This window comes from Physeter macrocephalus, chromosome 4 (assembly GCF_002837175.3).
Source record: "Physeter macrocephalus isolate SW-GA chromosome 4, ASM283717v5, whole genome shotgun sequence".
Classification (NCBI taxonomy): domain Eukaryota; kingdom Metazoa; phylum Chordata; class Mammalia; order Artiodactyla; family Physeteridae; genus Physeter; species Physeter macrocephalus.
In genome coordinates this window covers 98,531,664-98,603,752 of record NC_041217.1, presented here as the reverse complement: position 1 = coordinate 98,603,752, position 72,089 = coordinate 98,531,664, and the positions used below count along the sequence as shown (strand labels likewise).

The following is a 72,089-nucleotide window of genomic DNA, read 5'->3' as shown; positions in this document are numbered from 1 at the left end:
GAGGAAAAAGAGGTTGGGCATGAAAGAGAGATAGAGGGATGGAGATGAAAAGGAGAGTTGGGCTCTGGTGGGGAAGGGCTTAGTGTGATTTTTCTAAAGTGGTTGTATTATATTCTGAAGGTAGTAGAGTCTGAAGGTTTTGAAACATGACAGTGACATGCTTGGTTTTTTTTTTTTTTTTTTTGGTAGGAAGATCATTTTGGTGTCAGGTGGTGGGGCACAATTTGGAGAGAAAGTAATTGGAAGCTGCCTATAAATTCTGAATGACATTGTTCAGAATTTGATTTTCTGGAGATGTTTATATAAAAACTCAACCCTAGTGGAGAGAAGCATTTTATTGATAATGATCGTGTATTGATAATCGTTAATGATTTATTTGCCCTATCGCAAAAGAATCAGCTCTGGCATGACTTTACTGCTCTCAGAGTACAAAATCACTGTTATTTTCCACAACCTAGGGTGTGTATCTGAAATTCAACCAAACCCTTGGCATTTAAGCAAGTTCATGCTCATTTGTAAGCTGCTTTGTGCAGCAGTATTTGGCCAAAACTGTTGCGTACGTTTGGTGGGAAAATGGCCTTAAAGGTAATTGTGGAGCCCAAACTTTCTCTCCTGATTAAAACAGAATCAAATTTTCTTTAAGAGGTGATGAGACTGATTATGGGGCTTGGGATACTGTAGAGCTGATGGCAATGGTGTCTGCAGGCCTAATGTAGAGCCTCATGCCAGTCTATGGCCAAACTATTAATCAATGGTGACAATGACGACTGTGATGCATGATGTAAGTCACCCTTGGAAAAATTAGCTGTCTTGTCTGTGTCCACGGAAAGGAAAGCTTTCTCTAATCACAGAAAACTGTATTTTTTTACATAAGAATTCTCAGATCCCATATTCAAAAAGAAGAATCTTGCTGTTCAGGGTGTATTTGAATAGCCCGCTGGATTCATGAGAGAACTGGGGTATATTATGATATTATGGAGTCAGGAAAAGTAATTAAACACACTATATCGTCCATCTCTAAGGTCTTACATACTAATAAGACTTTAAAAATGTTAAAAAAAATAATGAACATATGCAGTAGAAACCCACATGTGTTTACAAAGAATTAAAACTCTAGAAAAATATCATGTTGTCATGATGTTTGGCTTAATCAGACTCAGCTCAGGAAGAAGTGGAAGGAATTTTGCAGGTGGAAGCCATGATCATTTGATGTCTCAGGTGGCAGTGAGTAGTGATGGCAAAGCAAAGCCAGAGCTACTACCCATGTGATAGAGTAGAAGTCCATCTTCTGAGTCATGTTCAAAGATATAAGTCCAAGACCTGACTATGCCACATATTGGCTCTGGGATGGTGGAAAATTCAGTTAAGCAATATATGCCTTAGTCTTCTTATCTGTAAAATGAGCAAATTCAATTATATCCCCTCTGAGATGCTTCTTAGTTCTAACACTCTATGAATTCTGTGAATTCAAGACAGTGTCTGAAGGCCCACAATTTCAGGGGTTTGATGAATCTGACAAAGTGGTTGGTTTACCAGACTCTGTTGATGGGCTGTTAGGGCCATGGTGCTAAAGCAGCAATGTCAATGAGTCAGGGAGGGAAGGACTTTATATTCCTTCAGGGTTGGAGCTGATCTCTCTCTACCTCAGTTTCCACAAACCAGTTATGAATGTGGAGTTGCTGAATGAAGGTTATAGCTCTCATAGGACTGGCTCCACCAAAGATACAGGAGAAGGATGCAAGGTTAAGATATTCTGGCCCTCTCCTACAGTGTCCATGCAGTGCCATGATTAAAACAGTATTCAGGGGCTTCCCTGGTGGTGCAGTGGTTGAGAGTCCGCCTGCCGATGCAGGGGACACGGGTTCGTGCCCTGGTCTGGGAAGATCCCACATGCCGCGGAGCGGCTGGACCCGTGAGCCATGGCCGCTAAGCCTGCGCATCCGGAGCCTGTGCTCCACAACGGGAGAGGCCACAACAGTGAGAGGCCTGCGTACCGCAAAAAAAAAAAACAAAAAAAAAAACAGTATTCAGTTTGGTGACTTAGGCAAGTTGCTTAATCTCTCCGAGCCATGTTTTCCTCACTAGAAAACTGGCCTAACCATAGCACCTATCCCATTAAGTAGGCTTGAAGATTCAGATAAATAATTTCTAAAAAATAGTACTTATTGAGTGGGAAAAGCCTGGCATTTTGTCTGAGTTTTAAACTCTCAATCTTACTTATTTCTCAAAAGGAGTAGAGGGGATGTTGAGTAGAAAGACTGAGATGGTAGAGAGAGAGGAAAGAGGGACACCAGAAACAACATTTTTATAGCTTTGTAGCTTTGTCTAGGGCTGGGCTTTGTCCCACAGTTTGCCTCAGTCTTCTTGTAATTCATAGGCATACTGCTGTTGTAGGTGTGACCTTTGACTTTCTAGAGGAAAATAATGAAGCAAGAGAAAGTTAGTGCAAGTGGATTCGTGGCTAAACATAAATGTGTCTTCTGTATTTTATGTTCACACCAGTGTGTTCTACTTTAAATTTCTCTATTTTTTCCCCACTTTTCAACTTGGTAGAAATCATTTGCTGTCCTTATGTTCAGTTTGTGAATTTCTTTTGTAGGAAAAAGAGCTTTTTAAAAATCGACTGTAATGACCACAGCACAAGTGAATCCTTCCTATAAATTCACTTGGATTTTAACCTTGACTATTGTAAATGAAATGTAAGAATAAATTTAACATGCCTGAGAGAAGCAATGGGCTCCTCTTCTATTAATTTTAGATTCACGCCTATTATTAATTTGTTTTTGGTTTCCATAGTGGTCAGACTAAGATGAATTGCATTCAAAGTGTAACAGGAGTGATTTGGAAGACAGAGGCTCTGATGAAGATTTTTGAATCACTGTGATGTATTATCTAGAATGACTGTGAAAATATCTTCTCTTGAGAATTTTCTGAAGAGACTGGCTTCCTTCCTGTTTATATTATACTCAGTGCAGTGGTAGCTGAAGTGTGGTGGTGGAGGCAGTGGTGGAGGGTGTGTATCCAAAGCCCCTTCCAGTCCAATCCTTCAGAGTCTAATACCAAAGGGAAGGAAACTTCACAAAGAGCCTTTATCATTAGAGCCGACTTAATGACAAAGAGCAATTAAGCATTTCTATGGCGGGTAGTATTCTGCGTCTGTTAGCTATTATTAAACTTATTGAGTTTTTGAAGGGATTTATCTCTTGTTTCCTCTCTTTGCCTTGGCTCAATAAGGCAATGAAATCAGAATTGCATGCCTGTGACAACACGGGGCGTTGCCACCGGATGAAAGATGTTACCAATTTAGCCTGCCGACCACTTCAAAATCAAGAGGAGGAGCAGATGGGCTGGCTCTGGAAAATTCTCTTACTTGCTAGATGAAAACAACTCATAAAGTACTAAAGACAGAAAAGTGATTTTTAAAAATTAAGCAAATACAAATCAATTTTTCGTGTTTCTTGGTATGTTTCCTAAACAATAAAATCATGTTTGGCCTAGAATCAATCAAAGAGCATTTGTTGAGGGCCTACTAAATATCTATTATGAACTATGGAGTACCAAATTAATGAGTTTTAAAGATATGGACTGCTTCTAAGGAGAGTACATATGATTACCAGGACAAGCTGCACACACATGTGTATGTCTGTCTATATCTATATGTCTATCTATATATGTATCTATCTATGTATCTATGTATCCATCTATATATCATCTATCTGTAGAATTATATTAGCAACAGGTCTTGAATTAATAGTATATGTATATCACATATAGATAAGACTAAATGTTAAATTATGAGGTACTGACATATAAAAAACTGTCGATTATGCAATATGCAATACAGATATTGTAAAGGAGAATTTTTAAGAAAAATTAATATGAATAGAGACATCAGAGACAACTTGATCTGGACATTCAGGTGCATAGATGGTAGGAACAAAACAATTATTTGTGACAAAGAGCTTCAGCCAAGATAGAGGTTGGAGTCAGGGAGGCAGTGAAAGGACCTGCTTAATGGGGGCTAATTTTTCTTGATTTGGAATTACAGAAGATAAAGCAAAGTAGGCAAATAGGCCAAGAAAGCTAGACAGAGCTGGAATTAATGTGGAACCCATTATAGGGTTCTAAATTGGAGATGACATATGGTTTAGTGGATGAATGAATTTAGATTTGGAGGTAAGCTCTACCTCCATCACTATTTTGTAAAGTTGGAGACTTGCCTAATGGAATTATTTGGGAGGATGAGATGAGAGTTGAACAAATTGTGCAATAGTAGAGGCAAACTTTTTAAAGGTGGAGAGGAATACAATTTAGCATAGAAGTTGCTGCAAACTTGGTGACATCATTCATTAAAAAAAAATTTGTCAGTACCAGTACTGTGCTAGATACACCCAATGGACAAGCTCCTTATCCTCCTGGAGTTTATACTTGTGTTAAAAAGCAAAATTTAACTGAGTAAATTTTAAAGATCCTATTGGCTTTATTCAATGATTCATGAACAGGGCAGCATCTAGCAGAAAGAAAGGAGCTCTGAGGAGCTGTACAAAATGGAAGGCTTTATAGGTAGAAAGTGGAGAGAGACAAGGAAGGAGCAGCTTGTTTAAGGCAAGGTCAACTTCCTTTGGGGCATGGAAGCGTTTTATTGAGCAGATTACTTCATTAGTGCTGACAAGATTATTCCAGATTGACTGGTTAAAGGTTACATTCCTGGCAGAGGGTGAAACTGCAGTTAGGTTAGGTATTAAGTCTTGGTTTGCTGACATGTGGCTTAGCACAAGTGACTCCATTTGGGGCCTGTTGCCTCTTTTTAAATAATTTGAATGATGTCCACATTTAATACACACTACTACTTTGGTGTAGAGAAAAATAGCTTATTTTTGTACAACTTGTCTAATCTTCCTCCTCATTCTTATCCCACTGGGTGAAAATATAACATTGCCCATTAATAATATTCCATCTCATCTTTCTCAATCTCAATCATTTAACAATCTCTGTGGGTTAAATCTTTAGTAAACCCAGAATTTTCAATTCCCCCTCAGGTCTAGTTTAGATTGCCTCTTTCACATGACTCAATCTTTTAGGCAAATCTTTAGTCTTTCAGATTTTTTTGTTCTTCTTCCTGCTCTTTTCCACAGTGGCATCTGGCTGTGGAAGGCTTGTTTCAGTGACCTTGAGGTCATGGAAAAGAAGGTAGGTATTCACATGGTGTCTTTCAGATACTGGTGATCTGAGCTGATAAGGCACAACCAGAGCTATCTGAATATTTGGAATGATAGATGAGGTCTGTCCCTGGAATCCACAGTTAAACCATTTGCCTCTGATTCTGTTGTCTTCCATGTCCTGACGCAAGCCCTGTTGGTCCACCTCCCCTAGCAACAAATGCATGCGTGCTCACCAGGGCACACAGGACCCCTCCATGTCCCACATGGGCTCTATGGCACCAGGAGAACTGTCTCCATCTCTCCAGCTGCCTTCCCAGACCATTGTTGCACTGTTGTTCTCAGCCTTCCTATGTGATGCCTGAGAAGAAACATGCAACCGACCCCCTTCTCTTCCACATGGTATCAGTGGACTTTCTCAGACTTACCCACATGGGCTTTCTCAGACTTATCCACATGTTTCTAAAACTCCCCACATCCTGAAGACTTTAGCCCTGTTTCAGTCTGAATTATCTCCCTCACCCTAATTCATACGTTGAAGCTCTAACCTCCAGTTCCTCGGAATGTAAATGTATTTAGAGATAGGGCCTTTAATTAAGATTAAATGAGGTCATATGGGTGGACCTTAATCCAAATTGCCTGGTATCTTTATAAGACAAGGAAAGTTGGACACACAGAGAGACACCAGGGTTATGCACACAAAGGAAAGACCATGTGAAGACACAGTGAGAAGGTGGCCATCTGCGAGCCAAGGAGAGAAGCCTCAGAAGAAACTAAAGCTGCCAACATTTTGATCTTGGACTACTAGCCTTCAGAATGGTGAGAAAATGAATTTCTGTTTAAGCCACCCAGACTACGATATCTTCTTATGGCAGCCCAAGCCGACTAACACAACTCCCAAAGCAGAAAGTTGAAGACTTATCCTTATGACTTCTTGGCTCTTTCCTCTCTCTTCCCTTTCTATGATTTACTGGAGCAGGAAAGTTGAACTTCCCATTTCCTGTGCATAATACTTTCCTATACCCATGATGGAAGAAAGGGTAACTCTCCCTACACTAATAAAAAAAATAAATCCATGATTTGAGTCTATCAGGCATGACTGTTCTTATGGTAGTCATGGAATAATTTGTAACAGTGAAACTAGCATGAAAATGCATTAGTTTAATATCCTCAAAGTATTATCCCTGCTACATGGCTTTAGTGGAGGAGACAAGCTTTAACATATAATCACACAAGCGAATAAGTAATTATGAAGAGGAGTAAGTGTGATGAAAGCAAATATAGGACCTATTGAGAAGGGAATGGGTGGCAGTAGGAAATTCCTCTCTAAGAAAAATTTCAGCTGGGACTTGAAGGAAGAGTAGGTTTTAGCAGGGAGCAGGGGGAGAGTGTTTCAGGAGTGCCAAGGCAAAAAGGAGGAAGGACGCTCCTCTGAGGAACCAAATGGAAGCTAGTGGTGGTGGGTGGGGGCTGAATCAGGGTGAACACAAGGGTGTGGCACGGGTGTCATTGTGCGCTGGGCTAGTATGTAGACCTGACTGTGGAGGGCTGGTAGACTGCGTCAGAGGTTTGAGATTTTCATCCCAGTGCAAGGGCAGCCACCAAAGGATTTCAGCCTGTGACTGCCAATTTGTGATGATGGAAACTCCAGGGAGCAAAAATATGTAATGATACCAGCTACAGTAGCTTTTATTAAATGCTTCCTTGGTGTCAGGAGGCTTCTATGTTGTTATTTAATCCTCACAACACCTGGTGAGGTAATAATTGCTACTCTTTATTGGATACTGACAGTATTCCAAGCACCATAATAAATACTTTACAAATAAATCTCTACTCTCACAGCAAAGCTGTCAGGAAGTATTATTATCTCCTTATTTTAAATAATAGAATGCAGGCTCAGAGTGATTAAGAGATGGTTAAGGTAAGTAGCAAAGCTGATGTGCAAACCACAGCTATACAGCCCTACCTTCCACAGTCCTAGGCATGTAGTATATTTAAATAGAGAAACAGCTGGAAAGGGTTAACAGTAGACAAAGCAAGATAAACAAGAAAGATGTGATTTGAGGAAGGCCTTTCAATATTCCTGAACCCCTCATTCTGACTGAATTTAGGACAAACCCACAAAATCTATTTGTCATTCTACCTGTGTAATTCACCAGCAACCCATTAAGTCACCTCGTGCCCATGCCGTGCGTATTAGTTTCCTAGGGTTTCGGTAACAAATAGTCACAAACTCAACAGTAGAAATTTATTCTGTCAAGATTCTGGAGGCCACAAGAAATCAAGATGCCAGCTGCTCTGTGTTCCCTCCAAAGGCCCTGAGGAGCATTTTTGTTTGCCTCTTCCACTGGTGGCTCCAGGCCTTCCTTGGCTTGTGGCTGCATAACTCCATTCTCTGCCTCCATTTTACTTAGTCTCTTCTTCTTTACTCAGTGTGTCTCTTCTCAGTGTGTCTCTTATAGGACAGTGTCCTTGGGTTTAGGACTGGATAATCCAGGATGATCTCACCTATAGATCCTCAATTTAAATGCAAAGATCCTTTTTCCAGTAAGGTCGGATTCACAGGTTCAAGAGCATGGGCACATCTTTTTCCCACTTTACCATGTGTTCCATTTCAGGAAGCTCCTCCTGTGTTCTGGATGAACATACAGAGAAAACCCAGGGTATTACAAATCTGGTTGCGATCTCTTTGCTTCCAGAGGGAGAAGACCTCCCTGGTCAGGGTTCAGTTCTCTTGCTGTGGTTAACGCTTCTGACCAAATATACAAGAGTTAAAAGTCTAGAGAAGCCCATGGATTTTTTTCCATTTTGTATTTGGGAGTTTTGTGATATTTCAGAATTCACCAAAATCATATAATTTCCCTTTCTCTCCTTGATACACAGCTCTCTTTCATGTTTCAGTTTGTACATAGAGCATTAGAATGTGTGTTGTTATTGTACCTAAGAGTAAAAATGTTTGTCTGGAGTGTAAATAATAGTTATGACTTGATCATTTCTTTTTTTCATTTTTAATTCGTCAGTGTTAGTCCAATGAACCGAAGTGAAAAAGATCTTCACACAGTCCCAAGTTAACAAATTCTTTTCTACTCACTCATACATCGAGGCATAAATGATAAGGCATCGTATGTGTTTGGAATGGAACCCTGTAATCTGACCTGCAGATCAAAAAAGTGCTAATAAGTGGCAATCAATCTATCAGCCAACAAATGGTTTTATTTTCACTCAGTAAGGGTTTCACGCTTAAAGGGGAGATGGATAATTAAGACTTCATGTTTCAAAATATTAAATATTGATTTGTAGACATTTAGCAGCAGGCATAAAGCTCTCCTGAGGGATGACAACAACTGTCTAAAAGATTATAAAAGATTTTATTTCTCTTGGTAGAATTTAGCATTTATTTCTTATTTAAAAGATGTGAAATGAGTTAGTAAAATATTATATCAAGCAGATAGCTTGGAGCTCCACAAATGGCTGTCATGTCTGCCGTGTGTGGCTAGCCAGAGTTAAAATAAAACCGTTTTGCTACTTTCATATTGGCGTTTGGTTTATTGATGTGTCAGAAGGTTTATAAGCTCTTCAACTCAAGTTTTGATTGTTTTATCCAACTACTGTCACTTCTTATCAGTATAAAAGGCAGAAATCAAAGCAAAGGCCCAGGGGAGGAGGACTTCCAAATGTTGCTTTTTGCTGTCACTGTTGTAATGCTGAGACTCTCCTGACAGGCCCTTTTTCTTGACACCACGGGGTAATTAGGGGGATTTTTATAAGAGGCTTTACCAATTAGTTAATACATTTTCTGATTAAACACTCCTTTGTCTCAGCCATAGAGAAACTGCCTAAATGAGTAGGAGCTGGGGATGGGACCTACAGACGGGGCTAGAGGGAAACACCACGGTGAGTCCAAATGTCACCTGAGCTTTGACTTTCCCAAGACCTTGAGTCAGTAATCCTTGTCAGTGCAGGCACCTGGAACAACGTTAGGGCCAGACATAATATTCAGACCTTACAGAGAAATTTTGCGTTCAATAGACCCCATGTAATGGGTGGATTTCTAGTACCTTGATGAAATTCAGTGTCTTTCCAAGGACACTGAATTCTCCACTAATAAGCTCTCCACTAATAAGCTCTTTTGGTTGAGGGAATGTGAAAGATAAAGAAAGGACAGCACATTGAATGGATGTGGGGACACCTACAAAACAATCTAAAGGTTTCTGGAAATACCCAACATAGAAGATTGATAAAAATTGCAAAATTCCCCAGTGTTGCCATAGCATTCTCACAGATACAATATGAGTTTCAACTTTATTTATCCTACTTAATATACTTTGATACAAACAAGCATGCCATCAAAAATCATATGTCATTTGGTTTGTTGAATCAAGGTCTTAGTTGATAAAAGTAAAAACTGTGGTTCCAAGACAGAACTCTTTTGGCAAAGTAAGGCTTGGTGGTGTTGGGTGGAGTGAAGGGATGGTCGTCTTGGGTCTGCTCTTCTGCTGGGATAAGAGCGGAGTTTAAGCCTTAGAGTTCCCCAGGTGGAGGGTGCCTGAGAGGGACTTGGCTGGGCAGTCTCTGCTGCCTCTTATTTTGCTCTAACGGTGGCTTCCTATCTCTAAGCCTCTTCTCAAATTTCCTTCTATACAGCATTCACTCTGGGGTCTTTTATTTCTCATTTTAATACTTCGAAAAGTTGAAAGCAGTTGGATTAAAAAAATTGGAATTTGGATTGAAGTTCTTATAAACTTTCTTTCCACTGGAGATCATGTAATGTTTGGGCATGTTGCTTTTGACAGCTCCTGCTACTTTCTAAGACTGAGGTAGGTAACATCCCATAGGTGTAAACTGTGAAGAGAAATGAGCCAGAGCCTCAAGTTCCCAAATTGTAGCCATGATTCTCCACTGCATGATCCTTGGATTTCCATGCCCGGTGGTGTGCTTTCTATTGATTTTTGTTTTCTAAATCAATTGCACCATGGGGCCTTAGAATTGCTCATTAAGGAGGTTGAAAAGAAGCAAATTTGGTTCAAGTTTTTGTGCTGAAAATTTGCACTCTCTAAATCTGAACTGCCTAGCACTAGGGCTCTGCAGCCCTCACCTCATGCTTTGGTGGCTCCCTTACATATATCCCATGGCAAAGTGGAAAAGATTTAATGAATAGCCTTGTGGTACATGAAATTGATTTCCTTAGCAAATATTAGTTTGGGAGTTTCATGTGTGAAACTGACATGCAGTGTCACAGTTCATTTTATTTTCTTTTTTGCACTGGTATATTCAATTTTAGAACAAAAGTATTTTTGTATTTCCCATTGAAGTTCATGTGATGCAGTTTAGAGCTATCTTTTCCTTATAATGAAACGGTTAGAATTAAAAATGCATTCTTTTAAAGGCACATTTTTTTTTATTAGACATTTGAATGCATCACACCATTTTATCAGCAGTAGTAAGTAGAGGATAGAATAGGGAAGTGACAGAAAATCCATTTGGCAGAGAAAATAGGCTCTCTTCATATGTGTATGTGACTGCATGTGTGTAACATTAAGTAATCGTAATGCAAGTACAGACATCTTTTGGCATCATAATGGCAAATCAGAAAATAAAATACAGTTTTTAAAATGTGGTCTGTTTTGGTCACTTGATTATTTCACACTAGCAGCAAATAGAAAATAGGCTAAGACAAGTGAATCTACTACATTAGATTCTAAATTAAATCCTAGGTTATATCTCTTTTATAAGTGAAAGGGAATTTAAAAGGCAAGTCATCTATTTGGAAAAGAAAAGGAGACAATATAGTTAGAAATAAACAGTCATATTTTGTTTTAAACATATATTTTATAAAACAAAGAAGCAGCTGTGTTTTCCATAAGAGAACCATTGAGAGTGCATTAAATGGAATATTTAAAGCTGTAAAGTTGAAGTGGGAATTCATACCAATTATCATTGCCTCTAATAATTTAGATAGTATTTCCTAATATGCAAGAAAATCTCTAAAGTATATGATCATGTTCATATTTATATTTAGGTTCGAAAAAACAAAACAAAGAAAAAAATCTTTTTCTTTCGAAGAGCTTCCAGGAGTCTTATTCGACATGCAAATCCCTTCTGATTATCAGGTGATTAAGGAAGTATTTGTCATTTCTAAAATACTAAACATTAGATTCTGAAGATAATGCACCCTGAAGAGGGGAAAACCTGGCTCATTTAATAACGTATACTTCATTTACAGTTCCGAGGAGCTTCGTTCTTCTGGCTACATTTCCCCCAGTCATGGTTCTGATGTATGCAGATCTCTAAGTACATTTTAAATAGAACAACAACTGAACGATTCACTCAACAGGATTCATGAAGAGGAAATAGACATATTTCGGCATGGGAGAATATTTATGCATTATTTAACAGCAATAATGTTTGAATTCATACATTATGCAAATGCAGTTATAATCAGGAAAATGAAAGAACTTGGACTGCTGCAACATCCTTAAACCCACCATTAGGTACCTATTTGTGCGTAACGTGTAATGCTGCACAATGCCTTACGATGCTACAGTGTGTCACTCGAAGAGAAAAGTTATCAGAGATTAACTGGGTATAAAATGAAAAGTTGATGAACCCTTGATTGCTACCTTGGTACTGAGTTCTATAAATTTACCCTCAAACAAGTGCAAGGATGTTAATGATAATTAACATGATATTGGAATAAAATGCACTTTACTCAAATGCTGCCCCCCCCCTTAAAACTTTCCCCCTATTTAGTCAGATATGAACGACTTCATCTTCTTTATCTAGAGCACCCTGCTTATGTGCAGGCACTAGTCTAAGAATTTTACATGACTTACCTCATTTAATCTCCTAACAATTAGCTCATAACAATGCCATGAGGTAGACACTATTATTATTCCTATTTTACAGATGAGAAAACTGAACCACAGAGAGAATGAGTATCTTGCCCAAGGTCACTGAAGTATTAAGTGGTAGAACTTTGACTTTGAATACAGGAAGTCTGAATCCAGAGTCTACTCTCTTAGTCTCAATGTCATGTTGTTTATATGTATTACTATGACAGGTACTTAAGCTCTATTTCCTTCTTTTAGAGTGTAAACTCCCTGCTTTAAAAATTATAATAATCGAGCATTTGTTATATCCCAGGCACTGTGCCAGCCTGGGTGGATGCACAGATGAGTAAATATAGCCCCTGCTCTCCAGGGGCTCACAGTCTAGCAGGGGAGATATACATGAAACTAGACTGCATTGTGGGAAAAGAGAGACAGGCATGTAGAGAGGGAATTAGAGAAGCAATTGGAAGGGCATCTAACTCATCTGGAGGAATGGGAGCAGGAAACTGAAGGAAAGCTAAAGGAAGAGATACCCATGACTGGGCTACATCCTATTTGCTTGGTCCTTTCCTTATCCTCTAGCTCCTGGCATGGGATTCTGCACAGAGAAATTGAATAAGTAGATCAGTTTAATGTTTAATTGGTTGAATTAAGTCACTCTTTCCCAACACCAGGGACATCCATGTTGGTGATCTTGGGTGCCACAGTGTCTGGGGAGAGTTTAGAGAAGACATGTGCCCTGATTTTAACTGAAAGTAGTGGTTCCTGTTGATTTGTAGAGAATTTTATAAAATCCATGACCTTGACCCAGGAAAAAAAATACACCTATGAGGAATTCTGTGAAATTTCAAGGTGTTTGTGAACTCTCTAAAACCACTCAGGAGCCCAGGTTAGGGACCCCTGGTCTAAAGGACGGCAAGTTGAATGAGTAATAAGCCTACTAGTATATAATGGCCATGAGTACAGATCAGTGGTTCTTAAACTTTCTGGTCCTGAGGGACCTCTTTACATCTTTAAAAATTATTGAAGACCACCCTCACCCCAAGTTTTTGGTTTATGTGGATTATATCAATCTACACTTATGTGAGAAATTAGAACTGAGAAATTTTAAAATATTGCCTACTAATTCAAAAATTACAACAAACCGCATTATGTGCTGACATAAATGTGTTATAGAACATAACTATGATTTCCAAATCACAAAATTAGCAACACGAGTGGTATTAGTTTACATTTCTGTAAATCTCTTTAATGTCTGGCTCCATAGAAGATAGCTGGATTCTCAAGTCTGCTGCTGTTCTTAACCTGCTGGGATATGTTATTTTGGTTGAGCATATGAAGAAAAACCACTCTCACATAGATATGTAGTGGGAAAGGGAGGAGTACCTTGAATAGTTTCATAAGATCATTGTGGACGTTCTTCTTTGATATTCCACCAAAACTTGGCAAGTGATTGTTTCTTAAAAGTTATTTGAAATGCAAACTTGAAACCATATTAATGAACTTTTTGTACTGTTACTTGAAAGTCCACTAGTTTTTTTTTTTTTTTTGCACTTTGATTGGATCTTTTGCTCCTGCATGATTTTTATAAAATTTTGCAATGTTATTTGGAAATGTAAATTCATTGAGTTTTGCAGATCTTCTTGACACATTTCATTATACAGCATTAAAAAATTGCATTCACTAATATCACCATCAATCTCACCCCAAAATCTTTAACTTTGGGAAGCTGTCAAACTCATTATTATGGATACAAGATTTCCAACATTTCAATTTTCATGTGAATGAAATTTAATTTTATCAATGACAACAAGCGTCGGTTGCTTTTCTTGAAGCGATAGGTTCACTTCATTTGTTTTTGAGAAAACGTCTCCCAAATACACAAGATTGAATAATCATAGTTTGTCAGTCATTCTTTCAAGTAAAAATGCTTTTCCACAAAGTGGCTTTTTCAGCTCACAACACAAACAATCACACAAGTGTTTCTCCTTGAGACAAATCTTGTGCTTCTCTATGCAACCAAAGCACTTCATATCTACTTCCCATTTCATCATCTTGATTATTAAATAGTGTATTCAAGAGCAGTTTTAATAAAATTAATTTTATTGTTTCATAAAGGCCATTCTTAAGTGAAACTGGCATTTTTTAAAACTGTAATTGCATGGCAGTTGAAAAATACGATTATATTGTATAGCTGGAGGTCACTGCCTTGATTTTGCAAAGGCACCAGAAGTCCTATCCACCATTCCTTTTGCACCATTAATGCAAACCATCAACACAATGATAAAGGCAAATAATGTGTTAGTATTATTATGAAAGTAGTTTTGACCTTGAAGATGCCCTGAAAGATCTTAGGGACCCCTGACATTCTGCATTCCACAATTTGAGAGTCACTGAGATAAAAGGTACAAAGAGAAATTAGCTTCCTCTATGGAGGAAAGTTGAAATAAATATGGAGGCAAGTTGAGAGGTTTGGGGAAAACAGCTTTTCAGGGAGAGAAGCTAACTAATAAAAGTATTAGTGTGTACCTAAGTGTGTTTCAAGTGCAAGGAAATACTGTAGACTTCTTGGATGTCCAATACACCAATTTTAACACTGTATTGTTCAGGATAAGGATGTGAGACTCCTGAGGCAATCATTTTCCTGGCTGCAATTTTTGACCTGAGTGTTTCAAACACACCAATATCTATTTCTCTGGGTAGAATTTAAAGAAGGAGTCAGTGGGAAATGGTAGGAGGGAATTACACTCAACCAGCTGAAAATAGAGATTTTTAAAAACCTCACAAAACAAAGGCTTTCAAGAGTGAACTTATACTGCAGACCCATAAGCTTCAGAGAACCCAGGTTCAGAATGGAGTGTTGACAGAGACAAGACTGGAAAAGCAAAAGGCTGTTCTGCAGTAATTAAAACTAAACTGAAGAAGTCAAAAGATGCTTGTTATTCTGTGTTTCATAGCAGTGTGTTCAGCTGCCATGGAAGAGGCTCTATTAGCATTTACTTTACAAATCTCATTTCTTCAGAGGTCAGAGCTCAAGCTGAAAATTCACTTCTGGTGGAAATTCCTTACCTTTCTGTTGGCCCATATCACAAATGGAATGCTTCCTAGGTTTATTTTAGTTGTCTAAATATTGTAGGGTTGCCTGGTAATAAATCAACTTTATGTAATATTTTTCTTCTCTTTATCTTTAGTCATCTTGAAACACTAAGGGTTTCTTGCATTAGAGTAGAATCCTGTATAATACATAGATCACTGATAAAAAGATAATTTGGTGTTGTGAAACAGGTTAATAAGAAAGAATATTACTAGCCATTCATCTTGCTGCCTCCAAGGGAAAGAATATCTTCCAGAGAGATAGCAGTTGAATGTCTTTTTAAAAACGCAGTGGTATTTTTCCCACCAAGATTATTGGTATGTGGATGGAAACTTGCAGTAGAAAGTTACCTAAGCTTCAAATTTCATTCATACTTTGTGATTTCCATAACATCATCATTTCTTTAAGCACAGTTAAGGTATATTGTGTAGTACATTTCATATAGTCCAATATGCAGTTATTTCTGGGACTAGGTTAGCATTTGGTGGTGTTTCCTGCCAAAGAATTTTGCAAAGGAAATTGCTGTGCTTGGGTAGTGCATGAAGAATGTAATCTGCTGGGACTCTTGAGTACCTACCACATGAATAAAAATATGTGCTCTCAGCAGAAAAAAAAAGCTTAGACTAGAAAAATTTACCCTGTTCTTCTGACCTCTGTGAGTCATTGTCACAAGAGGACAAGTAAGTACACAGCTCTGGAGATAAAGGTAAAGGAGATAGGGTAGTAGTATCATGTTTCTACCTATTTGGAAGAAACTATTTTTTGTGATCTGGAATGTTGTAGACATTCACACTTGGCTTTGTAACTAATATAGTGATTAAACACATTTAGGTAATTCTGGACTGGACATCAATGTTAGATTAATGGAAGACCTTTCTGGTAGTGCAATCTGTTCAACTACCCAGAGGGGTTTCTCAGAGGACTTTTTGGAGGTATCGTGTTGGGAAGTTTATATAAGAATAATCATCGAATTAAAAAAATCACAGTGATAAAGGGGGCCTTAGAGATGGTTTTTAATGGTTTATTACCATTCATTTCTCAGGTGAAATATGTTTTCAGCTGTTTAGGATCATATCAGATGAGAGCGAACCTCTGGATGGGCAATAGTCCAGAGAACTCCTTGAATTCCTTTCAAGACCTAAGTTTTCATGATTTAATAATAACAAATATAAAAATACTTGCATTGAAGTAAAAGTCCTCCATACATTCTAGCTATCATTTTTATTATCTTAACTGTTGGTTAGATGCTAAAGAGTGAAGGGGTAATAATAAAACCAGGTCTGAAAGAAAGGCTGAGAAAAAGACTGTCTCTCTATCGAGCTTTTCAAGGCAAGTGAAAGCAGCATTAGCCTGCTGAGTGGTCATGATGGGGAACAGTTGAAAAGAGCTTAGAATTTCCAAATCAGCACAAAAGCAGTACAGGTGTCACTTCAATCTCATATAACATTTTACCCCCCCTCCCCAAAACCCTAATTCCCTTTGTGAGTCAGAATCAATACAGCTTAAAAAGAGGCCACAGGAAGGAAGCACGGTATTTGCTTACTCATAATGAATACTCTCCCTGTGATATATTGATAATATTACTGCTTTTGTTTTTAGAGGTATAATATATGCCCCCCACCATCACACACACACATATTCCAAGCTGAAACATGGCACCAAGAGCTTCATCCTGCACAGTTTCATTATTAATAGTGTTATCATTAATGCAAATGTTGACACATTATCTGCACAACCATTTTCTAGTAAGGAAATCCACAAATAACACTTGACATCTTGTTTGCATAGCAGCTACAGTGTGTATTTTTCACTGTTCTTTGTATCTTTACTGCTTATTGGAGCGCCACATCATTTTGGCCTAGTTCAAAATCTTTTAATATGCAAACCTGAACCAACATCAAAGGACAACTCAGCTTCAAAATGATTTTCCACACTAACAGCCTTGTACATCACCACCAAATAGTATCACATTGATTACTACACAGTTTTAAGATTCAATGGTTTTGTGTTGATTTTTTCCCCATTAATATATGTGGACTTTCATTATATGATTTTGGGGTCATGATTTTTTAGTTCTCATTTTCTTTTCTTAACTCTTCATTAAATGTGCAATTTTAATACAATTCAGGGTTTTCTAGCCTCATGATGTTAATGATACTTCAATTATTTTACACTATTGTTTGCAGTGCAATTAAGCAAGACACTGAATCTTTAATATTAACGTTTCTTCTGTATGCCTACAAGCATTACATAACTATTGCAAACTTGCTACAAATTCTGGAGGATTTAAATCAGAAACAATCTTTGAAGAGCTATACCTCACCATAGGGTGCAAACATCTTGGCTCCTAAGAAAGGCATCGTAGAGAAGGTTCGCTAATTGATTTTTCCTTACGAACAATCTGTTTCTCTTCCAGTTTATTATAGGAAACACTGGCATTTGTCATTTTTCCAATATTTGGAGCTTGCTGCCTTAATAAATGCACATATCAGATGATGCTCACTCCACGTCTGATGGGCGAATGGTGTTGGGCAGAGGAAGGTCACACTGATGTTAAATTTGCTGCTGAGCAAAGGATCACAGTGTAAATGGAATCCTGAAAGCCGGGAAATGTGAGTGTGCCAGTGTAAATAATCTATTAATTATTGACAGCTAGGAGACTGAAAATTCCTATTTAGTCATGACATCTTCATTTTCACACTGAGCCATTTCTGGCATTTTTAAAATTAAAGTTTTCTTTTACTATAGATATGAAATATTTCCATTTATACTAAATCTCTGCTGGTGCTTTCTTCTTCCTTTGACATTTTGTCTGATTTTTGCATATTAAAGCAATAGCAGATATGGCAAAAGGCAAGGAATGACCCAAGAATGAGAAAGAAAACAATGGTATTAGGATTGCTTACACATTACACATTTTAAAAATTCTGTCCCTATGTAGAGGGGAAACAAACCCCCAGGAAAAATGTAAGTGATGTTTGAGAAGCTTCAGGCACATTCACTATTTATAGACGCCAAATGACATCGAAGGTGCTGACACTTACGAGACCATTTAGCAGATATCGCAGGACTGTAGGTCATTTTCAAACATTTAAAAATATTCCAAGAAAAAGGACAAGGCTAATGTAAAATATTTTAGCGTTCTTGCTGTAATTTTTTAAAGTTATTATTATAAACTGGTCAGTGACATGATACCTTCATATATTCAATTTCTTTATCTCTACTACACATCATCAGGCTTTCTTTATTTCCGGCATCAGCTATTTGCTTAACTGAAGTAACTGGCACTCTGTTCATCAGAGTTTAACTGGAGAGAGTATAAATGTAGCCTAACGAAAAGGTTGGACCATGCAAGAACATTTGGGGACTTCTGAGGCACAGTGGGTTGGTGCCCCTGACATGTTGGGGAATGGCTTTTATTAACAGCACACTTCCATTGGCGAGGTAATGTTCAGGCCTTTGATCACTATAAAGACCCTCTCTTCTGGGTTTCTTAACAAACTAAAAGGTTGAATCAGGTTCCCTGAAGTTTGTGAACCCCTTTTTGTCCATTTGGGTCAAGTTTGAAGCCCAAATGGACCAATTTATGTTTTCAGGTTAGTGTTGCTTTGAGTTGAGGAAATATGTTTGAACTTTCTATTCAGCAGTCCAACTCAGGGGGTGTGAATAACGGTGAACTGTTCACACGAGCCCCAGCACACCTCCACTGCTGGGTCTCCTACTGCTGGACTGCTGGTCCAAACTGGCCTTAAAGGATTTGCCACCAGGAGGAGGTCTTTCATGTTTCTCTAACTTTGATTTCCCACTCTCTGCTACTGATCATTTATGATAAACTGGAGCCTTTTGAGGTGAGCAATGTCATGGCTGCTGTCTACATTTGAAATGACACTACATTGATGCATTTTACAACTAAAACCAATATGAAATACATGATATTTAAAAGGAATGTTTTAGGTAATATGTCTAAGATAGAAAGGGAAAAAGTGAGAGGGAAGGGTTACCATGGAATAAACGTAAGTGTGAGGAATTTAACTATGTAGTTTGTTTAAAAGAAGAAAGAAGGCAGGAAGGATCCGTAAGGAAGGAATCCTTCAGAGGCTAAGCTAAGAGCAAACCATTATTCCTAACAGAATCACATAGTAGGTATGAGTCTTTGTATCTTCAATTTGGAAAGATATTTTTCTTTTGGGGGGTGATGCTGTGCATTGTGTGTTCTACAACAACAGTATCTGAAATGGAGGAAATATAGATCCATCCTCACTGCTTATAACATGGGAGAACTAGCTCAGCCATAGCCCTGGTGGTACTTGAAATGCTCATTATGTCCAGCAGAGGGCACTAGTAACTAGTGCACACCAGTAACACATTCACGGTATTTCCCATGATGAATAACCATATTTTCAATACATTACAAGCCACAGTAATGAGAAGAACCAGTTATTATTTTTGTTCTTGTTATCATGACATAATATCTTTTATTTATCCCAGTGAACATTTCCAACTTCTATAGCTTCAATTAAAATATCAATGCCGGGTTCAGAATACTCTCTCAATGTCCAGAATTGGTCTATTAAAACAAATCCACACAGATGTTTTCACATGTCTGAATAAAAGGAACTTTCCTGACTTTTTCTCACACTAACACTTCTATTCATTTAAGCAGGATTCCAAAGCAAAAGGGCAACAATTCTAAACACTGGAGATCTTTGAATGGATAGAAATGGTGCTTCAGAACTCTTTAAGAACCGTGTCTCTGCTGCCCCAGTAGGAACTTTTCACTGAGGAAACACAGTCAAGGTTCAACAAATCTTGATTTCACAGGCAGACCCCCAAAATTTTAATTAGCCGTCTCCTTACATGTTTAGATATTATTTATGTAACGATCTTATTACGTATTTAAACACTAACACTAATTGGGCAGCCTGCTGACTGTTACTGAAGAATCCCTTGGAGAGTGACAGATATTTCCAACCAATAATACTTTGATAACCAAAATATCATTCGCAAACTTTAACTAAAGAAATTTGGCCCTTTTCATCACCCTGGACCGGATGCGTAAAAGGAAGAAGCCATAGAACTTTATATATCTTAACTGTTCCTCAGTAAACTTACCTATAAAAAACAATAGCAAACACCGTCAAATCACTGGCAAGAGTTTCTTGCACTATTTTTGTGCAGTAGCAAAATCTAAAAGTATTATTATTGAATGATAGTTATCGAAATATAAAGTCTATGCCTATTCTTATTAAAAAGAAATTTTATGACATTTTAAAATTAATGTCTTTTTATATCCCCATGTGTACACATGTGTTTAACTCTGGATCTTTGTGATTCTCCTTTTTTGGCGGGGAGACCTAGACCTTATGAATATGTGTGGTAATTAAAAAAGTAAATAAAAACATGAATGTACACTGCATATCATTGAAATGACACGCTTTACTCTAAAATTATACCTTTTACGGCTTTCACTGAAAATATAGACTGTTGATCAGAGTTTTGAATTTTGTTATTCATATTTCTTATCACCTGTTTATGAGTAGTGTCCATTTTGCTTTCCATCACAGTTGTGCCTGCTTGAGTGCAGAAAAGGTTACATGCTGGCATATGGTAAAAGCTTATAGGAAGATTTATACCATTTTGAATGGATTGTTTCAGGTTGCCTGCATTTGTAATACTGCTTTCTTGTCACGGAGAAGAGGAGTTTGTTATTTTTGGCTTTCATTAGAGTTCTCACTTCAGAGTTGGTTAGTGGGGGTTTCTGCTTTCAAAGCTGACATCTCTTTTCTTTTTAGCATCTGTTACATAAACAGGGTGAATAGCTACAGGGTTCCAAAATCGCGAAGGAAGCAGCTAACCCGCTTATTCCTCGCTCGACAATGTAACTGACAGCACGTAGCTCTCTCCACCCCTGCTGTCTCAGTTTTGAAGGGAAGCGCTGTTGCGCCGCACCACCCCCACCCCCCCCCGCCCCGACACCAAGGCTCTGACAATAGGCAGATCTGAGGCAATGAGTGTTTCTGGGAAGACAGCAGAGGAGAGAAGCCTGGTGGTGGGAGAATGAAGGTAATAAAGGAAATTATTAATATTTCTATAGTGTTTTTTTGCATCTTTATCTCACTGATTCTCATACCATCCCTTTGAGAATATATAATTATTACCTCCTGTTAAAAATTCTATATACATATTTGTATATATGTGTATTTTTAAGTAAAGAAGAGGAGAAATACTCTAGGTAGGAGAATTCTTTTTTCTGTTCTCTGAGCAGGGACTGGTCAAATCAAAATGTCCTAAACACAAGGGAAAATATTATCTCACACAAGAAGCTTCAGTGTAGAGTGGTTCCAGGGCAGAATGATGTCTTCAAGGACTGAACGTCTGCCATGGTCTTTCTGCTCTGCTGTTTTCAGAGCACACTGGATTCACACTCAGCTTGTGTCTTCATGGTCATAAAATGGCTGCCACAGCTCCAGGAGTCACAGTTCACATTGTCAAACAATACAAGATCTAGCACAGTTTCTTAAAGATAGCAAAGTCTGATGCATTGAATTGTACTGCTTTACCTCTGAGCTCAGTGGTGGCTTAATTCCCAAGCTCCACAGGGAAGCAGAATGGCTCCATTTGCTCCTGTCTCTATGGTTCAAGCCCATGATAAAAGAAAAGCAGAAACAAAGACCTTGGCCTCAGAGAGTTAAATAATTTATTGCAGGATCCAGGAGCATATATGGAACACAGTACCCATTGTTCTGTCTCTAAGTCTGTCCTGGAAGGTGTTTGGGTTAAGAGAACACAGTCCTCTCAGATATCTGTTTATTTGTACAGAATATCCACTTCTTTGTACATAGTAGGCTCTCAATCAGCATCAGTTGATTTGATTTTAGGTTTAAAAATGAAATTAAAACCAAGTTCCCTCAGGTTATTTGGCTTTGCTCTCTCTCTGGCATTTCCCTGTGATAAGTTTAATTGAATTTGAACCAGACTCAACTGTGAGAAATGTCCAGGACCCAGATATCTTTTCTTTTGTGTTTAATTTTGTGCTGATATCAACATAGATGGAGATAATCAGACTCTGAACTCATTCTGCTTCTCTAGGATGCTAGCTTCACTTTCTGTAATTAATCAGCCAATTAATCTACAATGCCTTTTGATAACCCCACTAGTACTCCATTCTACCTGTTCTAAAGTATGGAAAAGGTGCTTTTCATCAAGGAGCTTGCGATATATTTGGAGAAACATGTCAAATACATGTAAAGGGTTGACTAACGGTTTTAAGGTTATATATGCATCAAATAATCAAGCTCCCTGGGAGGCTCAGTACACAAACAGGCAGACAGAAGATGTGAGCTGGCCTTTGGCAGGAGAACTGGCCACAGGACAGCGGAATAATAACTCTGATGGAGAAGGTCTATTCAAATTTTATGAACATGAGTTTTCTCAGATATCTGCAGCTGCACCACCTTGGAGGGACTGGAACTGAATAGGCCTCAGAGGCATACCTCGGGCCTGGAAAACTGGGCCAATTGCTTAGGGCTGTGAACTCTATGCAGTGGGAGAATGATTCAGAGAGGCAGCCTTGAGGGCCAAAGGAGGATGTTTTTATTTAGGAAGATTTAACTAAGAGAAAAAAGTTTGCAGGATCTCTATCCAAACAATCAGCCAATAAATGCAGACCTCATCCCCAACCCAGAGCCCACCAAGCCACACAGCCTCTTTTATGACTGTTTTAGTGTGGTTTCTAATTCAACCTAATTTCCCTTGCCTTATCAGCAGTTTAGGCTCAGTGGACTTGACAGCAGGACTTCTCTGATCTGTTGTTTTTGCTTTCAGCCAGAGCCTCTGAAGCTTGGATCAGGAATAGAGGTGTCGATTTGGAAGTCAAGAACAGGAGATGACTACTACACCAGATAAGTACGCTATATAGGCAAGAAATTACAGAGGAGATAGCCAGAGATAGAGCCCAGAAAATTGCTCACTAGGGTTGATTCTAACCAAAATTGTCCCTGGATGTCTCATTTGTAAAAAGAAGACCATAATAGTATATCCATCCACAGGATATTGCGAAGTTTTGGTGAGTTAACAGATGCAAAGCATTAGAAAGTTTTTTGACAGATAGAAAGTACTCAATATTGTTGTTATTAAGGCTAATCATCTTCTAATTCTCCCATTTTCCATTCTTCTCCCTTTACACATTTCTCCTGTCAGTGCTAAGCTGCCCTGGTGTCTGCATACCCTCCGTGGATGTTTGCAACCCTCTCCAAGCCCCTCTTGAAGGATGTTTGGGCCTCCAGTCCTCCCTCTTGACTTTCCACAATCAAAACTTAACTGTTCCATATCATGTAATCCAACAATTCCACTCTTGGGTGTATGTCCGAGGAAAAATTAAAACACTGAATTGAAAAGATACATGCACCCCAGTGTACATAGCAACACTATTTACAATAGCCAAGGCCTGCAAGCAACCCAAGTGCCCATCAACAGACAATTGAATTAAGAAGATGTGGCATTTATATACAGTGGAATACTACTCAGTGAAATGAAATACTGCCATTTGCAGCAACGTGGATGGACATAGAGAATATTATGCTAAGTGAAATAAGCCAGATAGAGAAATACAAATACTTTATCACTTATATGTGGAATCTAAAAATTATGGGAGACAGACTCACAGACATAGAAAACAAAGTAGTTACCAAGGGGCAGGGGGAAATAGGGAGGGACAAATTAGCGGTATGGGATTAATAGTTACAAACTACTATACATAAAATAGATAAGCACCAAGGATATACTGTATAGTACAGGGAATCATTGCCATTATCTTATAATAATCTATAATGGAGTATAATCAGCAAAAGTACTGAATCACTATGCTGTATACCCGAAACTAACACAATATTGTAGATCTACTATACTTCAACCAAAAAAGAAAATTTAACTGTTCCATTTCAAGCCCCACTAATTCTGACATGGGTGTTTGCATTATAAGCAAACCTTAGCCTTAACGTCTAAAGAATGTCTCTACTGCTGAGATATGAGACATCGACAGTGGTTTCCTGATTCAGGACTCTCTTGGGTGCCCTCCTCAAAATACACTTGTAAGCAGTCCCCTACTCATGTGATACCTTGAAAGCAAAGCAAAATAAATGGTGAAGAAGTAGGCACAGAGAAATGAGCAGTAACAAGGATGCTATCAGACTATTTCCACAGAAACCACGAACTGGTTTAAAGAGAGAAGCAAACAAATTTGTGGTCATTTAAAGCCTAAAGACACATTTAATAACATTTCTTAATTTCTTTAAGTTTCTTTTTACCCCATGAAGGAAATCTACCCGACATAACATAAACCACTAATACTGTGCTCTAGGCAGAACATGGTTCTGTAAGCAGTGCAGGCGGGTTTCAGGGAAACTAACAACATTATTGATTTTAGCCAAGCTTATTAGAATCAGTGTTACATGCCCTCTTCCTCTACCAGATTGTATTTGGACTTCATTATGAAATCTCATTACATTAAAAGGAGGCAGCAATGAGTTCTGTAAATAAAAAATTTCCAAAGATGGATTTGTTAAAATTAGTATATCTGTGAAACCTGCTTTGGGTATCAATCTGTCAGGAAATGGAATCATGTATTTTCTTTCTATCCTGCATACCCCCTGCTCTTTTCTCTGATTGAGAATATTTGCCAAATCTAGCAGCATACAGAAAACCATCCCTTGTTTTCCTGTTAGCAACCTCAGTGCAGCATACAACTGGGCGAGACATCAGATCACATAATGACTACAGGCAGCTTGAAGGGAAGAACATGGGTTTATTCCCCTTTCCATACAGCTCAGTGACACAATAAACTCGTGAATCCCAAACAAGAGCTATGACAATGGAGTTAAGTCTGCAGCCCTCTGGCCCTGGGTTTTTAGTGCAGGAATATGAAGGACTAGAAGAGATTTGAAATCACTCCCATTTCTGCTTTAATATGTGGCATACCATTTGGATGAGGCGGCTTAAGTGAATTGATGAAATTGATGGAAATGAATTTATAGTGGAAATTGTTTTTCCAAAGCAAACAGTTACCACCTGTACTTTCCTCTTAGACCCCCCACTCCTGCAGCTGTTTATTCAGTATCAACACACACAGTCTTGTAAATACTGGAGAGAATGATGAAAACTATTTAGCCAGAAAGCTGAGTACTCTTTCTTCCAAAATTACAAATACAAACTCCACACCACACTATGAGTGTGGCTTCACTTGGCACTGAGGAGAGATTCTGGAATCCCCATTTGAGAAGCAGGGAAAGATGAGAAGTCCAAGGCCTTCCTAGAGGGACTCAGCGGCAAACTGCTGGCCTGCTTCACACACGGCTCCCCAGTAAACTTGCACTGGCTTTGTGCCAGGATGCTTCCTCCCCACCCACCCAGTTGACATGTAGGATCTCTATAGATCTGGGCATTGACCTGATCTGTTGGATTAATACTGACACGGGGACAAAGACCTTGGTACCAAGATACTGAGCAGAATATTACAGAGTAGGGAGAGCCACACAGAGAAGTTAGAGCTCCCAGGACTCAAGTCTCCAGGTAAAGGATGACAGTTGAAGTGACAGGCTGATTTCTCCCTCTTCTGACATGGTTTTTCCCATCCACCATACCCTCTGTAGATTAGTAGTGGTGTCACACATTTGCTCAAGCCATACACAGCCGTGCTGGGAAAATGTAGTGTCTTTATATTCGATAATTGATCTGAGTCTTCTTTATGAGTCCCCTCTCTCCTGGATGCTTTGAGTTGCCAGTAAACAAGATATCAGTCTCCTCTGCTTTAAACAGTCTCATTTCAGCCTCTGGTTCATCTCTCTGGCCTCCTCCCAGGACTGCCTATGGGCTGCTGTTCCTACACCATGGGGACTTGGCTTGGTCCCAAAGTGTAGGGATGTCCTAGAGATCTGGAGCCTGGAAAAGCAGGGCAGGCACTAGTTGCAGTGTTCCTAAATTCCCCTAGAACGGTAAGTTTTTGTTTGTTTGTTTGTTTGTTTTGTTTTGTGGTACGCGGGCCTCTCACTGTTGCGGCATCTCCCGTTGTGGAGCACAGGCTCCGGACGCGCAGGCTCAGCGGCCATGGCTCACGGGCCCAGCCGCTCCGCGGCATGTGGGATCTTCCCGGACCGGGGCACGAACCCGTGTCCCCTGCATCGGCAGGCAGACTCCCAACCACTGCGCCACCAGGGAAGCCCGAACTGTAAGTTTTTAATTATCGTCCCCTCTTGGGCTGTGACCTCAGGATGGGTGGGGCAGGGGAGGGGGATTGTATGCATATGAAAATGCATATGCATCCCTTCCTCTGTTTCTTTCCTTCCTGCCATTGCTCAGAGCTAGCAAGGTTGGGCTTTTTATTTTTCTTTCTCTTCCTTTCTGATCAGGAATTCTTACATCCTACATTTCCCTTGCAGGGATCATCCCCACTGGTTGTTGAGATTTAAAGAGAGAATCCAATTCACCAATAAAGGATTTCAACTCAGAAGGCATTTTGAAAGCATTGCACCCATTGCCCACTGTTATATTGGTAGAGGTAAAATTTGAGTGGAATTATAAAATATTGGAATTATAAACTATTTCCCATATAAGCTTTCTTCACAATGTCCAATTTCAGAGGCAAACTTGAGATGTCTATTGCCCTAGCTCCCACGTCGTTTAGCTAGATATCCTGACCTCACTAGAGTCTCCTAAAATTCTTTAAACAAGATGAGTATTTATCTTTACTTACCACAGTATACTTGGAAAAGTGTGCATGATACTTGTAACAAAAACTGTGACGGGTTTTGTATCAATCTGGCTGTTATCAGTCTATTTATATTTACAAAATTCTATTGTACTGATTTCATTAGAGCACTTCGAAGCAAGGAAGTCTCTCACTCCTAGTTTGTAGAGTTGTATATACAGAGGCATTAGGTTATGAAATTAGTTTTCTAAGCTTCTACAAGGGGAAAAATGATCTCATTGTACTCAACCCTAGTCAACCTCCCCTGGAGTACATTATACAATTCTGGATACAAACAGTACATCTCTCGGAGGGCAACTGGGACCCAATCATTCAACATATTTATTCAACAAATATTTCTTGCACTCTACAGGCCAGCTCTTTTTTTTCGGTGCTGAGGACAGAATGGCAGAAGTGTTAAATAAGGTAGAAAAAGTCTCTATCCTGAGGGAGCTTGTATTCTGGCAAGTAAAATAAGAAAGAGGATATGGGTGTGGATGAAAAATGTCACCTGCCATATCAGTCAACAAAGGATGTTGCGGTTTTCAAGGCTTCAGCCACTGCAGCTGCCCCAACTGTGCACCCTGAGGCGATTCAGGATGGAGAAAAGCAGGATACTGGTCCTAGATAGCTAAGGTGAATATCAAAGGAATGATGTCAATAAGCCCAGACTTTTGCATCTTCCCATACATAGAAAAGCACTAAATTCATTAACCTGACATGTCTGGTTTTCTTTAATTAACAGTAATATTGATGCTCCGACTACCTGATTTTTTTTGTTGCAGAAACTCCTATATATCCTGGCTCCTCCCTTACCTCTTCAGAGCTGTCTGAGAGGCTGTCTTCTGGGCTTAAGTCCTCAGCAAGTCCACCGAAAAAACCATAATTCTTAACTTTTAGGTTGTGCATTTTTTTTTAGTCGATGTGAGTAAATATAAAGAGTACCTAGGGAACTTCAAGAGTTTGTCCATAAGAAGAAGAGAAACCTTGGGAAAGGGAGAGTGAGATTTGACAATTGTAAGTAGTACATGGCCTGAATTTTAGAAGAGAGAGGAACTCATATTTCTATTTGGTGTTGCTGTGTAGACAGGACCAGGGTCAATGGGGAGGATTAGGGAGGCATATCTTGCTCAATATAAGAAAGAACTTGCTAGCAATTAGAGTTTTACTTCACCTGTCTCTGTAGAACCCTAATATACTGCTGGCGGGAATGTAAATTGTGAAGCTGCTTTGGAAAACAGTATGACAGTTTCTCAAATGATTAAACATACATTTACCATATGACCCAACAATTCCATTTCTAGGTATATACACAAGAGAAATGAAAACATATATGCACACAAAAAGTCGTCCATGAATGTTTTTAGCAGCATTATTCATAATAGAGAAAAGGGGGAAACAATCCAAATGTCCATCAACTGACGATCAGATAAAATAAATGGAATATTATTTTATTGGCCTTTTTATTGGCCATAAAAAGGAATGAAGTACTGATACATGTTACAACATGGACAAACCTTGAAAAGATTATACTACATGAAATAAGCCAGTCACAAAAGACCACATATTGTACTATTCCATTCATATGAAAGTACAGGATAGGGAAATCCATAGAGACAAAAAATAGATTAGTGACTTTCTAGAGCTGGCAGAGGGGTTGGGGGGCTAGGAGAATGAAAGCTAACTTCTTTTGGAGGTGATGAAAATGTTCTAAAATTGATGGTGACGATGTCTGCACATATCTGTGAATATGCTAAAACTGTATACTTTAAATGACTAAATAACATGAACTACAGCGTAAAAAAGCTGTTAAAAAAAGGAGTAATATTTGAATCTGTGGTTTCAACTTTTCAAACCAGATTATGGGACACTCCAAATTACAGCTTTGGTTTGAAAGAAAAGAGAGGGTCCATTTCAGGCTCCTTTTGAGCCTTTTCATTCTCTATTTTAGCAAGTATGGAAATCAGACATTGTCTGATGACTTGGGGAAACTGGGTTTTCTGAAAGATAACTCCTGCCATTTTTTTAGTGCTTTCTGTGTCCTTTGTCCTAGGTTCTCACTCCTAAGGATGCAATGATAAGATTCAGAAGAGAGAAAGATCTGAGACAATTCAAAAATCAGTTGCTACTCTTCATCTCTCAATGAACTTTTATCAAAAAGGACAATTTTTAAAAGAAACATATAATAAAAGAAGGGTATCACTCATCAATACATGCTTGAAATTTATAGTAAGGAACAAAATATTAAAATTTCATAATTTTATTGCTTGTTATATGAAATAATAAAATTTTTACCTATTGGTACTTACTGAGTATCTATTGTGCCCTAGTCACTTTTAAATACCTTAGTCACAATTGTCTTTAGAGTTAAAGAAACAGTTTAGAGACACTGTAATTTGCTTCAAATCACTGTTTTTGGTTCAGTGGCAGAGCCAAAGCTTGAGTCTGTGTCTTTCAGACATCAGTCTGCTTTTACAAGTTGCCCCTGAAGAAAGTGGACCAAAACTGCAGCTTGAACGTCCTTACTGCTAAGGAGTACAAAACAACTTAAGAGGTAAGCAAGAAACCTGGCTATGTAAAAGTTCCCTCCACAAAGTTACCAAAGTGAAAACACATCCTAAAGTGAGTTCTCCCGATTATTTCTTAATAGGTTAATACCATTGCTCAAAGTCTTGAAAATTCAAAATTTTCTTATTTCACGATAACTGGATTCAAATGGCAGCGCTCTTGCTCTGTCTTTTTCTCTTGCTTTCTCCCTACACAAATTGCTAGCTGTTGAGCTGCCAACAAACCAGAGCTCCCCTGGTGCTTCGCACACATCTCCAGAAATGATGTCAGACCAGCTCGGCTCATGTTCATATTCTCCTTGGCTGATGAAATATTTAAACCGTGCTGATAGCCTCAGATGGCATTTTAGATGCTGAATACACCACCCTGTGGCTCTCTTACCAGAGGAACAGTAGGCTGCAGTGCCCTGCATCCATCTCTCTCCCATGTTTATGCTAAAAATGACACTTCCTCCTAATGCTTTTTAATCAAAAGCAGCTCATCACCAATAATAATAAAAAAAAGTCATTGCTAGTAGGCTTGACTGGCCAAGTGCACACAATTAGTAAGACCTTTTGGAAGAAGAATGTACAGAAAATGCTCCATTCTTTGACTTTCAGTTAAAATGATAATAGCAACAGATAAAGTGATAGGAAACCTGTTGCCTGTCTGTCAACCCTGAGGCTGGTGCCTGGTGGGAGAGCAAGGTTGTCTCTGCAAGCACAGGTGAGAAGGTCATGCAGAGTGCAGCTTTGACACCCAAGCTAACTGAGGAAGACATTTTCATTTTGACCTGATCCCATAGAAAACAGACAAACAAACCCAAACACTTGTCGAAGAGCTGTGCTGACACAGGTAAGGTTAATAGGTGTGAGGGACTAGACTTTCCTTAATATTAATAAAAGATACTTTGAGCCCTAACACAGTGCCCTTGTTCCTTAATTTTGATGGTAAAAATCAAACCGTTTCCCTTCAATGTCGTTAATGGGGTCAGTCTCCGAGTCTGAGTCGGTTGCCATGCCGCCAAGTCCTGCGGAATCCTAAAAACCGTCATCATTTGTTTCTAAACAGATCAAGAGCTATTTACCATCTCAGTGTTTTGTGCACAGCTGGGTGTCTGGCAAATGTCCAATATCCATTAACATTTAAAAATTAGTCCCATAATGCATCTTTTCTAGGGCTTGAGAAGTATACACAGTGACACATGTTGGGAACCAATTACACTTGCACTACCATTAGTCTGGCTGCATTCAACTTCCCAGCAAATTCAGGTTAATTTAGTTTCCAGAATGGTGTGTCTAAATTCATACAATGACCTTAGAAAAGGCTGAGTATCTAAAGATTTAAAGTGGAACAAACTGCTTAGCAAGAATATTACTTCTCATGGTGAAACATGAGAACACATTATGTGATGATTCGCTGAATTTCTGCATGTTTCCTTTTAATCCACCCTTTCTAAAACTTGCAATCAGGATGAGTCGGGAGGGCACAGTTGGACTAACAGATCTCAGTAACCATTTTTATTCCCTTGGTCTGCAAAGCTAACGTCACTTTGTATGTTAGCAAATAATTAAAAATGTGTCTATTCTTTCTCACTTCTGGGGTTATAGCTGGGTTACCTGATTCCATTTGTTTAATGAATGAACAGATTCTGTCTTCGGAGTAGAGCACGTCAAACTCTATTTGAGAATCATATCATGATACTGCCCAAGATGAGCAAAGCAAACCCTAATGGGTGGTTTGGTAAAATGCCGAAAGTAGAGAAGTTCAGAAATAAATACTTTCTAGAAAGTGTTCTTCAAATTTGCACTGTCAGAAAAATTCCTCTAATAATATCCAAGGTGAAAGAGGGAGTCGAATCTATCTGGGGAGCAGCGCCCCCCCTTTCTTCCAGGTGTCGATTCAGTTTTCAGTAATCAGGATGGAAACTGATTGGCTTCTCTGGCTGACGATTCTGGAGCGCATGGTGTCCAAGCTTATCTTAGCTCCCTTAGTCTATGTCATGCTGTTTAATAAAGCTAAATTGCTCACATAAACAGAATACTGTGCCATGGGCTTTTAGGATTCAGAGGTAGTTTAAAAATATAATTTTTCACTAACATTCAACAGAACAATTTAGCAATAGCTTTACAGAAAATTGCAGGAAAGCAGTAATTTTCCAAATGTGCACAAACTGATTCAGCAATTTACAAATTAGAGACTTTGCAGGGTGGGGGTGGGGGGAGGATGTGCACTGAGCTAAAAAAGTTGTCCTCTCCTAGGGAAGATTTCCCATGCCTCAGGCCACGCTGGCAAACATTATTCCATTTTTCTCAAGCACCTTGAAATATCATGGTAAAGCTCCTTTTGGAGGTTATAATTGTTAAGTTAAAATTGCATTGACTGAATTGACTTAAATTGTGGTTGATTCTAGGAAATGTCAAGGCCTCTGTAATTTAAGGGTAATTTTTAGTGGGTTCGGAGGCATATGTTAAGATCTCCTCTGGTGTGCTCTTATTTTGAGAAGACTATATATTTATAATGTTTGGGGTTGAAATGCTTTTAAACATCATAGGAAATTCAACTGCCTCATCAAGGCTGTTGATTTGTGTTCTTGTTGAGTTAGGAGTTTGGGGCTAGCATTCTTTTTTATCATTTAGGGAGTGTGAATCATAGTTACTGCTTAAAATTTGTAGGATAGGCACATAGACGTAGTAGATTAAAAATAATAAAGAATAAATGTGCCAATTGGGGAAAACATCCAAACCTATAATTTTTCAAAGCTGTTTATATTGTATGTTTCCAGGTCATTTTTTTTCATGTAGGGATTAACCCAATAGGTGTAGAAGAATTTGATTTATTGGATGAGGAGAGCTTCAATTTGGTTGAGAGTATTTCATTTTAATAACTTGAAAGGTAAAGATTTTTACCTCTAACAGTAATTTGAATGTGTGTCCTGCTTAAAATAAGTAGTTCAAAATAGGCTGGGGGAAAAGGTGCATTTTATCTTTTGTATAAAATGCATGCAGGGTTATGATCTCATCACACATTAAAAAAACCCTTTACAATTGGAATCGTGAACAAGAAATGTATTTCTTCCGACTTAATTATTTAGTTTCCTATGAAGAAGTTGCTCTGTAGAGGTCAATTATCCTTCAGGGATATCCTGGAAGAAATGAACAATTAGCTTGATTTTCTGTTGAATTTAGAGCTTGAGACTCAGTATGTGATCTATTAAAAAAAGGAGATAATTCCTCTTAAACCATGTCCTAATCTACATGGGAGTCTTACACTGCAGGTAAGAAATCAGCAAAGTAATCCAATCCACCACCATGGGGCCAAGACTGAGCATCTCGATACACAACAATCATGGCTTCAAAACATTAAAAGAAAAATCCCTTATGGGGAGCAATGAAGGATAACAGAATTCACTCCTCTTGAAGTGTAAAACCTTATGAAAGGGAAATGCCATCTGATTTTTTTTTTTTTAACAAAAGAGAATTGCTTAAATCTGATTAAAGGGAGTAGCAGCAAACATTGTAATTTGGGGTAATCAGGAGAGTATACAGGTTTATGGAGAGATGAAAGGCAAGAGTATGACTTTCATAAGCTTCAGACTATCCAGGAGGCTGACTATTACCTGGCTCTGCTCTAAAATAAGCTCTCTTGCCCCAAGAAACAGAATTTAAAGTGGGGACTAAATTGAGTTAAAAAGCATCCTACACAGAGCTTTTCAGAAAAGCACTGAATTCGCCTACGCGATGAATCTAGAAAAAAAATATTTCCTCTCTGGAAATGTCTTTCTCTCTCTTTTTGAGTTAACATGGGAGTTGTATTTACAACATTCTCTCTCTCTCTCTCTCTCTCTCTCTCTCTCTCTCTCTCTCTCTCTCTTAATTTGAGGATGGTAGTTTCAGCTGGCTCTATTGCCTTGGAGAAGCCAGGGCTATGCTTTAAGCTAAATAATATTGGATGCCCCTCAGGATCTACATCACCTTCATGTCACTGATTGAGCATTTCTCCTGAGGATGCATTCATTTGCTCTGTCTCAGTCCTAGGACTCTGGCTTTTAAACACACACACACACACACACACACACACACACACTTGGGAGAGAGATGAGAATATGCAGAGGGTTTAAAGAAGAAGAACTCAGGAGTATATTATGGAGTGGGAAATTGTTGGAGTTGTGTCGTTTCAAATATAATCCCAAGAAAACAGTTTATAGCCAGTTGCTGGTTTTCTTTACAAGAGGAAGAACAGTTTTATCAAAAACCACTCTGTGCGTGGCAGAAATAAGTTTCTCCGTGGAGAGGGGGTAGAGCTCTCTTGAATGGCTGCTACATATGATACCAAAGATAATTTGTAATAATATATAAAGAGAGCACCCTGAATTCATTTAACCAATTTCAATGCGATTTAAACACTTTTCATGCATTTTCATTGACTTTTACAGCATTCTGGTGAGGCAGAATGGGCAGATCTCATTTCTGCCTCTGAAGTTAAGAGATGGCTGTGATGGAGACTAGAGCCGCGGATGTGTGGAGTGGTGTCTGGTGATACAAGATTAGGTGCTTCTTGTTGAATCCCTTTTCAAGTTATTTTTCTGATATATTTCCTTTTCAATATTTTCTGTACTCAGTTGCACACCGCTTCAAGTCTTGCCTGGAGGGAAAGGGGGGGGGGTCCCAGGACTTGAATCAATCTGAAAGACATGCTCTTTGATTTTAATCCCCCTTTTCCCTTAAACTCAACTTCTGCTGACAGCCTCAGCATGACCTAGTAATCTTGAGCCATCGGATTGGCATCAGATGTGGCCAGAAGAGATTTTATGAGGAAATGTGTGTTCCTACCACTCAGTCTGGACTTGTATCTCCAAAATCAAGGCAGCTTAATGTGTCCTGAAGGATTGAGTAGAGGCAGCAATCATAGATTTTGGTGTCAAGACATGCCTGGATTTAAGCCCTGGCTTTGACACTTAGTCTGAGTCTTCCTCATCTGTAAAATGGAGATAATATTGATAACCACCTCATAGGATTATTTATTTAGGTATTGGTGAGGATTAATGAGACATGTGAGCAAACATGCGGTCACCACAGACCCATGCTGAACCAAACAACTCATGTCTCTGTGATGCATAGTAGCTGTGGATTCAGAATTTTCTTGACCTTAGTCTTTTCTGTAGTGTGCTGTCTTGGTCAAAGCCCCCAAATGCCAGCTTTCTCTGTTATACCATGTCAGAACCCCACAAAGGAACTTTCCTGAGTGTAATTTTATATCAAATATATGTTACAGAACTCTTAACATAATAACTTTTCTTGGCCTTGATTATTTCACAGTATATACCTACATCAAATCATTATGTTGTACACCTGCAACTAATATAATGCTATGTGTCAATTTTTTTTGATTTAAAGAGTAAATGAAAGTAAAGATGACTGAGGAATCTATTAACTAATCTTTGCCCTATCGAGTAGTAAATTTTGTCATAAGAAGGCCTCACACCTCATAAAACTCTCTCTGAAGGTGCAAAATATGTGTGGTGGCAGTTTCCAAAAGCATTTCTGTACTTTGTTACCAGAATCAAACGTCAGAGAACGTTAGACCCAACAGCACCTTGGAGAGCACCAAACTCACTGCTCAGCCCATTTTGCAGATGAGGAAACCGAAAAACATAAAATGGTCACACTGCTCTTCAGTTACTAAGTAGGGTAAGAGCCTTGGACTCCTAATTCCTTGTATTGTGCCTTTTATATCTCATAGAATAAAACATAATCTAATATGTGTGGATACAAGTCTGAAGGCAAAGACTGCTTGTTCATAAAACAACTGATCCATGTAAACAATCCAGTTATTCAGTCAATTCATTCCTTGGCAGGGGAAGGGGGGATGAGTTGCTGATGGGGAAGGGACTCTTAAATTGGCTGTTTGGCTAATTGTTTGATGAAATCACTCCCATTTCGGGCCAGTGGTCATTCCAATAGTCTTCTAGATACAAACAGATCAGAAAAAAGAGCTTCAGTGATGCCCCTTCCACTGCTGTTCTGGATGAATGGGAGGCAGTGGTTATGGCCATGGGCATTCAATTTGATGGAAAGAGATGGTTTTCATTCCTCAGGATTTACAGGATGCATAATTGTGGCTAGTTGTCAACTCTGTCTTATTCCAAAGGATGGCTCTGGGTGAGCCGTCACATTTTTTTTCCTTCCACAGTGATTTGTTTCCTCTATTCGTTTTTCCTTCAGTGGTGCATTTACACAAGGCCTAACGAAAGGTGGACACCAAACTCAAGGGCACAGTTCAATAGTTCAAAAGGCCTTCTCTGGGAATTAAGGGGATGTTTGAGCAACCACCAGAATGACAGGTGAAGTCAATACAAGGCAACTTTCGTTTTTCTTTTCCTATTTGCTCTTAGAATTATGCATTTTGCCTAATGAAGAGTTGGTGAAGCTTCCTCTCTATTAGTAAGTTTTAAAACACCCCAAAGCATTTCCTACTCCATCCCCAAATTTTTTTTCTCTGGTAGAAACATTTTATTCTCCTAGGTCTCTAAAAGTTAGAAAATGTTTCAAAGGTGGCAACATCTGTTCCCTACAGTTTATCTGTTCCCAAAAGAGCTTTGCAGAGTCACCTTCACTAATGTGGAGCCAGCATTGAGCTCTGTTACATCTACTTATGTACCACATATCTGGATGTCTAACTACTTGTGTACTCTGAAGACCAAGATCTTATAAATGATGGCTCATAAACTTTACTACCTGAACTTTACCAGCTCAGAGCCCCCAGTTGCTCATTTGAGAATCCCAGTCCCTCTCCCATTTGATTCACTAATCATGTATGTAGGCCCACCCTGGGATACATTCACTTAGGATTCAGTCTGTCAAGTTCTTTGCAAGGTGCTTTACCAGCCTTGCAGTGTTCTTAGAAAGAAGACTCTTCCTAGGCACAGCATTTGTCTGGGAATGGCCCCAAGAGCCTTTTGGGAGACTGAGCTGCACCATTATGGGGGGGTGTCATGGGGCTGGAGACCCAAGAGAAGAGATAAGAAAGGCCTTCTCCCCTGCTCTGTGTTGTACTTTGTCACTTGGACTCCAGAGTAGAGTAACTTGGGTTCAGAATCTTATAACATTCAGCTCCGTACATCCTAACGTCTTCCTCCCTTTGCGTACAAGAAGGCTGCCTATCAGACTGGCGGTGGGGAGGAGAGCAGTCGAGAGAATGGAAGGATACTGTGCCATCCCCTCCATCCCTCCTTCCTCCTCAGCACCCCTCATATATACAACCACAGCAATGCTACTAACCCCACAGTACCTCCTTCAGTTGAAACTCCAGCCTCTTTGAAAATTCACTCATGGAAATGAATATCCATGCGTGTGGTGGGGCAGGATGGAGAGGCAATTGGATAGGAAAGTTCTCTTCCTGAAATCCTTGAGCAGTGTAAGAATTCAGAGTAGGAAAGGCTGGAGCCAATCAGGTGATGAGGCCCTTCCTCTCACACTGTCAGGGTGTCTGCTTCCTTCTGGCCGGCAGTTGTTTATTAGGCTGGGTGGTTGTCAGAGGTAGATCCTCTTCTCCATGTGTCCGCCTCAGCTGGCTTCCAGGAGAACAGAGCACGCTGGTGACTGTTCTCATCAGTTCTTTATTGAAGAGCTCATATGCTTGTGCTCAGACCATACAGTAAGGGGATGAATGTGGGGAGATTGCATGGCTTCTGACTCCCTACCTTGGCCTTGAGGGTATGCCAAGTGGATGGTCTCTTGCTCACTAATTCTCCCTCTTCTCTCCTCTCACCCCTTTAAAGCCCTTTCCCACGTGGGTTCCCAGCACCATCCCTATCCCCTTCCTACTCCCACAAGTTCTCCCGGAAATTCAACACCCTCGCCAGAATAATGGAACTTCTGTATTCTCTCCTTGTGTCCGGAAAAGTCCACAATGTGGGCCTCATGTATCCACTAGATGTGGTGGCTTTTTTCCTTCTATGGGCTTTTTGCTAGTCCACCGAATGCGCTCTCAACTAGAGCCCACTGGAGCTACAGAAAACATGCTCCCCCTCTACCTCTTCCCAGGAAGCTGTCCTTTGGAAGACCTTGTACCTAATCTTTGGTACAGATTCCCATTTCTCCTTATTAACAGACCTTTGACATTGTTTCCTGAGAATGATCCTGGCTTTATATGTTCCCCTGCATTACATTCCTTACATTCATTGGCATGGATGGCACCAAATCTAAATCTCTTCTTTCTCAGATGAAACTCAGCCTCTTTGAAAATTAACTCATGGACATGGGTATACAAGTTGACCCTTGAACAACATGGGAGTCAGGGGCACTAACCCTCCCGCTTAGTCAAAAATGCCCGTATCACTTATAGTCTTGCCTCCACACCCATGGTTCCACATCCAGGGATTCAACCAACCTCAGATCGTGTAGCACTGTAGTATTTACTATTGAAAAAATAAAAGCATGGATAAGTGGACCTGTGCAGTTCAAACCCGCATTGTTCAAGCACCTAATATGCATGTGTGTGGGGGGGGGTAAGACGGCTCCCCAAATTTCTCCTTGACCACAGAGTTGGGGTGTAGAGGTGGGAGGACTTGCAGGTAGTTTTCACAGGGCACCAACACGAACGGCACTGCTGGGGATGAGGGGCCGTGCCCTGTGCACACTCAGTATGTTTTCACACAAGTCCTTTAGTCTCTGTCTTAGGTTGGGTCCCCCAGAAACAGACCCCGAGACAAGGATTTAAGTATAATTAGTTTATCTGGGAGATGATCTCAGGAAACGCCAATAGCAGAATGAAGGTGTGAGACAGGAAAGGGAAGGAAGGAAGCTAATGTGTGTGCAGTGGACTCCCGGGCTCAGTCCTCTGCCAAACTCTGGGAGACTGTAAGGAACTTACATCAGAAGTGTCCCACCCAAGGGGTGGGGAAGACGGGTATTTATTCTTCTGTGTTACTAATGGCATGCTACTCTGGGAGGGATGAACTCCCTCAGCATTTCTGGCAGGCCCTGCCCTCTGTTAGAAACCAGAGAAAGCCCTCCGTGCAGAGTCATAGGTGCTCGCAGTCAGAAGCCGATAATAGCTTGCATTGGTGCAGAGCCAAAGGGAATGGGCAGGCCACTCACTGCCCCGTCTACTACTGCTCTATTCAAAGATATGAGCAGAAATACCCTTTTATACTTTACTGGTCTGTGACCCAGAAATGTAGAGACCTCTCCTTTCCTTTGGTCAGAACCTGCTCCATGCAGTTTGCTGGTGTGGTTTTTTGAAATGAAAGCCTTCCCTACCCCCATGTCACGGAGAAGGATTTAGCAAGGAAGAAGGAAGACTGGCTGGGATATTGGGTCGTTTATGATCGTCTGTCTTTGTTTTGATAGCTCCTAAGAAGGTGGCTAGTACCTGTTTAATGAAAATTAAAGTATTTTCTAAATGGAATAATAAATTAAAAATTGGGATTTGAAGCAAGAACCCCTGATCTCAAGAGAGGTGCTCTTTTCATTTAGTTCCACCTTTCCCTCATTAGGGAGTCCCTGAGCCGAGGAGGCTGGAAACAGCAGTTACCACCAATGATGGCAACGAAAGGGTTCCCTCACTGTGAATTCTCCACCCTGACTGATAATGGCTTTTGTGTGTCTAGGACTGGGATCTGTAAATTGGCCTGCCAACCTAGCCAGAATGCTAAACCCCACTCCATTAAGGGCCATTCAAATCAACCAAAACGTCAGCACTCTTAAAAATGGATCTATTAATAATTCAAATGTTTTAGTAACAATACAAGCGCTTTCTCACATTATATTAGAAAATTTGACAATGTTTGCCCATATTTATAATTGCACTGGCTTTCTTTTTCAGAAATAGTATGATTGCTAAGCACTGACACATTTGTTTCTGCACTGAATAGTCTGATTTGATGAAAATTTCCCAAAGCCCATAGCTCTTATTTCAATAAAGAAAATTTGTCTAGGAAAACTGTGAATTCATCCCAAGAAAAAAGAAGCTAATTTTAGCATAGGATTAGTGGTGTTTAGGTGTTTTTGTTTCTTCTAGTTCTTAGATAATTTGTTATGGGCAGTTACTCTCTAATCAGGATTCATTCTGTTCCACCAGCTGTAACAGGTACTAAAGTTTCCATGCGGTGGATCCGCACACGCATTATGTGCACATGCACATGCACTTACACACTTACTGTATTCATTCATCCACTGGACAAATACTTACTTGCTGATCCATAAATTTGTCACTAAATGTATAAACTTATTTGAAGGCCTACGATAAGGTAACTGCTATGCTAAAAAGGAGAGCACAGACCTTGTATTAGGAAAGACCTTAATTCAAATCCTATTAGTTGCCTAAGACTGAATAAGTGAGTTCAACTCTTCAAGTTTCAGTTTCTAAATCTGTCAGATTGTGATCAAGAAAACTTATCTCATGATTGATGAGGGTTAAGTTAGAGAAGACATGTGAGTAAATTAATATTTAATTCTATGGATGGCGCTATGAGGTTGATATCATTATGCACATTTTTGTAGAGGAGGCAAGCAGGATTCTCCCAAATATGATTCTCCCCAAGTTGCACAGAATGGCATCCATGTAGTTAAAACAGGAGGCCACGTTCTGATTCATATACCTGACATCTTGCTCTACAGTTTTCAGGCTTATATAGAAGTAACAGGAAGCTTCCTCTTATCTCAGGTGACACTACAATTGTTCTTATCAGGTAAGAGACATAGAATCTCTTTTTTTTTTTATCAATTAAATACTCATTAAGGTTAGCAAACTTTCATTGATTGGTAAAGGAGTATGTGGCTAGTTAAAGGGGCAGTAGCAACTTAACTGCAAAGCAGAGGATGCCTAACAACTTCCCTGAAAGTATTTTCATTTATTTCCATTGGGTTTTATTAAACATCCAGCATTACAGCCTAGGAAGGCTGTTTAAATATTCGAGTGGGAATTGATTGTGTGTTTTGACATAGTTGTGCTTTTGCAGGAGTATCAATGATCATATGGATTGTTTGTCCGTTTGATGAACTTCTTGCATGAGTGGTGTTGACAGTCAGACTGTTCCTTCAAGAGCATGTTTGGCTCCACCAGGGTCCTTTTGTAATATATTAGGGTAAATAGTTTTCTTTGTGTGTGTGGGAGCACATTGCTAAAATCACAAAGGAAGGCGGTGGGAATATATGATTTTCGTATACAAATATTTATTTTACAGACAACATTTCAGAAACATTTAGTGCATACAGCTAAGTAGATCTATATATTGATTAGGCTGGCTTGTTCCCAGGGCAGGAGAACTTGATTCATCTCCTGTAAGTTCACTATTCTCTTTAGAGTTTCAGGATCTTCACTGGCAGCGTTTCTCCCAGGGTATTAAGGCCTTTGCCACCTACGTAGGCATGGGTAAAGAAGAAAAAAATAGGAGAGGGAGACAGCAGCATGAACAGAATATTTTGAAGATAGAATTACAAAGCATAAAAAATGTTTACCTTTGATATCGTTTGTATAAGAAACCTCGGAAAAATAATCTTTATATTTCTCTTCATATTTTGACCTACTTTTGACAAAGGGAGGAGGATAAGGCAATAATGAGATGGGGTTTGGAGCCTGGTCCACCTGAGCCCTCCTCTACCCCTCAGTGTGGCCTGAAGGAGGTTCCCGACAGTCCTGAGCCTCAGGCTCCCCCACTAAGAATGAGTGTACCATTATAACTACCATGTAGAGTTGTGAAGATTAAAGAAAATGTATACAAAGTACCCAGAACACAGTAAGTAAGGAATAATTGTCAGCTACTTTTATTTTTTAACAAGGTTATTATAGCCCCTGGGAAGACAGAATATCTAGTGGTTGGAATATGGTATTAGAAGTGGGCAAGGTGCAAAATTCTGTTTTTAGCTCTACTAGCGACTCATTACATATTTGGCATTAGGAACATACCTTCTTACTTGTGCCATTTAACTTTTAAGTTATCTGGAAAATATGATGTTGGAATTTGGTGATAATAACAGAGCCCAAAAGTGTTTTCAGAAAGGAATCTGGAGATAATGGGGGAGGGAATAGATCACACAGAGCCTTGTTGACCATTGTGAAGATGGTGACTTTGACTTCTACCATGTCAGGGTTTTCAGTAGAGGAGTACAGTTACCTGAATTAGGTTTTTAACTGACTCTTGTGGTTGCTGTGTTGACACTAAACTATGGGGTGGGGTTTGGGGAGAAAGGTAAGGCAGTAAGCAGAAAGACCCATCGGGTGGATATTGTAGTAATCCAGGCGAGAGTTGGTGGTACCTCAGATGAGGATGGTTGCAGCAGAACTTTTGAGAAGTAATTATATTCTTGATGTATATTCAAAGTTGAGACAATAGCATTGTAGATGGGTTGGATGTAGGGTGCAAGAGAAAGAGAAGAGTTAAGAATCACTTGAAAGTTTTGGCCTGGCCAAGTGGAAGGATAAAGTGCCACCAGCTGGGAGGGGGACAACTGAAGTGGAGCAGATTTGGGGTGGAAGATCAGGAGTTCAGTTTGCCACATGCTGAATTTTAAAATGTGTATTTAATTCTAGGTCGATTAGGCAGTGAGAGGTATGCATCTAGAGTTAGAGATATGGATCTGGAGTTAGAGATATGTATCTAGAGGTCAGACTGGAGATACAAATTTGGAAATCACTTGCATGGAGATGGTATTTAAAGCCATAGACTGGATGAGATCACCAAGCAAATTAGTGTGATAGTAAAGAGGACCAGCTGTTGAGCCCTGGGACAGTTTACTTCATTAAATGATGTCTCCCAAAATTTAAAGGAAGAGCAACATTATTCAAAAGAGTCCATATCTACATTTGATCACTTTTGTGACTTGTAGCTGTGAAAAATATAAGTCGTCCTGCTTTTGCTGGGTTTCTGCTGAAAGAGAAGGTATAGTAAACACCAGGGGAAATTTAATGTTTTTTGAATGTCTCTTAACTGCCACAGACTTGCATCTGGAATATATATAGAATGTTCAAAATTCAATCATAAGAAAACCAACCCTTGATTAAAACATAGACAAAAAACTTGAACTAAAACTTTACCAGAGAAGATACAAAAATTGCAAATAAGCACATGAAGAGATGCACAGTATCATTAGTCTTTATGGAAATGCAATTTAAAATCACAACGAGCTATCACTGCATACCTACTAAAATAACTAAAAAGCAAAAACAAAAGAAGAAAACAAAAAGCTAATAGTACCAAATACTAAGGAGGATACAGAGCAGCTAAGACTCTGATGGTTAGGAATGTAAAATGATACAGCCACTTTGGAAAACAGAAAGTTTATTCTTATAAAGTTATATGTACTCCCCATAGACCCAGCAAGCATATTTACCCAAAAGAAATAAAAACTTATGGTAACACAAAAACCTGTACACACCTATTTGTAGTGGCTTTATTCATAACTGCCCCAAACTGGAAACAACCCAAATGTCCTTCAACTGGTGAATTGATAAACTGTGGTACATCCTTACTATGGAATACTATTTAGCAATAAAAAACAAACTACAGCTACACACACCAACATGGATGTATTTCAAATGTGTCACGGTAAATTTAAAAAGCCAGATTCAAAGGCTATATATCGTCTGATTCTATAAAGACAATCTATAAAGACAGAGAACAGATCAGCGATGTGGTGGACTGGGATTGTGGAAAAAGCAGTTGAGTGCAAAGGGCACAAGTGAATATTTTGGAGGGAGGGAACTCTTCCATATCTGGATTGTGGAGGTGGTTACACGATTACACATTTGCCGCAACTCATAGAAGTGCTCACCAAAAAGGGTGGATTTTACTGTGTAGATTATATTGCAATCACCCTGATTAAAAGCAGGATTTCTTTACACTAACAAAAAACAACTGGAAAAGAAATCAGAACAAACAAACAACCACATGGCTTCACAGTGTTGAACTACTGGGAAACTACCTCAAAAGTCAAGAGACAACCGGATCCCACGCTGAAGTCTTTCTCAGGGCTGGGCAAGAGGGAGCGAGTCAGTGAGGACCCCTTTCATTCGCTGCAACCAGAGCACTTTGACAAAGCCAGAGGTGGACTTGCTGTGGACCACTGGACAGCACATCGCCTCAGTGAAAGGTGATCCAGCCTGATGTACTACAAAGTGCCAGCATACAACAAGCTTGTTGTATTTTTAGTTCCCAGGCTCAGAGACACCATGTATGGTCTTCTCACCTGGGGTGAGGTTGACCTAAAACACTACAGGCAGATTCTCTGGAGTAAAAGATTTTTAACTACATGTCAGCGACGACTAGTTACAAAGGGAAAGAGAACTTGCCCCATTTGACACTAAATGACAGACCAATGTGACAAAAGCTAAAAACAACAGCAAATCCCCAGTAGTGTTCGGAACAAGCCTTTTGATTACATCTTTTGTCCCACGAATAGTAAATCCCTACCCTCAAAAGGCTTTCTAGGCTGGTCTCCTAGATTTTGGTCTGAGGGCCTCCAAAGTACAATTTGCAAAGTTGAAGGAATCTGACCTGTGTTTAATGTTTAGTTGCCATCTATCTCTGCAAAGTGTATCCTGCAGAGGAAGCCGCAGGATTTTGTTGTCCCCCTATAAATCAGGTACAGCACAGACCACATGTTCTATAGCTTTTTAGAGACCTGAGTGATGGGTTAAGACCCCGATTAGTAAAAATGCCCTTTTAAACCTCTTGACTTAGTCTTCTAGCTAGGCTATTAATTGTAATATTGGCTTTCTATGAAACTTCAGCCTCAGTAATAAAGTATGGAGTAAGGCTTTGCTAGAACTAAGCATGCGGAGACACCAGACAGGGTTCCTGCCATAAGGGCTGGCATTAGGGTAGGAGGAAGCAAGACTTAATAATAAAATAATAATAATGATGACAATGATGATGACGATGGCAATTCAAAGTAGCGTATGCTAAATCACAAATGTGCACAAGAAATAGTAAACACAGTAGAGAAGCAGCACCCCGTAAATAGACGTTTGAGAATCAAACAGTTCTGCCCTGAAGTCCAAGTTCCATTCCTTTGTGACTGTGAAACACTGGATGACTCACGGACCCTCCGTAAGTCTCAGTTTCTTTATCTAGAAAAAAAGATAACTGTAGATTCTACTTGTGAGCGTTAAAGGAGATCACACCTATAAATGTTTATGTACAGTACGTGGTACAGCAAGCACTCCATCGTAAGTGTTAACTCTTGGTAGTGGATGGAAGCAGAGATAGTACAAGTCGTAGTGAGATTGGAAAAAAGTGGCTATTTCTGCAATGGTATGTCAAGTGTGCTCTCGGGGGAGGTCCTGGCTGGAGCTATACATTTGGGAGTATGAATGGTACTTCAAGTCATGGTAGTGGAGTGAGATTAAGGAAAGAACATAGATTGAAGAGAGGGTATGGCCCAGCAGGGAGCCCTCTAGCACGCCAAAGTCTAGAGGTTGGGCTGAGAAGGAGCTACTAAAGTTGGATTCGTTTTCTTTCTATTCATTTCAGAATTTACCTCTATAACACTTTACAAATCCCCCCAAAACATCACAGTCATGGAATTAAGCTTCAGCCTAAATCCTGACGGGTAGCTCTACTCACTTTCATTTCTGTCATTATTAAGGGAATGTGAAAAAAATAAGCTAAACTTTTCTTGGCCTGTGTAATTGTAGTCCAGGTCTCCATTGTCAAAGTAAAGGGTTGAAGCAATTATCTAGATAATTCAGGCAGAACCTACCAGCCCCTTGGGACCCCTCTCTCCTGCTGTTTTTGCCTGAGTAACTAGGGAATCACTTCAATCCTCTCTCTGCTCACGTAACTCTGGTCTTCCTGTGTCTTTAACCATTGGACCTTGTCACTGAAATAAATATATCATATTGGAAACAAATACCAGGGAGGGAAGGCACTCTCATTTCACATGTGGATGTATTTTCTTTCCATATGGACTATGCTGGGAGCCAGTGCACAAGGCAGATCTAAAGTGTAAAGGATAAATGAAGGCAGACAGGTAGGAGCTGAGTCCCTGTCAGTCTGAAAGGAAATCAAGCCCCCTAAAGGTGAAGGAGCTGAATTTTCTTGACAAGATCCTGTATTATCATTTATTGTTATTTATGGCTCTTTGAGAGAACAGCAAGAATACTAAAATAAAGGAGAACACGTTGACCCATGTCACAAAACACTATGAATTTATAACCTCCCTATTAGAGATATTTTTCTAATCAAGAAGTAGCACTTTCGCCTCAAGAAAAGGGATGTGAAGGGGGATGAGAGGTTTTTGATAAAAGACTAGAAAATTGTACTTGCTTAAACGCCCAGGATGGGATAAACAACAGCAGAGTAAATGAAAATTTCACCAGCAAATGACACCCTCCCTTTTGTGTGACTGAATATAAGTCCATGGAACTTGCAGTTGTGCCCAAATAAAGAGAAGCCACCGGCTCTAACTCGGCATTGACAGAGGCTGTCAGATCTTATCTTAATGAGGCACAGATCCTAGGACAGGAGAGGAACAAAATGAAGCTGTGTGGTAAGGTACACAGCGCAGTAATTGGATCAAGCTGAGGCAGTGGTGGTCCTTAGCAGCTCTGGATACAAACAAAAGGGCTGTCACTTGAAAATAATTTGCTACGTTTCAGTATTACTTTTGTCCGTAGACTTGTGTGTTAGAAGAGCCTTAGACTTTCCTTCTCCATTTGCCTTCCAGAATATTTGTCTCTAACCACACGTCAGCAAATTTAACAACATGGGAATCTTGAGATGCTTGAAATCCTTTATTTACGTGAATAGAATATACTTTCTCAGCTCTTACCTTATTCTGCATCCAGTAAATTCCCCATGTTGCTAGCCTAGTGTTGCAATTTGCATTGCATTGTCCATGATTTGCCAGGATTCCCCCAAGATGCTAGGTAAATATTGACATCCCATGCTGTGAAATGAACTCTCCAGAATAAACTGAGGACTTGTTACAATTAAAGAAGTATTTAGGCCCTGTGATCCACAGCACTCTTACAACAGTTTCATAGACATTGTTTCTGTAAGATATTGTTTTGTAACAAGCTACTCCAAAACTCAGTGGCTTTAAACAATAGTTTATCATCTCTCATTATTCTACAGTCTGGATTGGGCTCAGTGATGGAGTTCCTCTCCATCTGGTGTTAGTTGGGGCTGGAACATAAGAAGATGGTTTCTTTACTCACAGGTCTGGGCCTCACCTGGGTTGTCTAGAACAGCTGGGGGCTGGTCAGGCATCTTTCTCCACGTGGCCTCTTCATGTGGCAAGGTTGGGCCTCCTGACGGCATCATGGTCTCAGAGAATCTGACTTCTTACATGGTGCCTGGCAACCAAGAGGGAAGAGGCAGAAACTTCCAGTCCTTTTAAGTCCAGGGCTTGTCCCATAACATTATTTCTGCTACACTGTACTGATTAAAGCAAGTGATGGGCCCAGCCCAGACTCAAGGGAGGGGAAATAGCCATTTCCCCTCTTAGGAGACGAAGATGCACCATATATGTACAAGAGGGAAGGAACTGACCTGTAGGGACCTTAGAGAGGCCTCCCGACTGCTCTGGTGGGGACTGAGGAGCATCGGACATTGGTTTCATTGCTTGTAGGTAGTTTATTTCTAGTGTAAAGCATATTATTTCAGGGATATGAGGTACCCTAGGTATCATTTAAAAGGCGTTTCTCCATGTACACACTATTATATTTAAAATGGATAACTGACAAGGACCTACTGTAAAGCACAAGGAACTCCACTCAGTATTATGTAACAACCTAAATGGGAAAAGAATTTGAAAAAGAATAGACACGTGTGTGTATAAATGAAGCACTTTCCTGTACAGTTGAAACTAACACAACATTGTTAATCAACTATACTCCAATATAAAATAAAAAGTTAAAAAATGTCAAAGGCAAAGAAAAGGTGTTTCTCAAACAATTTTATGGTTATCCATAGTAAGAAACACCTTATATCATGATCCAGTATAAAAAAATTTAAAAACGTACACTTAGTAGTTTCATGAAAGAATATTGATCTTTAATATATGCATTGAACTCTGCTGTTTTTATTCTGCTTCATTTTAAAGAAAGTTGGTCTTGACCCATTGAAACTGATTTTATGATCTACCAATGGGGTAGCATCGTGATCTGAAAAATACCAATCTAATCCTATCTATTCATTTTACAGATGAGGTTGCTGAGGATTCGTGGGGTTGGGAGACTTGTTGGGCGGAGGCAGAACTAGAATGCAGGTCTCATGGCTCAGAGGCTAAAGCTCTGCCACTCACCACTCTTTTTGGAGACCTTTTTGGTCTCCAAAAAGGTGCAAATGAAGGATTTTTTTAAAGAGATTTTCTTTCTCATTACCCTACAACTTAACCATGCTTAGTATATTTATTCAAGCATGAGCATCAACTCACAGCATTTTCAAGGAAGCACAAAAAGCACAGCCTATTCTCTGCCCTCAGGCTATTTTTTTGGTAGTTTATTTTCTTCATAACCCTAAGATACATAAAAGAAATAAAAGTTCGTAAAGTCATACCTACTTATTAGAGCAAAGAGGGAACATTTCCTGACCTCAATGCTGTGATGAAAGGGGGGTGGTGGAAACGTCCACAGGAGATTTTGAGGAATAGGGCTGTCTTGCAGGAAGAGTTTTAGTATATTTCTGCCTGGAATCGTAGATTGACTGGATGACCTCTGAATCCAAATCATTACTTATCTCGGTGTAGTGGTGTGATGAGGGCTGCATTAACTGATGGCCCAATTAGCTCTCCAACAATAAAATTGCTTATTAAGTAAACTAAACTATCTCTAAACATGGGCCTGCAGTTGACAGTGCAGAGCTGTACAGATGTTACTTTGGTTCTTCCTGTAGCTTGAGATTCTACTGCAGCACGGTCGAATAGAAATATGTGAGCCACATATGCACCACTTTGAAATTTTCTAGAAGCCACATTCAAAGAAGTAGAAAGAAACAGGTGGAACTAATTTTTAAACTTTATATTTTGAAGTAAATTTAGACATAAACGAGTTACAAACATAATGCAACATTCCCAGGCATCTTTCATTCAGCTTCTCTTCATGTTAGCATCCTGCATAACCATGGTAAGGTTATCAAAACTAAGAAATTAACATTGGCACAATATTATTAACTAAACTATGGACTTTATTTGGATTGGGGAAATTTATTAACCCAATTTCAACATGGGATCAATCTAAAAATCATTAACAAGATATTTCACGTTCTTTGTCTTGTGCTAAACCTTCAAAATCTGGCGTGTATCTTACACTTATAGCACATTGCAGTTGGGACCAGCCACATTTCGAGCACTCAGTTGCCCAGAGTGGCTGGTGGCTCCCACGTTGAGCCAAGTAGTCCTACCGTAACAAGTCAGAGAAGAGCTGCCATCAACAATCGACTTCCTCTTGTGTGACCCCTATGGTAGCTACTTGAGTCCATGAAGCACTGATGGGTAGGACAAAAGAGTCTATTGTTGACAGCACTGGCTTAGGGCTCAGGCAGAGTGGAGTTCCAACCTTGCAACTTACTGTTAGCTATGCGACTATGACATCTAACTCAAATTTTCAGGGCCTCCTTTTCCTCATCTATTAAAAAATGAAGAAAATAACACCAACTCATGGGGTTACCAGATGGATCAAATGAGATCACGCGGTTAAATGCTGGCACGTGCCTTACCGGGAGCGGCTGCATGGCAAATGTTAGCTTTTAGTGGTTCTCTGTGTCACGGCCAAAAGATCAAATATATGTGCGTTTTCTTCAGTGTTGAGTGCTAGATAGTAAAAGTTGGTTTAAGGCTCTGGTTAATATTTTAGAAAAGCTCGACAAGTGGTTATTGAGTACCTACTATTTTCCAGGCACGGTGCTTAGTGCTAGAGGCAAAAATGTGAATAAAATCCCTTATGGAGTTTTCGCTGCAGAATCTGAAAGACTATTTATGGAAAAGGAATAGTTACCTAAGATGTTTTTAAAATCAATGGATCAGGCTGCATTTATTAGTTGGATTAAAATTTACTTATTTCCTTGTTACAGAATGAGGTGTTAAGCTCATGGAGATGATTAGACATGTCAAAGAAAACCATCGATGGTAATAACAACAATAAAATCCAACATTTCTTGAGCACAAAATCATCATGTGAACCCAGAAATATAACTCTAGAGCTTTGCCTTAACTATTACCTTACAATGTCTCTAGTAAAGTTTTTGTTATCTAAATCTCTGAGTGTAGTGTATGTCAATTTTTAAAATCCTGACACATACAGAGAATCGGGAAACCACAGTAGTGACTCTTCCGAACTTGTTAGATAATTGTCTTTGGGAAATTGTCCTATGGATGATCCTTCCCTTCCTCCCTCCCTCCCTCCCTCTCTCCTTCTCTCCCTCCCTGCTTTCTTCCTTCCTCTTTTCTTACTTTCCTATATTTCTTGCATCTATGACATAAAAATTAGACAATTTGGACAAATTATCTCATGATACAAAGTAAATACAATTTGAGGAATGAACTACCTTGAACTTTCAAAATAAAGACTAATAGCTCAGTGGTGTATTTTTAAATATTCTATTCATAGTGCAGTGATCACAAGACAAACAGACTGAATTCTGGCTCTTATATATAGATATATTCCTTTTGGGCAACTTAACCAATTTGACTCTCAGTTTCCTTATTTGTAAAATGAGAGTAAGAAAAATGCCTTCCTTTCAGGATTGTTTTGAGGATTAAAAAAGATAATGTATGTAAAGCTTGTATTACAACATATGCTTTACACACATCGACCACAGAATGAGTGTTCAATATATGGTTGTTTGCCAGTCCAAGATGTCAACCTACTTGCAATTGGGGGATGCTGAGGAATAAGAACTAGTGTAACAAGAATGCAAAAAGAAAGAGTCCTTTAGCTTTTAATTAGCTAAATGGTATCTTTGTGCTTAGATGATCATTTTGAAATCTAGATTTTTTTTAAGCTAGATAAAACTTTTTTTCCTCATTCTCCTGTCTCCAATTTAACTTTTCAAGGACAAAATATAGAGAATTTTTTTAACATCTTTATTGGAGTATAATTGCTTTACAATGGTGTGTTAGTTTCCGCTTTACAACAAAGTGAATCAGTTATACATATACATATGTTCCTGTATCTCTTCCCTCTGGCGTCTCCCTCCCTCCCACCCTCCCTATCCCACCCCTCTAGGTGGTCACAAAGCACCGAGCTGATCTCCCTGTGCTATGCGGCTGCTTCCCACTAGCTATCCACCCTACGTTTGGTAGTGTATATATGTCCATGCCACTCTCTCACTTCGTCACAGCTTACCTTTCCCCTCCCCATATCCTCAAGTCCATGCTCTAGAAGGTCTGTGTTTTATTCCTGTCCTACCCCTAATCTCTTCATGACATGAGGATTTTAAGCATGATGTGTTTTTTTGTCACTTAAAGAGGATTGCCCTTCTACCTCAGCCAGCAAGGCCATGAGACTCATTGCCCCGGCATGGAAGGAGGACGGGGGGAAAGGAAATAGGAAGCCCGAAATTGGCCTCTTCTGTTCCAGGAGGATTTGGGGAAAGGGCGAGCTGAGATAGAGTGAGGAGTTCTTCCTGGCCCTGGTTGGGTCCACTTCTAATTGGCACAAGGAAACTTAAAAATCACCCAAATAATTTTGTGATCCTGAGAAGTGAGTGGCACGGTGTGGGGAGAGGATGCAGGGTCTCTTAACAATCCCAACCTTTACGGTGGGTCTCCGCCCAACTTGGCTTAGAAATGATGGTGCCATCACTCTTAGGGATGAGCCTGAGGGAGCATCACTGGCTCTCCTTGGCCTTTGTAAGGCTTAGCAAAATTGGCCTGGTGTGGGGATGTAGAGGCCTTGAGAGGCCAGAAGACTGCCAGAAGTTGGGATGAGGAGGTCATGCAGCAGAAGACTCCAAGCTGCATGCGGGGAATGAGTTTAAACGTTTGGGACTGTGAACTCTGGCAATGAACACCACTCTCTCACTGTCAGAAAACTGTGAGATAGAAGCACTGTGCCTCTGCAGCTTAAGTTCACGGAGCAGAACAGACCAGACCAGACCATGTGTTACAGATGACACAGGGTTATTTGTACATTCTGTCTCCTTAGCACAAGCACTAGGTTGCGTTAGCTACATTCCTCCATATACTCTAACAACATTTTTACAAATAGCAGGGCAAGGATAAGACAGTTTGAAATACTTAAAAGAGACTGTTATACCGAAAGAGACTGAGCTGCCTTAAGGGAATAATTAAACTATTGGATCTAAGTTTACCAGATTAGATTAACATTTATATTCTCCTCTATTAACTGGTAGTATAGGTGTGTATGTTTGTATGTGTAGAAAAAAATGGGAGAATTAGAACATGGGAATATAGCCAATATTTTATAATAACTAGAAATGGAGTATAACCTTTAAAACTTGTGAATAACTATATTGTACACTTGTAACTTATAAAATACTGTACATTAACTATACTCCAGTAAAAAAATTTTTTTAAATCTAAACATAGGAGATTCCTTTCAAGGAGATGGGTAAGATTGTGAGAAGAGCACAGTTTTGTAGGGGGAAATCAAAAGTTCTATTTTGCACATGTTAAATTTGAGATGCCTATTAGATATCTAAATGGAAAGGATGAGTAGGCATTTAGGTATGTGAGCCTGAAATTCAGAAAAGAGGGCTACACTGGAGATAAAATGTAGGCATTATCAGCAAATAGTGTTTATGTGCCAGGGCATGGCTGGTCCTTGGCAATTCAAGTATTTGAAGAATGTATACTTTCACTAGTTACCTTTTGGCAACACTGCATGCACAGCTGGGATGGAGGATGGAAGCTTGACTGATTTTCCTTTTCCCTTGACCATAAGCCTAAGAAAAATGGAAAAGTAGGAGTAGATTTAGTTGACCTAGAGGGTAGGTATTGGTGCTGAGTACAAAATTCTTAGACATCTGTGTGGTTTCCCATGAGGAAGGGAAAGAGGCAAACCTGCCCACACTCCCTACAAGCTTCACAGAAGGAGCAGTGAGGACACAATTTGCATGCCACCCAGGTCAATATTTTGAGAAGAAAAGTCCTATCCTTTTGTAGCCTCCTGGTTTAATACAAAGGCACAAGAAGAGTAGACATGAAAGAGGAGATTGAACACTAACAAAAGCCACTTGTCTCCCACTGTTTCCACCTCTTTAACTTCTAAAAATAACATCTTTGAGAGCTGGGCCTACATATACATCTGTCTGTTGGGGTTTTCACCGTCCTTGTGTCATATTCACGCTTCATGATGGGAGAAATTTAAGGCATGTACCTCTCACTCCCTTCCTTCCATTTACCTCCACATTTACCTCTCCTTCACACATCCATCTTCCCCAAGTGTGTTCAGACATGACAGTGGAAGCAAATGCTCTATTTCATGTCACTGGGGCTGGACGCCATCTTTCTAAGTAGATGCGCATGGATCGATCTTCTCTGCATCACTGACACAATATAAAACTCCCACTCTTTCTAGGTCCCCACAGGTCCATTGCCATTCCTGACTTGTTTTCAGTTGCTGATTCTGCAGAGTCTATCTTGTTCTTGAAATAAACATAGTTTCCTTTTCTGAGAGGCTTGAGCAAAGTATAGGAGAAAGGTTAGTAAATGATGGCAGTAATGATGTTAAGTATGCTAATATTGACAGCTACCATTCATTAAATATCTTCTTATGTTCTGGGTCACTATGTTCATCTCTTTGCCTGTCTTATCTCAGATACATGTGAAGTGGGGCCATACATGATGGTTAGGGCCAAAGCTCTGAAGCCAAACTGTCTGGGTTAGAATTTTGGTAGCATCACTCATTGCTGTGTGATCTGGATCCCCATTTTTCTTGATTTTTTAAATCTGAGTAATATGAATAGTAATAGTGAGGATAATGAGGGTACCAACTGCAGAGAGTGGCTTCAAGGACTAAATGTGATAATATAAAGGAACAAAATTTGACATATTACGAAACTAGAAAAACACTCGGCCCATAGTAAGTGATCCATAAATATCAGCTGTATAAATATCAGTATTATATTTGTCCTCCTGTCAAAAATGAGAAGAATAAATCAAATGCAAGTGATCCTAAACTGCACCGTGATAAGTGGTATGTCTGGACTTAAAGTCAGGTTTGTTTCAGGCTATATGTCTTCCAGTGGTACAGGGGCCAAAATGGCCCCATAACAGACTTCTGACATTTGTATGTAACTAACGAATGTTTCATTCTAACATAAGAAATAGTGGTAAACACATCATGTGCTGTATCACACAGGTACATGTTATATCACTGTCAAGAGAAGATCACAGTGTTCCCATTTTACTCGACTCTTGTACTAGTTCAGGTGGCCCTGATCTACATTGCAAACTAAAGGAACAACAATAATAACAAAACCCCCAGCAGCTATGTGAGAAGGTCAGTGCACCTGACGACTACCACATCAGATCGCAGGCTGTAGAGTCCTGCCTTCACAGTCGAGCCTGTGCATGTACTTTGTAAACTTTAAAGCTTTTATAATTATCATTCTGGGATGCCTACTGTGTGGGTACCAATACCTAGGAATATTTGTGCCATCTGGGTAGAAATTAAAAGCCCCTGAAAGTTGACATTATAACTCTCAATGCATTTTTCGTCTCTATTTTTCTTGTTTCTAATGTTGACAACCACCCACATGGTATTCACTGGTTCTCAGTGTAGCCCACAGAAATGCCAGCTGGCTGCATGCCAGTGTCAGGAGGATGAGATTGTGGGGAGCTTCCTCATAGCAAAACCTTGTCAACGACCGGCATTATTTCGGAATCTGAAATATTTTTCTTTTTCTGTCCTTTTGGTTTCTCTTCCACCTGGGAGTGGGACCAAGGATGGGTTACTAATTATATTGTGGTAGCTGTGATTCGTAACAACCCCAGCCCTCATCTTTATGCAGCATCACTCACTTAGCTGGTCCAGCTAATACTCGGAGATCGGATGGGGCTGTCAGCGTGCACATGCAACATCGCAGGAACTCAGCTGTGCCTCCTAGTAGTTCCGCGCTGGCTTTTAAAATATGATTTGTTTTCTCCAAACCTGTCCAACGCACAACATCCAGAAATATACATGATTAGAACACAAAATCTGCCTCCTGCTTATTTTTGACAGTTATAACAATCTTTGTCTTCAATTAATAGAAATGCTAAATTTATCTGTTTGAGAATCGATGACGACCAAAATTCCAACAGAAGCATTTCAAAACCCAAGACCTTTCTTCTATCCTAATAACAACTCCTCAGGTAGCAGCACAGACTCCAAGGAGTATTCTTTAGTTTGGAATCTGCTCTTGTTTACATTGGATTGCTGATTAGAGCAATAACAAATGAAGGAAGTTTGCAGAGTGCACAGCACTTCCTAGACTGTATAAAAACATGTTAGCTTTTACTCAACAGGCATAATGCTTTAAAAATGGAACCTCACTAGCTTCAGGACTTATTTTGGCCTCCAAACTCTTCCAGCCAAGAAATCTAAGGGCTTCTGACTGCATGTATTTTGCACATAATGAAAATACATGGTGAGCCTTCAACCTGTGTGTGATGTGTGCATATCAGTATAGTAACTCTATGTGTTACTGTGCTTGTATTAATCTGCCAGGAATGAGAACAGTTCACTGACTTAAATGTCTTTAGAGAATGATGGAGTCAGGATACAGAGGCTTGTCATTCGAGGTGTATTTGGTTTATACTCGGTCCTGTGGTGGTTCAGAACGCTGTATTATCACATGTGGAGCATCGTCTCCTACCAAGGCTCTCAGGGGCAGCCATATTGGATTCCAAGTGGCTCTGCGTTTGGGAGCAACAACAAAAGAGAGGGATTGATTGGTGCCCCTCCTCTACCATAGACCTGAGGTGTCCTTTTATCTGCAACTCTGGACCCAGTGCTGTCCAGTAATTTATTTTAAATGCAGCTATGGTTTGGAATATTTAAGTTGTTCTTGCTCTGGGTATATTGTGTATTTCTTTGGTAGAACAACAGATAAGCTAGTATTTACTGAGTACTATGTTCTAGGCAGGTTCTAAGGGCTTTACATGTGTTAGTGCAATTAATCAGCATAGCAGTCCTATTAAGTAGCATTACTATTTCCCCAATTTCCTGATGAGGACATTAAAACACAGCAAAGTTAAGTGATTTTCTTAGGGTCACAAGGTAAGTGGTAGAGGGGAAACATGTCCAGTGCTTTTAACCACTATGGCCATGGACTTTGAGAGACAGCTTTTATGTAGAAGTAGCAGTAAGGAAATTTTTTAATAACAGGTCAATCCAGAGGAGAAGCTAGAAACCTCTGATTTATGACACATAAACTTCTTGGTTTTTCAGGCTACTTTGCCCTGTTAGCAAGAGCATCTAAGAGTCCTCAATTTGGGGGAAAATCCTAAATCTATTGTAGCTACACATTTTCTCCTTTTGCAACAAAAATATTCTGAATGTGTAAAGTACATGAAAAAATTGCAACTAGTAAGAGATATGAACACAAAGATTTTCTTACCCCATGTGGTGGTAATAGAATAGATGTTTCCAGAACTGGTATCATCCACAGTTTTAAGTCTTACCTAAGAAGGAGATAGGGTTCCACTCCAAAGGAATGCAGGGTTTGCTATATTAAACCATTTGGCTGGCGATTGTACCTAGAGTAAGGAGTGCTGCTGTACCCACCAATCATTTGTTAGCTTCACACACAGTTGTAGGACATTTTCTATAAATGCATTTTCTGTAGATGGTGCATTTGATCACGGGCTAGACATTTCAAGGGATGCTTCTGAGTAGAAAGTTTTGATTTGCTCCTATTAGGTCTAGCCCTGTCTCACAATGAGTCTTGGTTCCTTCCCCCTGAGTTCTGAGATGTTGCAAGTATCTGAGGTAGTACTGAATGACTGGTATTCCCAAGGAACCTAATACAATAAGGACCACTTGAAACTCTGCCCTTGGAGACTCACGTGTATACTTCACCTTGGTCTGTGGCCAGAACACAGGAGATGGATGAGCCATTGGTTCATTTATTTCAATTAATTCCATATCACTCCACATTGCCAATCCATTTCACTCCGGAGTAATACCAACAGCGTTCTCTTTTTGGCCTGAACCAGTGAGTCCTTTAGATGTCCAGTGCTACCTCCTAATTATTTTCATTCTTGCTTCCCCTGACTACAAAAAAAATCATTAGCAGTACTGTGCATGATTTGGTTGATTCACCTGCCAGTTTTGCTACACTCAGAATTCTAGAGCAGATCTGCAAACGAAAGTGTGTCCAAGTAAAGACTCTACATGTGAGGATAATTCACTAACTAATGGTTGCACTGCTAATTTGATTTTGCTGCTGATCAGAGATATGAAGAGAATTGTAATTGAAACGCATTGCCACCAATTTGCAAATGTTGGTACACATTACCCATCATTGTTATGCTATTATGCTATTAACATAAATTATCACATAGAGGTAATTTAAAACTGTTAACTGATACAGGTATAACTTTTTCCTGGTGATAATTACACATAAAGGAAAGAGGTCAGGCTAAATGTTGCATGGTATTATTGCATGGACTATTATGGACAGTAGTGATTAAGTGATGTTAGCGCTGAAAAATTACTTTGTTCCTAGCATTTCTATTAATTTTCTGTTATACATGAATTTAAAATATCATATTCAAATAAACAATAAATTTTTCTTAAAAACACATTTTCGGGGTTAACTTTTCTAAAGTCACTATTCTGCTTCATGTTAATTTAATATTGATTTTAATGAGTTTTTGGGCCATAGCTCACGGGCCCAGCCGCTCCGCGGCATGTGGGATCTTCCCGGACTGGGGCACGAACCCGCGTCCCCTGCATCGGCAGGCGGACTCTCAACCACTGCGCCACCAGGGAAGCCCTCATGTTTTTTAGCTGCATACTTAGCTATAAAACATTTTCTTTAAAAAGTTAGAAGACACTAACTCAGTACTAGTGAATTCTTGGTTGAGTACATGAATTCCCAATTCATTTGTATATTGATGAATTATGTCCTATATTCTTAAGCAAATTAGTACCAGAAATAATAAACTTATGCTTCAGAAGGTGATTATTCAGTTTGACTAAGGGAATTAGGATATGTGGGCAGATTCTGTGTTGATGCTATGATACTATGAAGAAAGATTTTCAATGGAGTCTATCACATTATGCACTGTATGTGGCTTTGGGGATATAACTAATGAAAGGGAAACTAAGATCAATTATAGGATGAGAGATAAAGTCAGATGAGGAGCACTGGATATTTCAGGTTTAAGCTTTGAAAATCTTCAGTGCTTGAAGCTTCTCAGCCAGAGGTTAGGTTGTCAATGAATATCACAATAAAAACACTGGACAAGTCATTCCTAGAAATGTTCCATGAGATCTTACTACAACCAATGTCAAGGACAAAATGTAAAATGACAAATAGGAACTTAACAGAATAATGTGCTATAATTTTATCTCCTCCCAAAGGGTTCCATCAGCGCTAGGACTGTTGAGTCTATGAGAGTCATGTGTTACAAGTATTTATGAGATGGAGAAGAAACAACATAGGTGACATTCTGCTGCTGTGAAATGGGAGGCCTAGACTGATTTCTCAGTGCTCAGGTCAGAAAATAATTGCGCATAAACTTATAGAGAACACATGATAATAATTCTTTGTTATTCTCAAATGTGGAACACTAAATTCTGAGTCAGGACTTAGTGGGCTGTTTCTAAGTGATAAGTTCTAATATAATCACGAAGGGTGAAAGACATATCATCAAAATTACTCTTGAAAACCTCAGGAAGTTGCCCTATCGAAGACCTAGACACCCTCTTAGGAAATCCAGGGCCGCCAGTTTTCTCCCAGGTTGTGTAGATCAGATTTCTGTGCACACCAGAGGCAGTAGATGTCATCTATTTAGGGCCATAATGCACAAGAAGGATATATGTATAAGCACCAGAGTCTGAGTCAACAGAGCAAGGACAGTCACATGATGAGGGGCATGTAAGAACCGGGGCAGGTTGAAGGAACAGATTTTCATCTTCTCACATTCCATCCACAATTCTCTCTGAGATTTATAGGGACTGAGTGAAATTGCCGAAACTGCTGGCCTAATTGCTTTATTTAAATAGCTATCTTTCACACTCTTCTTCTCTTTGCTCCCTCTCTTTTCTCTTCCTCTTTTCTCCCTTCCCTTACCTCCCCTCCACTACTAACTCTCAACAGAACGTTATTTAGCATCACCCTGACAGTCTCTTTGAGATAGAATAGAAACATTAAGACTTAAAAAACTTGTATGTAGCGTATTCTCAGCTCTAAGATCTCGAATTTGTTCAAACCTCTATGACTTATTTTATGTTTGGTAGGGATTCTTAATGTTTTTGTTGGTCCAAGATTTGAGTAGATTCTGAAAGGACCCTTTCCCAGAAAAAGGTACTATAAACATTCAAACTCAACATAAACAAAAATCAAGATCCATTCATGGTCCTATAATTTTTAACTAAGATTCTCTAGACCACCACAGATTTCTCCTTCAACTAGCAGGTGGGCCACATTCTCACAATCTAATATTCTCTCCTATATCATCACTTTAGAGGGTACCTATAAGGATGATAAGGATAGAATACTAAGATTGAATAGCTAACCTTCATTAAATGCTTAAAGATGTACAGGCACTAATATCAGTTAACTTATTTACCATTTATCACAACCTGATGACAAATGTGCTGTTATCCTCATTTACTGTTAAGGAAACTGAGGTACAGGAGGGTTAAGGAATTTGCCTAGAAAACACAACTAGTAAGTGACTGAGTCATGATTTGAGGTTAGAAAGTCTGGTTTGAGAGTCCAAACTCTTAACCACTATGCAGTATAAAATTAACCGGGTGTCCTTTCTATTCAGTTTGGTAAAAAGAGAAGAGAAGATGATCATGGCTATACTGTACCATCAAATTGTGACCCTGTGACAGTGGTCATTTCTACCAGTGCCTCCCTCCTTAGAAGAGGATGTGCCGCCTCTTAGTACTTGAAGCTGGCTGCTGACTTACAACTACATCCAGCCAGTCTTACAATCAGTCCCCTTGGTAAGCACTTGAATTGATTTCTAGCAGTTTTACAATCTGATTCTGGATTCCTAAAAGGACTATACCTACTTCTCAGAACAGGTTAATTACACATTACTGTTTGGTTTACAATCAAAATATAATTTCAAAGACTATTTAATAAAAATAATATTATTTAGGACATGTGGCTGCAAGTATCAGAAATTTAACTTGTTATAACTTAAGGAAGAAAAAAAATTATTGGGTCATGATCTCCAAAGATCTACAGAACAGTGAAGTCATGGAAAAATACAGAGAAGCTAATACTATTGGATATCTTTTGTCCTCATCTGCTTTTCCTTTTATTCATTTTCCCTTATTGCTAACTGGCCTTTTCCAAATGGCAGGAAACATGAAGCACCATAGCTTACACGTTTTACATTTTACATCTTAATTACAAAAGGGAGACAGTTTTCTCACTTTCTTCATGTCCAGTTCAAGAATCTAAGACAATATATTTTATGGACACAACTTGGTTTAATTTCCCAAGGGTTTGTTCCCTGGAACAAATAAAATGGGACTAGGGATAGAGGGGTTGGATCGTTTGAGAACATATTAGGTCCATAGAAGTATGTGGATGGAGTAGGAAGCGAGACGTTCCCAGGCAGAGGGACAGAGTGATACACAACCCTTACCGAATGACTATGAAAGAAAACTCAACTCAGTTTATTTGCTTGAAGTTAGCATTAAATTATAAAGAACTATTGGAAAGAGGGCTTGAAAACTTGCTTTACACATTGGGAAAATTTCTTGCTTTACACATTGGGAAAAAATGGTGTGCAAATCAAATTTGTGTTAATCCAGTAAATAAGTGACTGTTTGGAAAATTTTATTATAAATATTTCAGCAAAAGTAATGTTATTACAGTAAATAATATCAACCTTAATTTGAATTTTCATATCAGTTTAGAGTGAGATAAAATTGTAACGGGAAGCCAACGGGAATAAGAAGCACCTTTCTTCAAAGCACAGCTGTGGCGTCCCGCCGAATGACCTTTTGGAGGAGTCTGGGATTTGCGCTGAGGTAACTAAGCTCAGAAGCAAAGTGGACGGGCACAGTTTATGGACTGACGTGTCAGAGGTTTCCTCATAGTCTAATGCCAACTGGTGCTTTTTAATGAAATAAGCAAAATAGAATTAATACACATGACATTTTAAGTAACATGATTCTGAGACACGGGCCTGAGTCCACTCCTAGAAGAATCTGTAGTTTTTGAGAGGGAGATTTCACTGGTGTAGCTACACCTGCCTTACATTGCTGTCACTGTGCTGAGTAAAAGATGCTTCTACACAGCGTATTCTTAGGAAGTATGTTAGTAATAAAGGCTTGTACCTTATGGAGGTCACATTTTCAGCACTGAACAAGAATCAGGATGTGAAGGACAAGTTTCTCATTCTGTCTCACTCACCTTAAGTGAGAAAAAGAAATTTACGTGTGAGACTTTATGTATTTAAAAATACATGCGAGTCAGGACAACCTCTTCAATAAGTGCTGCTAGGAAAACTGGACACGTAAAAGAATGAAATTAGAACACTCCCTAACAACATACTGAAAAATAAACTCAAAATGGATTAAAGATACTATAAAACTCTTAGAGGAAAACATAGGCAGAACACTCTGACGTAAATCACAGAAAGATCTTTTTTGACCCACCTCCTAGAGTAATGAAAATAAAAACAAAAATAAACAAATGGGACCTAATTAAGCTTAAAAGCTTTTGCACAACAAAGGAAAACATAAATAAGACAAAAAGACAACCCTCAAAATGGGAGCAACTATTTGCAAATGAAGCAACTGACAAAGGATTAATCTCCAAAATACATAAACAGCTCATGCAGCTCATACATCCAAAAAACAAACAACCCAATCAAAAAATGGGTGGGGGCTTCCCTGGTGGCGCAGTGGTTGCGCGTCCGCCTGCCGATGCAGGGGAACCGGGTTCACGCCCCGGTCTGGGAGGATCCCACGTGCCGCGGAGAGGCTGGGCCGGTGAGCCGTGGCCGCTGAGCCTGCGCGTCCGGAGCCTGTGCTCCGCAACGGGAGAGGCCACAACAAAGGGAGGCCCGCAGACCACAAAAAAAAAAAAAAAAAAAAAAAAAAAATGGGTGGAAGACTTAAATAGACATTTCTCCAAAGAAGTCATACAAATGGCCGACAAACACATGAAAGGATGCTCAACATCACTAATTATTAGAGGAATGCAAATCAATATTACAATGAGATATCACTTCACACTGGTCAGAATGGCCATCATCAAAAAATCTAGAAACAATAAATGCTGGAGAGAGTGTGGAGAAAGTGGAACCCACTTGCACCTTTGGTGGGAGTGTAAATTGATGCAACCACTATGGAGAACAGTACGGTGGTTCCTTAAAAAACTAAAAATAGAACTACCATATGACCCAGCAATCCCACTACTGGGCATATACCCAGAGAAAACCATAATTCAAAAAGACACATGCACCCCAGTGTTCACTGCAGCACTATTTACAATAGCCAGGACATGGAAGCAACCTAAATGTCCATCAATGGAGGAATGGATAAAGAAGATGTGGTACCTATATACAGTGGAATATTACTCAGCCATGGAAAGGAATGAAATGGGGTTATTTGTAGAGACATGGATGGACCTAGAGACTGTCATACAGAGTGAAATAAGTCAGAAAGAGAAAAACAAATATCATATACTAATGTATATATGTGGAATCTTAAAAATGGTATAGACGATCTTATTTGCAAAGCAGAAATAGAGACACAGATATAGAGAACAAGTGTATGGGTGCCAGGGGTGGGGATGGGATGAATTGGGAGATGGGGACTGACATATATACACTATTAATACTATGTATAAAATAGATAACCAATAAGGACCTACCGTATAGCACAGGGAGCTCTGCTCAATGCTCTGTGGTGACCTAAATGGGAAGGAAATCCAAAAAAGAGGGGATATATGTATACATATAGCTGATGCACTTTGCTGTGCAGTAGAAAGTAACACAACATTGCCAAGCAACCATACTCCAATTTTAAAAATAATAAATAAATAAATGCCAGATCTGCCATTTAAAAAAAAATATGTGGGAGTCAGATTGAAGCCTTTCTCCTTGACCAGCTTGAGTGAGTGTGAGAAACGATGTGGTGTGGATGGGCACATGCAGCTCTGACCTCCATCATTTGGAAAAATGAATAGCAGAAAGTTTTAGCTTTAATGCTTTTTTAAAATGTACTTTATGTTTAGATTTATAGTTAATATTTAAAAATCTCTTTCATCTACCATTAACTCTGGGAGCATGATGATGGAACACTAATATCAATTTGTAGCAGTTTTTTGGGGGGAGTAGATGTGCACATTTGCACAGCAAGTTCAAAGGACAATTTAAGATTGAACAAATGTAACCACTAATTTATGGTGATAGTAGGCCGTCTCAGTAACTTGAAAGGGACAAGATGGTATATATGAGGAGACATTGATTCTATATAGAGGAAAAAGAAAATAGGATGTTAGAATTATAATTTGTGAGAAAGAAAATCCAGCATGCTTCTTGGTCATTTAGAATTATGACTCATTACTCATTATGCCATTGGAAGGCATTAATATATAGTTGGTCAGGAGTATGGGCTCAAGAGTCTAAGTTCAGAAATCTTTCTTACTGGTTCTGTGACCTTGGACAACTTAATCTTTTAAATCTCAGATCTACCATCTTCAGAATGTGGGTAAGAATAGAAGCTGCTTGAGAAGGTTATTCTGATTAAACGAGCAAATCCATATAATGTTACTACCATAGTGCCTGCTATACAGCAACCGCTTAATAAAGTTTCCTATTATTTATGACTCAGTCATTAATTCCCCCTCTTCACTTATGGATAGAAAAATCTGTCCCAACATGCACATGCACATTCTGGTCGTATTCTTGGCTTCAGTACTCACTGGAATGGCCTTAACGTTGTCTGACCATGTATAACTCTTTGACCAAGGAATAGTAATGGACTGCTCAAGATAGAAGGTGACAAAGTCATAACTCCCATTCCTACTGATGGGTAAGCTGAGTCCCAGAATGCCTATGCATCCTTCATAAGATTACCCAACTAATTGGTGTTAGATTGATGATTTTTCCATTATAACGTTTATTCTTAAGATCCTCTGGGGGCCAGGAACCTCTATGAGCACCTGACAAAAGCTGTAGACTTTATCTTCAACCAATGTATCTCTGCACATATAAAACATTTTGCATATAATCTCAGGGAAATCCCCCCCACCACCACACCCAACACACACACACACACACACACACACACACACACACACACACTTTCACACATAAGATTACCCAACTAATTGGTGTTAGATTGATGATTTTTCCATTATAACGTTTATTCTTAAGATCCTCTGGGGGCCAGGAACCTCTATGAGCACCTGACAAAAGCTGTAGACTTTATCTTCAACCAATGTATCTCTGCACATATAAAACATTTTGCATATAATCTCAGGGAAATCCCCCCCACCACCACACCCAACACACACACACACACACACACACACACACACACACACACACACACACACTTTCACAGGTTCTTGGTTATGGACTCTAGCTGATCAACACCCTCCTGATTTTGCACCTTGAAAACAATAACTTTCGGTTAGATTCATCCTTGTTTTTCTTCCTATCCTTGTCCTTCATGTAGAGACTTTCATTCTCTCTTCCCCCTGTTCTCTAGACCATAGAGACAGGAACAGGGGATCTAGAAGCAATGACTTATGTAATATTTTAAAGCTGGTTTGAACCTAGAGGTCTTACCCCCTGCATCCCTTGGAAATGTTTCAAGAAATACACAACCAACTCCAAGAAAAAAAACTTCTACCAAATCCCTCAGGAACAGAGCAAAGAATAAACTAGGAAAAACATAAATGTGGGAGTATGTCCATATGTGTGGCTGTTCTAATTTTTATTATATCAAGAACATGTGAAATGAGACGGTTCCTCTAGAATTGTGCTCATAACAGAGAAAAAATTGCCCAAAATCATTGCTTTCCTTACCTCCTGCAGATGATGACTTGTGGTTCAGCTGGAAACTTACATCCAAACTAAAGTTTTCTCGTCAGTGGTGGAATGATTTATTTTTTTCTTTTGGAAAAGTTACAAGCATCTCTCTGTATGCAAAAGAGTGAACAGTGGTAGACATAAGAGAATGGAAGGAAAGGAGTGATTTGCTTTCAAAGTAACAAATGGTTATTAGAGTATTAGTGAAGGAATAAGAGGGTGAGGCAAAACATTGGAGTGGTGAGAGGGGAGAGAGGAGAGGAAAGGAGAAGCATAGAGAGATCAGATTGCCAGCTGTTCATCCACCCTCTCTTGGCGGCAGACAGAGGACCCCCACTGTCCCTTCCAACCTAGCCCAAAGCCCCCAGATAGAATAGCACGTGCATTAACATATGAGGGATATCATAACAAAACTCCACAGACTGGGTGGCTTACACAACAGACACTTATTTTCTCACGGTTTTGGAGTCCGGAAGACCAAGATCAATGTGTCAGCAGTGATGGTTTCTACTGAGACTTCTTTTCTTGGCTTACAGATGACCACCTTCTCTCTGTGTCCTCACACGGTATTTCCTCTGAGTTTGCACATCCCTGGTGTCTCTTCTGTGTGTTCAAATTTCCTCTTATAAGGACACCAGTCAGACTGGATTAGGGCCACCTTAATGGCCTCATTTTCTTAACCCCCTCCTTAAAAGCTTTATCTCCAAGTGCAGTCACATTCTGAGGTACTGGGTGTTCGGACTTCCCCGTATGATTTGGGGGAGACACAATTCAGCCCATAACAGCAGAGTAGCTTGTCAGCCTGCCAGCCTCATAAAAATGGTCATCCAGGCAGAGGTGAGCAGAAGTTTTTGTGTTTTTCATCGGAGTAATAGTTCTGTAAGGTAGAGTGATGCAGGGTGGGCTCATAAGGTAGACAGTGATTACTTTGGCTCTTTGACCAAGGTAAGTCCCAAATCCTACACCAGCTCTCTCTGCAAAAATCCAAAGTCTCTGGAACAAAAGATTTTCTGTAACCCTGAGAATGGATTTCCAAGAAGGCTGCCAACCCTAACATAAAGGCTTTGCTCCTGTCCAGCTCTCACTGCTGTGTATACTCACCACGGTGGAACATTTCCAATCCTGTCAGCTTGTCTTTGATTTTACATTTTTTATAGTAACTTTCTAGCCAAATATCAATGCTGCTCACTGTCTTTTAGATGTTCAAAATCAAAAGTTGCACAGTGGCTATGTTTTTATTTTATTTAAGGATTATTTCTATTTTTGGCAATCTTTGACAGCTCTTTTCAGCACTGACGCTACAATAAACCCATTGAAACTCTGGCTTTTATGGAGAGCAAACAAGCCAGAGAATTATTTCACCCAACTAAGATGAGAGACAGATTTTTGTTATCTTCCGTCTCCAAAAATCCTATATATCTCCATTAAAGGTTTACCTTAAGAATGGAATTTTGTGTCTTGCTTGCATTTTCTAAACTTTGGAGTATTTCACATAAAATAGAAAAGTACCTTTCATATCTTTTATTTAAAGCCAGGACATCTTCTGGGCCAAAGAGGTGACTTTTAGAAATGGAGCTAGGACATGATCTTTTGCCCCAAATGGGAGACAAATCTAAAGTGTGCTGAGCTAAGAAGCCAGACAGGTTTCAGAAACCTCTTACCATATTTATTTTTATCTGTATACTTCATCTCGTGTCCATTCCCATGTGATCTGCCATCAATTACCCATTGTAATGGAAACCTCCAGTTTCTTATAAGGTAGAGACAAAATAAAAGTACCTGGAGGCCAGTGAGGCTGCCATTTCAGCTTTTGTTTGTCCCTGCACATCCCTGACTCCTTCCTATGGCCTTGTTGTTAAAAGCATCCATTTGTATATTTCTTCCTTTTTGCCTTATAAAGTTCATGGGGAAAATTATCGTGTTTTGTTTCAAGGCACATTGGAATCAGATCAGGAATTGAAATCCTGGCCCTACCCTTGCTGTGCAGACTTGGACGAGTTTCTTATCCTTTTTTCTGCCTTAGTTTCCTCATCTCTTAATTGGTGCTATGAAGAATAAATGAGATTACATTTATAAAGCACTTAGTCTAGTGCGTGGCTACATAGTATCAGCACTCCACAAATGGAAACTGTTTGTATATTTCTTATTCTCTCTCCTTATTATCTCTTTCATTTTGGTCCCATCTCTTTTCTTCTCCTCCCCTCTCCTTTCTCTCCTTTACTGTCCAGTTTTCTCTTTCTCCTAACAATAACATAGTATATGCACACCTTTGCCTGTGACCCAATCCAGTGAGTCTCAAGCAAGGGCTGTATTGGATATACTTAAGGATATTTAAGTATTTCAAAAGCCTGAGGGAAGTTTTAAATTGACCTGTAATAGCACTTCATTGTTTCTTTTCTTTTGACTCCAATTAGGTGAACTCAGTATAGAGAAACTGCTTCCTGTTTATCAGCAGCTCTGATGAGGAGTTATATATGTCTTGCACTAATAAGAGAGAGAGAGAACGGGAAAAAAAAATCAACTTCTAAACACATTTTTTTCTGGGAATTACATCTTTCAAAATGTGGAGTCCATGAGGATTGAGAAAGAGAATAAAAAAATTAAACACATTTTTTTCTCTTTTCTCATCTCTAAATTTAAAAAGACATAGACTAGATGCTTTTACCCATCCTGAATACTACTGGTATGGACCATGTCAGCCTGACTCTTTAATTGAAAGGTGTTTTGGTGTCTGAGGCCATTAGCCCTTTCACTGAGGGACACTATAAGAAAAATGTTTATGAATCACACCATTGTGTTAGTTGTTCAGGAATATTATTGAGGACATTGCCTGCTACATTATTCAGCATGGCTCATGTATGAAAGCCATTCCACTATTTCATATTGGCATCTAGGAAACTTACAGTCAAATTCAAATCTCATTTCTAGCAACTGAAGTGGTCTTTACAGCTTACAATTTATATTTTATTATCCCAGATCCTGGTGTTTAAAAAACAACGTTTTCAGATTTTTCTGTTTTATATTATTTACCTCAAATCCTCTCTAGAAAAATTCAGCGTATACATTAGTAAACAACTCTCCTCACTCCTCTGGCTTCTCTAACTTCTTAGCACTCACAGATACCATTTCCTCCAGAGGCGGTTTCATTCACTCGCCTTCTTAGTCTCTGTTTATCTCCTGTGTAAAATCAATGACTAATAATTTGTGCACATGGACAAAAAGACAGGCATCTGTTCTTTCTCCTCTCCCAACGTCTAATTTTTGCATGTGGATTTCTGTTTGGCTTGTAGATGTTATTCTATGCTATCTGGTAAGAAGAAACCTACAGTGATAACTCGTACCCCGTATCATACCTGACTTTCCCTTATGGTCTTAATTTTGCTAGTGAAGACTGATATTTTTCTCTTCTCTATAGTTCTCTTTTCTTTTGTTTGAGAATATCCCATATTTTATTTTGGAATATGTCATATTTTACGTTGAGAAGATGGACTCCGGACAAAATTGTTCCTGAATTACTTAGTTTGTACCTTACTTAAAAACAGTTGGTTATGGGCTTCCCTGGTGGCACAGTGGTTGAGAGTCCGCCTGCTGATGCAGGGGACGCGGGTTCGTGCCCCGGTCCGGGAAGATCCCACACGCCGCGGAGTGGCTGGGCCTGTGAGCTGTGGCCACTGAGCCTGCGCGTCCGGAGCCTGTGCTCCGCAACGGGAGAGGCCACAACAGTGAGAGGCCCGCGTACCGCAAAAAAAAAAAAAAAAATATTGGTTATTGCAAGCCACATTACCCACAGAATGTAGCTGGCTCAGGCCAGTCCTTGATTTAGTAATTTACTATAGATTACTGAAGGGGTTTCGCATTTTAATTTTTCAAATTGTTTCAAGAGTGTTTTTGTCATTTTACAACAAAGACTTCAGTGAGCAGGATACCCATGTAACATTATTTTTTACAGAAGGATTGCTGAGATTCTGATAACTAAGATGGCATGTGGGTTACCACATGGTGAAAGCCATGGATCTTGAGTAGGACTTCTTGGGTTTGACCCCCAGATTCTTCATTTATTTGCCACGTGGTTTTGAACAAGTTCCTTAGTCTTTCTGTACTTTATTGTTTTTGTTTTTTAATCTGTAAAATGGGCCCAAAATGACACTTTTAGCTTGGCTCAGAGCCTGGCGCATGAGCAGTATAATTGTTTTGATGACTTAAAATTTTCAGGATAAAATTGTCAAAACCGGCCTGCAATGAACTGGAACGTAATTACACTTTTTTGCCTTAACTCCATGTCTCTTGGCTATTAGCTGTTGGGTTTCTGTTCTCCAGAGAAAGCTGTTCTATACCCCAGCATTATACTTGGACATTGGGGAACAAAAGGGAGCTCATGTAAAATGAAGCTGAAAAAGAAGTTGATGATTTAAATAAATGAGAATTGTTTCTTATAAAACCCAGGAAGGATAAAGAGCCCCACTCAGTTCATTAACCAGTTGCTAAATGGTGTTTGTGTTATCTCCATGAATACTAAATGAATTCATTATGATATGTGCTATTATGGTGAATAGCAAATGAATTCATAACGATGGGCTTCATAAAAATATTCCTAATGGAGAAGTTATGCATTATCAAGCTGGTTTCTAGAGTAACTAGGGCTTACATTTAAATGGGGGAAATAAATAATACGAGTCACGACATTGGTTAGTTGGAGTGATTTGGGAAGGTTCTACAGAACTGAGAACACGGTTCATGTCTTGGTAATATATCAGTAGCCTCAGATGACTCTCAGTTTTGGGTTTCTGTCTTTTGTTACTGATGGCTGATATCTATTTTTGTCTTTGATTCAAAGAGAAGGATCCAATTATATGCAGCTAGTCAACAGTAAACCTTTACTTTGTGATTAGAAAGATTAAGTGAGAAAGTCTTAAAGCGTTTTCAACCTTTCCTGCCCAGAGGCTATCTGCAGGAATGGTTATCACACTTCACCAATCTTCAGGTCAGTTGCTGTACATAAAATGCAGTGAACCCCCTCATCTGCCCACTTTCTCTCAGCATAAGAATAGAATAAATTTTAGAATTAACGGCATGAATAGTGTACCCTTGAAGTAATATTTGAATTTTATTGACCGTCATAAATAGATTATGAAATCATGGCAGCAACAAAAGCACAGATGGTGTCTTATTATAAACCTGCAAACTGCAAGCAATGAGTCTGAAGACCACTCAGAGGGCACTTGTGGGCCATCAGTGGTCTAGAAGCCACACTATGCTAACCTCTCATCTAAAGGTAGAATTAATTTCTTAGAAAAAAATTGACACAACTTCTTGATTTCATAATAAAATTAAAATACGTCCAGGGCTTAAGTTTCAAGAACCAGCAGTTTTATGTGTAACCCTAATTTATGAATTACATTTGAGCCTCTAAGAGAAATATTTAGTGAGAAGTATAAAAAGTAAAAGAACTACAAGGTAAGGGCTTCCCTGGTGGCGCAGTGGTTGAGAGTCCGCCTGCCGATGCAGGGGACGCGGGTTCGTGCCCCGGTGCGGGAAGGTCCCACATGCCGCGGAGCGGCTGGGCCTGTGAGCCGTGGCCACTGAGCTTGCGCGTCCGGAGCCTGTGCTCCGCAACGGGAGAGGCCACAACAGTGAGAGGCCTGCATACAACAACAACAACAAAAAAGAAATACAAGGTAAAACTTTACTAATGCAAGCAGTTTAACAATTCAATTAAATAATATTACTTGCAGCCTACAATGTGCAAGGCATTGAGGGAGATATGTAAATAAGACACTGTGTTAGTCTTCAAGAAATTTTCAATAGAGTTTGTCATGTACATATTTCACTATGATATAAATTAAACTGGGATAAGACTTAGAACTAATATACACATAATGGAATGTGAATAATTATAGCAAAATAATAACCACTTACATAGAATTTTTTTGTGTGCCAGGAACCTTTCTAAACACTTTACATAAGTTATTTATTTAGTCCTCACAACAAGCCTATGATGTAGGCACTACTGTTATCCCCAATTTACGTGTGAAGAAATGGAGCCACAGATGGTAAAGTAACACAGAGATAGCTGACTGTGACCTTTTCTTGCTTTTCTTCTAGGATAGAGTATTTTACTGAGAAGAATTTTGAAGCTGTAGAAGAGGGTGGAGGCAGAAGATGGAAGAAGGTTGGATTCCTGATACCATAAAAAAGATTGGGCTTTCCAAAACAGAAGGTGGTATCAAAAGCAACAGAGATATAAAATAGGGTGATTGATTGGTGAAAAAAGCAAAGAAAGATGTTTGATAACTAGAACATCAATGGTATTTTTAAGTGAGTGGTTCATGGAAGCAGTAGTGCATGGACATGATTTCCAGATTAAACTTAAAGAAAGAATAGGACATAAAAACGTGAAGACAGTAAGTGAAGCCTGTTCTTTTCAGAAATTTGGTATTGAGGGCCAGGGGAGCAAGGATGAGATTAGTTATAGGTATTTTTAAAAAGGAGAGCTTTTCAAAATAAGCATGGAATAGATTTAAGAGTGATTGTCAGAGGGGAGGAGTCGATGGAGACAAAGTAATTAAAGATGCAATCATCCCACCCTTTCTTGGGAGGGATATGCAATTTTATTTAATTTGTTTATTGAAATATAGTTGACAGACAATATTGTGTTAGTTTCAGGTGTACTACATAGTGATTTGATATTCTGCATACAACAACAACAACAAAAAAGAAATACAAGGTAAAACTTTACTAATGCAAGCAGTTTAACAATTCAATTAAATAATATTACTTGCAGCCTACAATGTGCAAGGCATTGAGGGAGATATGTAAATAAGACACTGTGTTAGTCTTCAAGAAATTTTCAATAGAGTTTGTCATGTACATATTTCACTATGATATAAATTAAACTGGGATAAGACTTAGAACTAATATACACATAATGGAATGTGAATAATTATAGCAAAATAATAACCACTTACATAGAATTTTTTTGTGTGCCAGGAACCTTTCTAAACACTTTACATAAGTTATTTATTTAGTCCTCACAACAAGCCTATGATGTAGGCACTACTGTTATCCCCAATTTACGTGTGAAGAAATGGAGCCACAGATGGTAAAGTAACACAGAGATAGCTGACTGTGACCTTTTCTTGCTTTTCTTCTAGGATAGAGTATTTTACTGAGAAGAATTTTGAAGCTGTAGAAGAGGGTGGAGGCAGAAGATGGAAGAAGGTTGGATTCCTGATACCATAAAAAAGATTGGGCTTTCCAAAACAGAAGGTGGTATCAAAAGCAACAGAGATATAAAATAGGGTGATTGATTGGTGAAAAAAGCAAAGAAAGATGTTTGATAACTAGAACATCAATGGTATTTTTAAGTGAGTGGTTCATGGAAGCAGTAGTGCATGGACATGATTTCCAGATTAAACTTAAAGAAAGAATAGGACATAAAAACGTGAAGACAGTAAGTGAAGCCTGTTCTTTTCAGAAATTTGGTATTGAGGGCCAGGGGAGCAAGGATGAGATTAGTTATAGGTATTTTTAAAAAGGAGAGCTTTTCAAAATAAGCATGGAATAGATTTAAGAGTGATTGTC

General features: G+C 39.3%; 2 long non-coding RNA genes across 2 annotated transcripts; both read right to left on the bottom strand.

Moving 5' to 3' along the window:
* Positions 1–40,614: 40,614 nt before the first annotated feature.
* On the bottom strand, positions 40,615–54,318 carry LOC114486015 (uncharacterized). The gene is made up of 4 exons (XR_003679260.2): positions 54,303–54,318; positions 52,146–52,222; positions 46,549–46,671; positions 40,615–40,732 (listed from the first exon to the last, which is right to left on the bottom strand). It is a non-coding gene; the product is annotated as an uncharacterized lncRNA (long non-coding RNA).
* A 3,922-nt stretch (positions 54,319–58,240) lies between these two features.
* On the bottom strand, positions 58,241–62,365 carry LOC129392036 (uncharacterized). Its single transcript, XR_008616986.1, has 3 exons — positions 62,342–62,365; positions 60,799–60,874; positions 58,241–58,278 (listed from the first exon to the last, which is right to left on the bottom strand). It is a non-coding gene; the product is annotated as an uncharacterized lncRNA (long non-coding RNA).
* Positions 62,366–72,089: the final 9,724 nt, after the last annotated feature.